Genomic DNA, 72,089 nt, shown 5'->3' on the forward strand with positions numbered 1-72,089 from the left:
TCTCTCCTGACCATTCAGGCCTCCGTCCTGTAACCTCCCTGGCAACCTGGATGCCCCCGCTGGGAAACTCCTCAGCTGGATGTGGTTTTCTGCTCACGGCTCAGCGTCCCACTGCCTGGCAGCCCCTGGAGGGCAGGATGTGGGGTAAACGCAGGGGCCTGGGGTCGGTGACCACTCAGTACAGATTTGTAAGGAAGGAGAGAACCTTGCAGTGGTAATCAACCCTGTGCCCAGTGGACTATTCAATCTTCTGAAGCCTTTAAAAAAATAACACAGAAGCCCTGGGTCCCCTGAACCAATGGGATCTGAATTTCTAGGCACCAGCATTTAAAAAGCAACACCCCCCCTTCCCCCCCCACAACTGCCCCTGCCCCACCAGGGCTTTTTCTGTGCAGGCCGGGAGGAGGACAGCTCCAAAGCACAGAAACCAGGCTTTGGGCCTGGATCTGGGCCTCCTTCCTTACTAACTTTGGTTTCTTCACTTAAAAGGATGAGGTTGCTGGTTCTAGATACTACATACAAGTACCTACAAGAGAATATGCACCCAGTAACTTCTGATCTTGTGGTTGCAAATCCGTGGTGCACGTTAAGCTTAAACCTATAGGATTTGGAATTAGGCAAGTCCTGGTTTGAGCAAGTTGCCAAATATCTGAATCTGGACTGGCTGCTTGACTTGTCTGAGTCTCAGCTGCCTCCTCTGTGAAATGGGTTTCATAATCTTCCCCTCATCACAGAGGTGTAAGGATTAAATGAGCTAAGCCATTCAAGTGATACAATTTGATAATCAGTACCTATTATTATTATTATTCACAGAGTAAATGCTGGCTGATGTTTAGAGATGAAAAAAACAATTAGGTGATGGAAAATATGAACTGCAGTTATTGGGACTTCTCTTCTAAAGCATCTCTTTAAGGAAAAGCCACGTGCCTTGACTTGATTTCTGACCTCCACAGATCAAAATACTGATTATAGACTTTGTCTATAATGTCCTGCTAGATTTGTGAACTTCCAATACATCTCTGGAGTGGAAATATCTTTTCATTTGCTAATTTCTGTTAACAAGGCAAAAAGCTGTCTTCAATAAACAATTATATTGTTAGGGGAGTGTAAGTTCTTAATTTTAAGTTTTTAATTTAAGCACCGTTCTGAATTTCGCTAAGCTTGTCCTCCCTGTGACTAATTCACGCTGACAATGGCCCTGTTCTTCTGGCTACTAACTTGGGAATCCCTCAGCCACCAGCCCTCCATTTCAGCTGTTAGACGTCGGGGACCGTGATAGAGATTTTGTATGGGATTGAGCCTGTGAACCAGGCGTCAGAGCTTGTGATCTGCAGGCCCCTGGCTTTCATTCGCCACCGAGGTTGATGGAGGTAAGGAAGCCGCATCCCAATGCAGGCAATTTAGCTTTCCAGGAGGAGGATGAATGGACAAAAAGACTCCCGCCATGAAAAACCAATTAAAGCTTAAAAACTATGGGGAAAAATTATGAATGTCTGATTCCAATGTCTGTTGGCTCAGGAGCTGCCACCTGAGTGATAGTATAAGCCTTCTCCCAGAGAGCACCCAGTTATTTCTGACATTCCCCACCCAGGTGTCCCACAGACCAGGTCCTATGGGGCCACCAGCCTCTTCCATCCAGGGCTACTGCCCATGAATGAATGAACGGGTGTCTTACTGCTGCCATTGTCAGCCTGGAGAAGGCCACTGTCCATGGCGGGTTGCTAACTCCAGGGGTGCCCCAAGAGTCCAGCTTGCGTGGGCCAGCAGGTGCTGGGTTTCCTGCAGACACCGATGAGCGGACGGCCTCTTTTCAGGGATCCCTGGGTCTGAGGCAGATTGGCTGCCCAGCATGTCTCCAGGGGCCCAGTGAGTGGTTCTGCAGGCTCCCCACCCCTTGGGGCAAAACCCCAGGGTCAGTTCGGAAGATACCGCGTGGGCCCCTCTATTCTCTTCCTGGCCCCCACCACTCAGCACGTCTTTACAAAATACCACCTTCTGCATGTCCGTGGATGCAAACGGGTGCTGATGTATGACTGCAGGGAAGCGTGAAGCAGGCCAGGCCTTAGCTCCGCCAGCTGAAAATTCCCTGTTTCATATATAAAATCCAAACCCAGCTCATTAAGCAACCGACAAAGATAGCATGACTTGGTAATGCCTTCCTAGAGAGCAATTTGGCAATATGGATCAAGAGTCTTAAAAATGTTCACAGCCTTTTACTCAGCATTTTAACTCCTAGGAATTTATTCTCAGGAACTATTTCGATATGGTCGTAGAGACTATGTTCCAGGGTTTCATCTTAAAATGTATCCCCTTTAGTACATGGGTAAAAATGGAAACAAACAACCTTAATGTCCAAAATAGAAGAACAATGAAATAAATTCTGGTGTTTACATATATATAGTAAAATATTTTAAACCCATTAAAATCGCACTGAAGAGTAGTTAATGATGTAGAAAGATATTTACCCTGTAAATGTTAGGTTTAAACTATTGCATATAAAATTGTAGATATAGTGTGAGCCTAAACATGTAAAATCATATATGTATATGGCCTATATTTATATGTGTGTGTGGGGGGGGTGTGTGTCATAAAAATGACTAGAAAGCTTGCATCGGGATATGGACCGTGGCTGTACCTGGGCAATGAGACAATGACAGATAATTTCCTTCTTCATAATACTTTGTTTCTTCCTAATTTTCTAGAATGAGCATGTATGATCTAAAAAATACTTTATAATGATTCAAGCAACAGAAGGTAACAGAAGCTCAATGAGAGCATCTTGTAGCCAAGAATGCAGGCTGTGCTACCTCAGGTCTCCTTTGGGGGGACCTCCCCGGCCGGCTCCCCCACTTGTGCCTCTCCCCCATCCCGAATGCTGCAGACTTCCCCAAGGAGACAGAGAGGCAGAGATGGACTTGTGCGAGCCTGAGCCCCAAGCCTGGGAGAGCTATCGTCCCTTCAGTGTCCTGGGGACAGTGAACAGCAGCAGATAAGAGCAGAAGCTCTGGATTTGGCCAAGTCTGAGCTGCCTCCCAGCTCCACGACTTGCACACATGGACCTTGGGCAGGGGTTGGCCTAAGAGTCCCACCAAAGAGCCTCACCTTCCTCATCTGTAAAATGGGGACAGCAATACCACCTGCTGGAACGCAATGGAGACGTGTGACAAGAGCTCAGTGCTGTCCTTGACGTGTAGGAAGTGCCCTGTAATGGGTGTGCTTGTGTGTGCTCCTGTGTGTGTGTTTAGGTAATTTTCACCATTCACTTCTTAAAGCTTGGGGTTAATTTATATAAGAATACTTATATAAGTGTTTTGTTGCCAGGTGGGGCAAGTGGGGTCTCTGTGCTGAGAAAGAGAAGAGGGTCATGGAAAGGGCGCTCAGCTGCTGCAGGTGGACAGAACTCTTGTCACTGTCCTCTCTTCACAGCAGAAGTGGAGGAGAGCTGCTGGCCAACACTTAAGATCCTCTGTGTCCACTCTCCTCACAGCCATGTGGCTGGACCACGGCCTCCCACGCTAGTCACACTTAGCTGAGTCAGTAAACAGTTGCCAATACAATCTCATCCCCCTCAATGAGGGAATGATCACCTTGAGAGGAGGCTAAAGCATCATTAGCACCACCCTCCGCCTCCTCTTCCTCCTCGTCATGGCAACGTAAGGCATGGATGAAGATGAGGTCCAGGCGTTACCCGGGAGCTCAGAGCCTGGTGTGGCCCACACCCTCCCTTTGCTGCTGGTTCCCTCCTGGCGTCTCTGTGCACAGAAGCTGCCATCTGTGTACCTGGCCTCACCCCTTTCTGCAAATCTCTGCTGTGGCTGCGAGGTGGGATGGCTGGAAGGGAGGGTACAATGGGCGTGGCTGCATTGCCAGTGACTGAGGCCATGGTGGGGCTCTTAGGCCATCCTGGCTATGGGCCTATGTGCCATGGCAGAGTCATCCCATGCTTGCACCATGGAGTGATGCCTGCAAGAATAACGACACACGAGGCCAAATGCAAATTGTTTTAAAACACACAAACGAGCTTGGTTCAGGTGGTGCCAGATAATTCTCGATTCCAGCAGAGAGTTATTCCATGCACGTTTACAACTCCCATCCAATAAAAATGCAACTGTTCAGAGCATCATTAAGTTGTAGTTTCAGGAGATGCTGTCAAAGAGAGTAGGCCACAAATTTAACCTGATTTGCCAAACTAATTTGAGTTGATTTTTTCAAAGCCACATTGAACCTTCAAATCTGTGTGCTTTCTTTTTCTTGGTGAAATTGTTACTCTGAACATTATGAATCAGTTTGATAAAGTGATACTCACCTCGAGCCACTCAAAGTGCCTTAGGGCTCTAGGGTATATGCTGTGATTCCTTATTTCAAGGAGCTGCTAGGAAAGGCGGCACAAAATAGGATGCTAATGGGAACACATGTGGCACGGGCCGTGGGTACCATTAAGGATCAGGAAACAGAGATGATGTCACCTTCCCTGTAATGAGCATCTACTCCCAGCAACTTGTGCAGCAGCACAGAGCCTGCGCTTGGAAGGGTTGCACCTGGTTTAATGCGCTGTGTCACTGTTTTGAAATTCTTAGTAATCGTGAGCCTGGCCCTCTGTATTTTCATTTTGCTCCAAAGCTGTTCCCTTTTCTTTCTGGACACACAGCCGGACTCCCCTCGTACCCTCCCTGAAGTCAGGTATGGCCATGTGACTAAGTTTAACCAGAGGAACACAAGTGCCATTTCATGTCTGGCCCATGGGAACCTCCAGTGCACGATCCTTTTAAACACACCTTCACGTGCGCCTGGTTCAAGTGGTGCCAGAGAATCCTGGACCTCAGCCGAGGTCCCTGGGCCCCGTTACTGCTATGATGCAACCATAACGCAGCTGCTCCCGGGGTCCAGGAGAGGCTGTCAGGGAAAGAGGGTCAGGCTTTTCCCCTTTGGAACTGGGGCGTGGTCCCTGGGCGACGTCGGAAGCCTGTGTTAAAGATGGCGCAACTGCCGTCAGCCTGGGTCAGGGTCCCCGAGTTACTGCCTGGAGCAGAAGGCTGTGTGCCCTGCCAGATCTCAGCCACGTGCAGCTGCCCCGGACTCTCATGCAAGCAAGAAATAAACGTCTCTTGTGTTGAGGGACTCCAGATTCAGCTCTGAGGTTTCTGCAACTCTGTCTGCTGGGATGCCTCTTTTTCAGAGGAAGGAGGTTTTCTCGGAATTTCCCCGCAGTCTCCCTCCTTCAGCTTATTGGCCAGAATTTAGTCTCACCTGCATCCCTACACCAATTCTTGTCGAAGGGAAGGAAACTGCCATGATCAGCGTAGATAATAAAGACTTGCTCCTGAGGGCTAGGCAGGCCTGTGGCTCCAGAAGCCTGTGGCTCTCGATACCTGGACACTACTGGGCTTGGGATAGTGGGGAATGAGAGGGACTTGCCTCGGTTGGGGGGGGGGCCTGGGGGGCGGTGGGGGTGGGAGGCAGCTGAACTGTTTGCCATGGGGAGGAAGAGGAAGGCTGTAGGCTTTCTTCCCAGCTTTACTGAGATATAATTTACATATAATGTTGTGTAAGTTTAAGGTCTACCACGTGATGATTTGGTACAAGTATGTATATATTGAGAATGATTACCATGGTAAGGTTAGTTAACACATCTGATAAGGTTGGTTAACACATCCACACATATATACATATGTATATATATATATATATATTTGTGGCAAGAAGATTTAAGGCTTACTCTCTTAGCAACTTTCAAGTATATAATACATTTTTTGTTGTTATTTAAACAACAAATATTTGGTTTTAAGCTTCTGAAGACAGAGAGTGACCATATCTGTTTCTTTTGGAGCAATCAATTATCATCTGTAAGTTCTTATACATTGGGAGATGAAAAATATTGTACGTGTTACATTGGTAATGAGAAACCTCCACTGTGAAGCTCATATGGAAATGAGGATGGTCCATGTAGATCTTCAACAATAAGCGCTAGTTTAAACCCTCGGTTTTCCCACCTCAAATAGACACAGTGACATACACAGAGGAAGAACACACAGAGACCCCTGGGAATTGTGATTAAAATGGGCTGTTAGGCAAAGAGTGGTTCAAGAAGTGACTGAGTCCCTTTGGAGTCCCAGTTTTTGGACAGACTACTTTTCTTTTTCACGTCTGGTTGTACATCGGTAGGGAATGTCAAAGGCTGCAAGTAACAGCATATCTGACTCTCTGACTGTGGTGGTATAAAGAATAAAGGGTTTATTTTTTTTCTAACAGAACAGGAAACCTGGAGGTGAGTAGTTGCTGGCACTGGTTCTGAAGCTCAGTGTTGTTAGTGACAGCCTTCCGCAATTTCCTTGGAGTTCCCCTAACGGTCGCAATACGGCTGTTACAACCCCAGTTGTTACGTCTGAGGCAAGATGAACTTGGCAGGACAAGGAGAGACATTTTGAGCCCTGCCATGTCCCATTTTTATCGAGAAAGCGAGGTTTTAAAAACTCTGGTCCTGAAGCAGTCTCTGGCTTTGGTCTTGAGCCCAGAGTTGGATGACGCCCCTCTTGCTACAAGGGAGGTTGACGAGGGAGGAGCAGGATTGTTCAGATGGCTTAGACCAGTGGCGGCTTAGACCACCTGGGGCGGGCTGATAGCTGCTCTGAACCAAAGTGGGATTCTTCTAGCAAGAAACAAGGGAGGAATGGATATTGATCAGACAACAGATAGCGTATGTCACAGTCTGCAAAGAAGTTTGGGGTAAAGAGAGTGGTTTATAAAAATAAGACAAGTGGAAGTTGAACTTGTCCTGGCCAGGAGGAAGGAGGTTCTCGGTCTGGAATGCTTGATACAAATAAAGCCCAGATCAAGGTGGAAACCATAGTGGAGCTTGCGTCTGAGCTGACAAAGATGTCCAGAATGGAAGCCGCCATTCTTCTTGCTGTCAGTGTTGGATCTACACTCATCCAGTCCCTATAACTTTATCTGGTTGTTACTGAGACTCTAGAGTCGAGGCCAGTGAGTGTGGTAGATTATCTGTCCAGTCAACGAGACAATCAGGAAGAAGGGCTTAAGCTTCATATTTGTGTTCTTTAGGCCCAAGTGTAGACGTCACTTGCTTTCTCATGGCCTTCTTTGGCGCTTCCTTCATTTTCTTTGCCCACCTGTGTCACAGGGACAGCTCTGTTCACTTGTCCCCCTCACCAAGCATGGCCCCCAGGGACAGCACTGCCCAAGTGCAACGTGAGCCACGTGTGTAACTTTAACCTGCCTCAGAGCCACATTTAAAAAAATAAAAAGAGACATATGAAAATAAGTTAAAAACTATGTTTCAGTTAACCTAACATATTAAAAATATCATTTCAACATGTAATGAGCAGAAAAGTGATTAGTGAGATAGTTTTCACTCTTTTTCATCCTCAGTGTTTGAAAGCTGGGTTGTATGGTAAGCTTTCCACATCTCAATTCAGACTGGCCACACTTCAAGTGATCAGTAGCCACATGGTCTAGTAGCTACCATACTGGAAAGCACAGTTCCTGAGGACAGACACCATGCTAGTCATCTCTTCATCTCTAGTGCCTGCAGAAGAGTAGGCCCTTAGTAAGCACTGAAGAGCAGATAGGGCCATACTGTCCCCAAGCAGAGGTAGTTGGGAGGTAGACCAGAAAGTCCTGGAGCAGTGTGGCTGGTAACCAAGAGCACGGACTTGCATTCACACCCCTTGGGCGTGGCTTTACTAACAGCTGACCCAGATCAGATCCCTTAGCTCTATGTCTCTGTTTCCTCATCTGTGAAGAGAGACAGCAACACCTATCTGGCAAGATGTCAAGAAGATTAAATGGGAAAATGTACACAAAAGGTGGAATGCTTGGCACAGAGTAAGCACTTAAGAAGCAGTAGCTGTCATCATCTGAAACTAGATATTCTGTGCATCACGTGGAGAACTTGGGTCTTAGTTGCAACAATAAGGCTTGGCTAGAGCAGTGCTGGTCCTGACAGAAGGTATGGGTTCTCCCTGCTTTGAGAATTAGCCTGGGATGGGGGAATATCAAAGCTATTCATGGTGTTTCTCTTTTTGGCTGAAGCTGGGTAAAGTCACGTGCCAACCGTAGGGCTTGGGAAGCAAGGCCAAATGCCAAGTGAGGGTGGCCTTGGCTCTGGGAGTGGCTAAATGTGCACCGTGCCTCCACAGCCTGCGGGTTCCGATTCCCCTAGGAACTTGATAACAGCCAAGCGCCTGCAGAGCAGAGTGAGGAGCCGGGTCTGCGTTGCCTGCTGTCTCGGTTCCCACCGGGCCACGCCCATGCTCATCCCTCCGCGCTGTCCTCCTCTGGGCTTCCACTGACTTCTTTTCTCTTCATGGACTGCCTTGAAATATGGTTGTTCTACGCAATGGAAACAAGCATTTCATTATTATACCCAGTGTTGAAAAGTGGGCAGAGCAAGCAGATGCATACTGACATTGGGAAAAGCAAAGGCTAACTTTATTAAAAAGCTTCTTTGTGGTATCAGGCAGGAAGTGAAATGGCTTTAAATGGCAAACATTTCTCAATCATTTAATGCACCAGTAATCTGGGCATTCTTTTTCTTCTCTCTGCTTAAAGGAGAAAAAAAAAAAAACAGTGCCCAGATATAACTCAGACAAGAGAGGGTGAAGTGACTGAGTCAGTACATCGTCACAGAGCCCCTCAGAAGGCTGGTCATCCCTTCAGTGAAGCTGCACGGGAGAGCTGATACTGGGTGTGTGTGCAGAGAAATATGCGGGTGCTGTCGCATGGCTGAGCCCGGGCTACCGTGCGAATTGCTGGCTTTTCGTTCGTACTGTCGGCCAACCCATGCTCTTAAATCTGTTCCTGTTAGAAACACTATCAATGTCAAATTTTGGACTTTAGCGTGTAAGTCCATTTTCTGGAGATGGTGAAACCCGAATCCCCACGTATAACATTTGCTCCTCTTGGCACATGCAACATTATCTTTATTTCTGCGGAAAGTTAGGCTCTTTGCACAGAACATAGAAACATAAAAAAGTATGATTGGCTGCAACTTTTCTTGAAGAAAAAAAATTGTACTTATTGAGTACCAAACCAATAGAAATGAAAGGGGAAACCAGAAGATCGGTGCCACTGATAGACTCTTGCTTGGTTGCACTTTTAAAGACTTATTTATAGATGTCAAACAGGATATGGCACAAGGGAGGTGTTCAGCAAATACTCCTTAATTGATCAGAATGCAGAAATGTATTTGAAGATCTTTAAGGAAATAGGTATACTTTAAAAAATAGCAGTTGACCTTAATCAGCGATGAAAACGGTGCCAGATGGAATCATGTTAATTAGGACCAAAAATCTGACTAATATGAAATAACTCTCAAATGTCATGATTTTAGGATCTTTCCTAAAAATTCTCCGGACGGGTTCCCACATTTTTCTCATTAACCTTTGCACTGTTCTACAGTGTCAGGAGGCAGGCGTTTTAATAAGGCACCAAGGAAGGCAGAGGTGTGCCTTCAGATGTGGCTAGAACTTCCACTTCTGAGCTTTCAATCTCATCCTTTCTTATCCAATCTCCACTGTCCTCCCTCCAGCAAAATCCCCTTGTCCTTGAACCCCACAGTGGACAAGCTGGTTCCGGTATCATGGGCTCCGACCCCTGGTATGCTGCTGGTCCCCTGTAACATAATTGCCAGCTTAGTGTCTGTCTGTCCCCTGTGAGCTTCTCAAGGGTACAGACCCAAATTTATGCATTCTTACATCCCAGTAACCCCCAGTGTCTGGTAGGTAACAGTTTCACCAAGGCTAGTAGAATGAATGAAGTGCAGATATATTCCTGGGTGTCCAGAGTTTCTAACTCACTTTGTTGCTGGTGTTCTTTGCGGGGTGCGTTGCTAGTCTTGTTTCCTGTGGCTCCTTTTTCTCCCTGAGATAACGAAGCCAGCCTTCTCACCTTGCAGAAGGTGAGTCCCATTTCTAAAGCTGTTTTGTGAGCTCTTTTGAGAGGCTTGAAACGTCTCCTGTGTCCCTGGGGAGAATCCTAGGTGAGGGGTTGGCAAACGTTGCTGCAAACCAAAAGAACTTGCCCTTGAAGTTAAATGAAAAGGGCATTGTGTCCCTTCCCTTTTAACTTCAATCCCCGTCATTGTCATTTGTCTGGCAGGGAGCTATGCAGATTGGGTAAGCTTGATGTTCTCCCCCCTACTCTGAACTCTTTGTAGCCGGATATAGTTTGTGATTTTCCCTCATTGGTTTTTCCTGCTTCATTGTACTTGAAACAACCTTTTTTGAACAGGGAAAGGGGTTTCCGCACAGTCCCAGCAGCTAGCAGGGGACAGCCGTTATCCTGGCTGTGCTGGATGAGTTTAGGAACGTATTTTTTTAAGTCCTGACAACAGGTGGTTGCTTTCTCAGGTGGTGCTTTGTATAAATGTCATAAACAATGGCTATTGTGGAGACAAGTAAAACTTCTCTGGCTCAGCTTTCTCCAGAAAGTACTCAGAGGTCGATGGGCTGGTGAAGGTTCTTCCTTGTTTCCATCCATCTGATTACTCCAGTGCTCATCAGACCTGTGATCACTCTGCGAGGGTTAAAGGCTAATGTTTGTCATCTCGGCACCTGGTTTCAGGAACAAAGTGCTCATCTCCCAGCCGAGTAAGCCATTTCAAATAACCTTTGTTCAGGGATCTGAGAAAGCTGAGTAACTCAGCAGCCAGGACAGGACTGTCCCACTGGCCGGGCTGGGGCCGGTGAGCGCAGGGATTTCAGGTGAGCAGGGCTTTAGCAGTTGCCATGGAGAAGACTATCAATCATTGGATGACACCTGCTGGAGGGGCGGGGCCGAGAAACCACAGGAAAATCATCTGCCTTTTGACAATCTGTTAGCACCTAATGGGGCTGTCGGGCTCAAGCCTTTGGGGGCACTTGTTTCTGGAAACAGAGGGAAGCTAAGCATTGTAACTTCCTTTAAGAAGTGCATCTGATTCGTGAATCAGGAGCCTCATAACCCTTTAGGGGCCTTCACAGCTTTAGTTAATCGTGTGTGTGTGTGTGTGTGTGTGTGTGTGTGTTGGGGCAGGGCTGATTTTTACCTAATTTCCCTGTGGGGCCTGTGTGCACAACTTGGTGGCAGTAGGATTTCCTGGCTCCCATGGGTAATCCTGTTCTACAGTTTTCTGTTTAGAAGCCTAGTAATGATCACTCCCATTTTGGTACCCAACCAAGTGATGATAACGTCAGCTCTCCTGCACTGAGGACCTACTGCGTGCCAAAAACGTTACCCCCCATCATCTCCAGTAGCTCTTATTGAAGCAGAGCAGGACCCTATGGTCCTTCCCCAACTTGTCCTCCGCCTGTCTTTTGTCTGTAGAAAAACTGTAACCAAAGAATGAGTTTAATCAGAAGTGAGAGAATGCAGAAGCAAAGAAAAGCAGTCAAATAGGACAAAACAATAATAGTCTAGTCAGTAAGCAAAGTCAAGGATCTTTAGTTCCTTCTCAAGGGCTATAGATAGTATTCTGAGCCATATCCTGGGAGCTGTCTTGTGGATACTGAAACCCCCACCAGGTGGAAGAAGTTAACTGCAGGATGACCAGGCTGTAGCCATGACAAAAGCTGCCACAATTCTGAGAATTGGCCTCAAAGAAATGGGAACAAACCGACCCTGGAAGAAGATTAACTGTACTTAAAACAATCAAGATGACTCTGGTCAGACCACCGATGACCAATTTCAAGATGACTGTCAGAGCTGACTGTGTTGTTTCTGCACGTAGCCCTCTCCCTCTGTCTATAAAAACTCTTGCCCACTGATTGTCGGGGTGGAGTGGGGGAGGCGGCTTTTGGACAGGAGTTGCTGGCATCTGAAATAAAGCAAACTTTCCTATCCACCAACTTGCTTCTTCACTGGCTTTTGAGCGGAGAGCAGCTGGATCCACACTTTGGGTTCCGTTAAGACCCCTTTGTAAGGGTTGTTATTAACTCTATATTACAGACAAGGAAACACATTTCTAAAGAATTGAAAAAACGCCCTTTGAGACCACAGAACTAATAACTGTGGGAGCAGGGACCTCACACCGGCTGACAGTGCGTCTCATCCTCTTCCATGGCGGTGCCCCTCGGGGGACTGTTGAAGGGATGCCCTTGGTGCTTACAGGCAGTCTCTCGGGGTGGGGGGGGGGGTCCTTCAGCAGCAGCTCTGACGGCCCCTCGGGCACTCTCGACCACCTCCGGTCTCGATTCCCTGCAGCTTCCCTCAGTTTGATGCTGCCCCCCTCCCAAGAGGAACCAGACAGCACCTACTCCCCTGATAACATCTGATGGAGCAGGTGGTTTGGGACCTCAGGCGTTGGCCACCCTGGGCTCTGCCAAGGGGCAGACCCGTCAGTCTAATCAGCTGACCCCGGAGTTTGGGCCCAGCTTCCCATCTGAAGCACAGGACTCTGACTTTGCTAAATGTTTTACAGCAGAACCACCATGAAAAGGACTGCACTGTGGTTGTTTTTCTGGACGCTCAACAGATGCGTTAAGTCTAGACATGCAGGCACTCTCTTTGACGGAGTTGGGGAGTTCTGCCATGACTTGGGGTGTGTCCAGCTGCCCTGGGGAAGAGACCAAACCCACCATGGAGCTGTCACTACCTTGTAGGGGTTGGGTTTCTTGACATGGGCTTCTTTCTCAAATGGGAAAGACTCCAGACTCCATGGATGGGCTGGAACTGGCCAGGGTCTGGTACCCCTTTCCCTGTCTCCCTGTCTGCTTCTGCCTCTTTCTCAGGACTTAGATCTGGCCATGTCCCAGGTCCCTATGGAAGGACTGTCTTATAGGAAGGAGAGAGGAAGAGCCAGAGGCTCCTGCTTCATCATCTCATTACAGCACCTAATGACATCTGTGGCCCTGTAGGGCCTCTTTTTTTCGAGCCATAAGTGACAACATTGGGGGAGGGGGTGTGGCAGTTGTGGTGGCACCAGACAAACCTGGCTCTACCAGGCTTCTCCACCTCACGCTCCACATCTGCAAAATGTGAATAATATCCTCCATGTCACAGGAATAAGAATCCAGGCTTATTGTATTTAGCACCTGTCATCAAGCAAATTCTCCATAAATGGTGGTGGTCTTGTCATTATTACTGTGTGACAATCTTCTTATATAAACCCCTCCTCTGTAAGTCCTTTCTAAGCTCATAGGAGTTGAAAGGGTTCAGGTCCAATGTTCCCTTCTTCCTTACCTCAGCCAGAAAGGATCTGTCTTTTCTCTTCCTCCTCCAGCTCTTGGCTAGTTTGGCCACAGAATCCATCTAATACACACCTGGTGATTGTACTTGAATAGACACTGTGTCTTATCTGCCTGCTAGATGATGCTCACAGAGGTTAAGGGCTCAAGACCACAGGCTATTAGGTGTGGAGCTGGGGGTTTGAACACAGACCTTTATTCTGTATCCCAGGAAAATAGGAAGAACAGCGTTAGGCAGCAAGTTCTAGGAACTCATGAGGAGTTTTCTCTCACTTTGGCTTCAGGGTGAGAACTAGCAGAGGCGTGCCGTCCCTAACCTGCCATGGGCGCAGGACAGGTCCCCTGGCTTCCAGCACACAGCATATTTATAGGAACCTACCAACGGGTTGTTTTCCCAATCGGGGGAGACTGCATGGCTAAAAACACCCCCTGGAGATGTGGGTGCCCTAGCTCCTGATGAAGAGGACAGTACCATGGGGGAAGTGCTCAGAGGCTGCTGGGCGAGCCGGAAGTGGGAGCTGTTTCTAGCACAGAGGATGTGGCTCAAGACAAGGTATGAGAAACGAAAGTCAAGGAGGAAGTAGAAGTGGGATCCGTAGGTGCCTCGAGGACAAGGAAGTGGCTTTGTTGCCAAAGGTGGAAGGAGGAAACAGTCTCGAGGCTGAGCGTTGAGGTGGGTGGGGAAGCCGTTTCCCCTCTTGTAATGTCTGCAGGGCGGTGGGAGGCATTGGAGCCTGCAGGCCAGACACTGCCATGTGGAGAGTCTTGGCCAGCGCGCAGGAAACCACTCTTAGGGAGAAATGTTACTTCTGAAGGCAACGGAACATTGGGTTCAGAGAGGCTGAGTTGCCTGGCCTGGGCTTGTGTTTTAGTTCTCGGGCCATGGGGGTCCTAGAGGGGGTGCTGGGTCCTGGGAGTCACGCCAGGGAGGTGCTCCGGGGGTTAGTAACATCTACCAGCCACCTAGCACCAACGATGCACGGGCCTGTACAGATACTAAATAATTTCATCCTCACATAACCCTGTGAAGTGGGCAAATGCCATTACCCCCATTTTACACAGATGGGGAAGCTGAGAGGCACAGTCTAGGTAATTTGTCCAAAAGCAGAGTTTTTTCTGGCAGGTTGATTTCAACCGGGTCTCCCTGTTGCCAGAAACAAGATTCTTTCTGCCAACCTGCTTGTTCACATCCAGGTCTTGCTTAGAACTTTTTCTCTCCTGCGTATGAACAGGGCCATAAACAGAGGCCATTTTGGGGTCCAGGGTCCCTTTGAAAATCAGATGAAAGCTAGTATATAAGAGCACATATGCCCTTCAATTTTAGGGGTTAAGGACCCTCTGAAGTGCATCTATAAGCGTCTTAATGTCCACAGACCCAGTTCAGGAACTCCCGAGATAAGGAAAAGGAAGCCGAAAGAAGTCAGAAAAGAAAGAAGCCTCAATGGAAACAGATTTAAAAGTTGAGTTGTCAATACATCCTATGCAATTTGAATTTTGTTGCCTTGAGTAAAACAAGCTTAAATAAACACAGTTGTGTTATCTCACATGATAAATATTCTTCTTGTCTATAATGTACGTGTGAAAATGGACAACTCACTTGTAGATTCTACAGGTAGATATTTTTTCCTGCCATAAAAGCCAAAACACACAGTAACTTATAATAATGGGTAGGAAAGCTTGAATGATAGCAGCACTTCCTTTTCCTTTCCTACGCAGGTATTTGATGTTCAGGCACTCATCCATTCTTTTAAGCCGTTTAGGGATGATGTCATGGAATCATCCGGAATCATTCTGTTATAGTAATCTTAAGAGGACTCGCATCTCATTGGAATATGGTTCTCTGTATATGTTTTACTAAATTGATTATTTATTTTGTACTACGTTTGAATAGTACTTGAAGATACTCAGGCACAGAGAACCATGGGCCATCAGAGGTGAGAACTGTAACAGGTCAGGAAACTGCTAAGTAAGAGGGTTTGGGCAGGATGATCTCTGAGGCAAAGGGAGGTTAAACTGACAGTTTCAAGGCTACCGGTTGGGTTGGTGGCAGGGCCGGGAGAAGAACCCTAGTGTCCCAGCTTCTTCCAGGGCTCAGTTCATTGCAACACATCTGTCCCACGGACACCAAACATATATCTATTAAATGTGTGGCCAGATAGAATTTTCTTCTGACCTCACTTTCTCCTTCCTTCTGCTCCAAAGTCCTGGCAGGGAGGGGATCTTTGGTCACACGGGGGGAGGCACAGAGATTTTGCGAGCAAAGAGACCCCACGCTCATGATGAAGGCCATGGCCATGGTCAGAGAAAGATGCGCTGGTCCAGGGTATATGGGTAGGACCTGCCTCTCTCTGGGGAGGGGCCAGAAATGATGGACATCACCACCCCAAGAACTCTGGGAGCAGCTCCAGGAGGGGGTGGTGTCCCAGGGGGCCAGAAAGGTCCAGAGGCGTGTGGGGCTGGGAAAGGAGGCCAGCGGACCATTGAGGAAAGGACTCCCAGGTGCCCCGTGAAGTAGACCCTCTGTGGACTGAAAGATGAGTTGGTGGGGGAAGGAAAACAACACGGCTTGGTGTCGATGCCTCTGTGTGTGTTTGGGTCCATTTGGGATGGAGGGGAGAGCTTAGCTGACAGTGTATGAAGTGTCTGCATGAGCACACTTTGGACCAGGCCCTGTGGGAAGTTATACAGGAGCAGAAGTCAGGGTCTCCGCTTTCAAGTTTCTAACCTCAGAGGTTGATGTGGTTAGGCACCAAATTTAGCCACTTAACCTTCAGTGTATTTTCAGACATTTCCCCCTTTCAATTGGATTAAAACCTGGCTTGAAATTCAGTTCATGCAGTCGCTACCTGGGCAACCTTGGATAAGTGAGTTCCTTAACTTTTCTGAGCCTCAGTTTCCTTGCTGGCCAAACGGAGATTCTTCCTGTCTCCAAGAAATGAGAAATAACCTACTGTAAAAGTTAAAGTATAATTCAAATTAGAGGAGCGAAAACACGTGGCTCCAATCAGATCCCAGCATAATCTTGTCCAAAGAAAGAGTGTGTGTTTCAGGAGGAGGACCAGAGGGGAGGGAGTCAGGGGGCAGACACCAATGTCCAGCCACTGCAGGGTGAGGTATCCCTCCCACCCCCCACCCTCCACCTTCCCACACACTGTCTGGGACCACATCTCTAGCGCTGACAATGCCCTGTTAGGGAAGCAAGTACACATGACGTCAGGACACATTCAAATCAGGACAAACGCAATTCTCCCTGCTCTGGCTCTGAGCTCACCAAGCAAACTCCTGGTTATAATTTGGCTTCCTGTGTCATTTGCCTACAAGGAGCAAATGTTTGGCCATAGGAAGTACGTGCTGGTGCCCTAGGCGGTCACATTTTGTTTAAACAATAAATTAATATGTTGGCGCTCTGGTTTCTGGGCTTTGGTTTCCTGTGGATTGGCAAGCATGAGTCAGCACGGTTCTCACACACAGCCTCGATCCCCAGCGCTGAGTGTTTCCACCGGCCCCAGGCCGCTCTCTTTCCCCCCAGCTGCTGCCTCTGCCCCTCTCCACTGACCACACAAGGGCTCAGAGCCAATCGGAGCTCCCAGGGGATGGCTCTGGGCCGTCACTCAGCCCCCACAGCTGCAGCCCATTGAAAGTTCAGAGGAGGGACTGTGCCCACAATCTGAGCTCCAGGCCTGTTGGCCTCAAAATGCTAATGGAGTGAATGGATGCCTTAATGCCTGGACTTAAGTAGAAAGATGATAGAAGGCAAAGCTTCCTCTTGGGGGAGGGGTACCTATTTGAAGTTAATGGAAGGAGCACTGGGCAGGGGACTTGGGATTCTAATTCGGTTTTCCCTCTGATTCTCTGCATGGTCCTGGGAACGTCAATGCGGTTCTTACTTGTAGCATGAAGCAGCTGGAGCTGGGAACTTGGTATGGATGGGGAGGTACAATAGCACAACGTTCTTAGTTAATATTAATCTATTAATTCAATGCAGTTCATGGAACTTGAATAGAGAATCCTAAAATTCACTTGCGAGAGTAAAGGACCAACAACAGACAAGATGATCTGAATGGAAGAGAATATCATGTGGAACTTGCTCTCTAAATATTGACTTATTAAAAGGTTTAAATTAAATATGAGGCAAGAATAAAAAATGAATCAATTGAACAGACCAGAAACCCCAGGAAGTGATCCATGTGGAAAGTTGATCTAGGACGGAAGTAGAATTATAAATGAGTGGGGAATGTCTGAATTCGATGTTTGGAACATTTGGTTATCCATATGGGAAAAAAATATTAAATTAAATCTTTACCTCACAACATACAAGGAGGTCAGTTCAGGTATATTAAAGACTTATATGGGAAATGTGGAAAAGTAGGAGATATCTTCCAATACTGGGATGGGAAAGCATATTAAATAAGATGTGAGAAGCAAAAACCATAAAGGAAAGATTCATAAATTTGATACTAAATTAAAATCACTATACAATAATGATGAAGACTACCATGTATCAGGGGAAGATATTTGTGACAAACATTACTAGTAAAGATAAGTACCGAAAATATATATATAGGAAAGCAGTATGGCAGCCCCTCAAAAAATTAAACATAGAATTCTCATAGCAATTCCATTTCTGGGTATGTATCCAAAATAATTGAAAGCAAGGACTCAAATGTATATTTGTAAACCAGTGTTCATAGTACCATAATATCCAAAAGGTGGAAGCAACCCAAACGTCAACTGGTGGATGATGGATAAGCCCAATATGCTCTACAGATACAATGGAATATTATTTAGCCTTAGAAAAGAAGGAAATTCTGATGCATGTTATGATGTGGATTGACCTTGAGGACATCATGCTAAAGGAATTAAGTCAGTCACAAAAGGACAAATATTGTATGATTTTACTTATATGTAGTACCTAGAGTAGTCAAATTCATAGAGACAGAAAGTACGATGATGGTTGCCAGGGACTGGGGGCAAGGGGGATGGAGGGTTTTTGTTTAACAGGTACAGAGTTTTGGCTTAAGAAAGATAAAAAGCTCTGGAGATAAAAGAGCTCTTGTATCAATACTTAACGGCACTGAACTGTACACTTAAAAATGGTTAAAATGGCAAATTTTATGGTATGCATATTTTACTACTACAGATAAAATGAAGTACTGATACGTGTCACAACATGCAGGAAACTTGAAATTTGCTAAGTGAAAGAAGCCAGTTCCAAAAGAGCATATGCTATATGATTCCATTTATATAAAATGTCCAGAATAGGCAAATGTAGAGGGACAGAAAAAAAAAGATTAGTGGTTGTCTAGGGCTGGGGGAAATGGGGAGACAGAGGGCTGATGGCTAAAGTGTACAGAGTTTTTTTGGGAGGGGTAATGACAAATTTCTAGAATTCTAGAGACTGATTCTAAAATTGATTGTAATGGTGGATGCACAACCCTGTGAATATACTAAAAGCCAATGAATTGTGTTAAGTGAGTGAATTGTATGGTACGTGAATTGTATCTCAATAGAGATGTTACCAAAAAGGTAACAAATAAGAACATATAAATAACACTTTCAAAAAAAGAAATGGCAAGCAATAAAAAGAAATAAAAGAAAAGAAAAAGAAAAATGGGCAAAGAATATGATTGGACAATTGAAGGAGGGGGAAGCAAATATATGAGAAGAAGCTCAACCCCAGGGAAATGCAAATCAGAGCAACGATGAGACTATCACATAGTCATCGGACTGGCAAATATTTAGGTCTTTTAATAACTAATATTGGGGAAGATGTGAAGTGATGAGAATGGTCCCACACCGCTGTGTGGGAAATGCAGAACCACACAGATCTTTGCAGAACTGTTTGGTAAGGGCTGGCAAATGTGGAGAGCTGCCCACTTTGACTCAGCAATTCTACTTCTGGGGAGATGCCCTCGGGAATCTCTCACACCTGTGCCTGAGGAACTACATGCATAAACATCAATGCGGCATTTTTCTGTAACATGGAAAACTAGCAAACATCCCAAATATCTATCCTGCACTAAGGGATAAACAAATTGTCATGTATTCAAACAGCAGAATACTATACAGCAGTTAACATGTACTGTAGGTGGAGTCTATTAACATGGATAAAATTTTAAAACACAATATGAAGTGAAGAGAGCTACTTATTGAAAGACAAGTAGCACACACTACATACAATGTTCATAAACAGGCAAAACAATATTCACATCATTTATAAAAAGGGCTTCAACTACATCCGTATTTTTTTAAATAACTTTTTCCCTTCTAAAAGGAAAGGCCTGAAGGAAATATGTCAAACCATCAAGAATGATTAAATTTCAGATATTTCTATGGGTGTTTGTTATAGTATTTATGTAATGTTCTGTATGCTTGAATACTCCATAGTTCAGAAAAACACTTTAGAGACACACAAACTGCCATACGATTAAAGTCACATACTTTATTCTGAAAAGTGTATGCTTCTTGCATTTCATTAACGGTAACCAAACTAACTAGGAATGTGCTCAATGAGACAGTAAGCAAGCTACCTCCAAAGTCAAGAGTCAACCTACACAACTAGTCAACAGCAGACGCTTCTGTGAGCAACGTGAGGGCACGTCCTGGGCCCTGCTCAGCTTTACCCCTCAAGCCTAGCAGAGTACGTGGCATAAATGACTGCTTATGGGTGAAATGTCACCAAAAACACTCACACAGGAAATGCTGACTACAACCAGAAGAACTGATTGGGGTTTAGAGAAATGAAGGTGTCTTAAAAGTCGGTGGGCTCTACCTTAAAAGTCAGTCAAAGCTAGCCTGAGAAGCTATCCAGACTCCGCCCATCGTTCCAGGTTCAAGGGTAACCCTACATGACACTTCAGTAGGGTCACTTATTCTTGTGGAAGAAACGTACTATACTTTCAATTTTTTAAAAATAAAAATTGTACGTATGTAAGGTGTACAATATGAGGATTTGACCTATGTAGACTTAGTGATGTGATTACTACAGTCAAGCTAATTACCATAGCCTCTTCCTGTGGTTGTCATATTCCTTTTGTGATGAGATCTCCTGACATCTACCCTTTTAGCAAACTTCCAGTATTCAGGACAGTAGTACCAACCACAGTCCTCATGTGGCACCTTAGACCTCTGGACATTCATCTCACACAGCTGCAACTTGGTCCCCTTGGACCAGCATCACCCCATTTCTCCCACCTCCTGACCCTGGTAACCGCCATTCTGCTCTCTGCTTCTCTGTATTTGATATTTTTAAGTTGAAGTATAGTTGATTTACAATATGGTGTTAGTTTCAGGTGTGCAGCAAAGTGATTCAGATATATATATATATATATATTCCTTTTTAAGATTCTTTTCCATCATAAATTATTACAAGATATTGAATATAGTTCCCTGTGCTCTACAGTAAATCCTTATTGTTTACCTATTTTGTACATGGTAGTGTGTATCTGTTAATCCCATACTCCTAGTTTATCACCCCCCCCTTTGGCAGCCACAAGTTTGTTTTCTATGTCTGTGAATCTGTTTCTGATTTGGAAATAAGTTCCTTTGTATTGTTTTTTGGATTCTACGTATAAGTGGTATCTGTATTAGATTTTTTAAGATTCCACACGTAAGTGAGATTATGCAGTTTTATTCTTGCTGTGTTTGGCTTATTTCACTTAGCATAATGTCCTCCAAACTCATCCATGTTGTTGCAAATGGCAGGATCTCCGTTTTGTGTTTTGTTTCCTTGTCTTTATCTAATCATTCTTGGAAGGTACTTCTTAACCATGGGTGCAACCACCAGCTCTCTGACGTGTGGATGTTGATAACTGCACTGAAGTCACGCTCATCAGAATGCCACCTGCATCCATTTCTTAAAAATGAAAAAAAAAAAAACCCTTATTACTTTCAGGCACATTTTTAAAGTAGGGAGGAGTGAGTGCCCCTGCTAGGCTGAGCTGAGATGCTGGGCTTTAATTTGCAAGTGGCAGAAAGGAAGGATGACTGCTTCTATTTTGCTGATGCGATTCTTTTCCTGCTGTGGGCAGAGGGTAGCTGATCGTTACAGAAATGAGAGACGAGCTAGTTTTGTAGGGAGAGTATGTGTGTGTGACATGAGTGAGGAGAGAACAATGGTTCCCCTCTTCAAACTAAAGTATTTGATTTTGCCCTCAGGAGCATAGCTCAAAGCCTGCTACATGGTTGGTGAGCCCAGGGCCATCTCATTTGTGGTCCACCAGAATCTACTAGGCGTATTCTCAACTGAGTGCAGAAGCACCGGGAAAACCTGCAGGGCCCTTTAATGGTATCTCTCCACTTCTGTGCTGAGGAAGGAGTGGAATAATCATGACCTCAGCAGCTGAGATCCAGGCAGAAGATTTCCAAGTACTGACGGCTTCTGAAATGTGTTTGCTTGGCCTCCAAATAATGACTGAGAATGTGTTCAATTTAATGCAGAAAATCTGAAACTAGTGCCCAATTAGTTTAATATGGAAGAGTGTGATAATGTTTTAATAATAAGGACTTTATGCAAAAATTGGCTTTCATCTGAGTAATGAGGATGAGGGAGAGCTTTCATGTGTCTTTATTGACCACATAGTAATAACAGTACATGAGCCGAATGACAAGGCAACATGGAGGCAGACTGCCTTTTTCTTTCAGTTCACTGCAAGTTGGGTCCTTTTTATCCGTAATGTCTGTCTTGCTGAACAATAAAATTGGTTCTAAATTGAAATTAGAATGTCTAAGTGTTCAACCCAAATGTATTAGAAAAATTACATTGGTAGGACACTTACTTCCTACCAATAGTTTCTTTAAATTGGCCTTGCAGAGCCTTTGAGAATATCCTCATTTCTGCAAAAAGCCTTATTTAAGAATGCCACACATCTTTTCCTAGCTTTCATTCTCACCAGTGGAGAGAGTGATATACTGCAGAATATAAGAGTATAATTTAGTGTTTAATTTTAAAATACTTCGTGCAAAATATTTCTTTCATATCGGCTGATCTCCCATTAAAAAAAATCACCCATTCCTGGGGGAAATGGTTTTAGTAGGATTTTGATTCTTGATTACCCCTGAGGGAATTTTTCTCTGTGGATGTCACATGGCAGGTAGCTGTCAAGCAGTGGGCGGGGATTGGTGGAATAATGGGGAGTGCTGGCTTCCCTCGGCTGGAGAGTCCATTTACAATATTTACAAGGTGCCCAGTGCACCAGGCTGAGGCGGGCAGCCAGCCAGCCATCCCCCAGGCCCCAGGGCCAGCACACGTTTGCATGACTGCTTTATGTGGTAGAATCAATATCAAATCCATAGAGAAGTCACAATGTGTGACCAGAATGAAAAATTGGGGTTAAAAATTCAGGGCCATGTCTTTAGTTCATTCTTTGACCTTAGCAGTTAACATTAATTTCTTTCCTAAGTAGGTGATTTGAATGCAGCTTATTGGAGGACCTTTTTTTTTTAGTCTCCGTGGATCTTTTCATGCAGCATTTCTTTTTTCCTTTTTTCTTTCTTCTCGCACTAAGTGCTTAAAGAGGCATGATGTTGAGAAAATAGTCATCTCTCTGGGACTCATTTCAGCTCCAGTCATCAGAAAAGGCATCCAGCATGGTGGCAGGGATTCAGTAGCCGCTCCAGGGGGACTCTGGCTGGAAGAGGGGCAGAGCTACCATTTCCTGGTCTGACACTGTGGCCTGGCAGCTGGAGGGTAGAGCTGTGATATTTCACCACGACTTCAACTGGGAGTGCTTTGTCTGTCTGCTCAGCATCCAAACTGGCAGTGAGGTAGCCTGAGAGGGGCTCCCACCGCCCCCTGCCATGTGTGCCCTCTGCCTGGTACTGGTGCTCCTGGGTTTGGGCCCTGCCGCCTGGCTCTGAACTGCTCTCAGAATCCACCCAGGCCTTCTCCTTGGCCCCTTTCTGTAGTTTATCATTTTGAACTCTTGTAGGGTCTCTTCTTTCTAGAAACTCCGCCTCCCTGTGGACTCCACGTTTCTCATCACCGCCTTCTCTCTCTGTGGACTCCCTCTCCCCTTGCCTGCTCCTGGGTCTCCCCTGCCCTCCTGAACAAGACATCCTATACAGTCCTGGCCTCCACATTTTCTCCCACTGGATTCCATCCTTGAGACTGTGTTTCAGTTTTTATTTCTCTACAATACTCCTCTCCCTCTCCATTCTGACCGTCAGCCTCACATGTCTATTTCCCACTGGATTTTCCCATCTGGACACCCTGTCGGCCCTGACATTGAATTTCCCCTCCATCCTTCCCTGTTTCACAGCCTCCCCATCCAGCCTGCATCTCATAAGATGCCAATTCCTAGGAATGCTCCCTTTTCACTTTCTCTCACCTCTGTCCCTTTCTCTTCTTGTCTCTACTTGTCATCTCACTAGCACAGCTCTAGCCCTTTGCAGGGGCTTCAGCGCTGGTTCTCTTACTTCCATTTCAGCCCTCCAATCTACCCTGACTACTGCCGCTTTCATGGGGTCTCCCCAAAAGAGCAGCCCTCTTCCTTGCCTGACTTCTGAATATGTTAAAAACGAAGAGGGTGAACTAAGAGAGAGGCGGTGGAGGATGGATCTGGCCCTGCATGGCTGTGCTAAGTGGCTTTCAGGACTGACCTCCATTTAGGCCAATGTGGCCATCCAGTCTGTGCGGCACCAGCCCCGGGCAGGTGTGTACAGGTGGGGGGCTGGTACAGGTATGATTGCTGGGGGTGTGTGGACCTTGATGGATGGGGTCAACCTCAGGTGTGACTAACAGCACAAAACAGCAGCAGAGAACTCAGGTTCCTCTCAAACAGAATGAAAGAAAGGGCAGAGCTGAACCAAGCTTGCCCAGTTACGCTTCCTAAACACCACCCAGATAGGCATCCGTGTGCCCTGGTGGTGAGAGAAGCTACTAGAAGGAAGCATCCAGAGAGGGGAAGTGCACTTTCTCCCTTAGCAGAACAGACTCATACAGTATAAAAACTGATTCTCTTGGTCTCTTGCTCAGGTGCCTTCAAACCCCCAATTTTTGCACCCCCAAGTTTATTGTGCAAAAGAAAATAGCCTACAACACCCTGCTTTGTCTAGATTAGTCAAAGTTCAATAAACTTGTCTTGAGGTTTTCCTTCTTCATCTATGTTAAGTTGGAGACACTGAAAATCTTCAAAGACTTCAAGGACAAGTTCAACTACCATAACAATCACGGCAGGGGCCACAACCGCAGCCACAGCCTCAGCAGAGCAGCTCTGTGTGATGCTTTCAACATGCTGCCTCCTTTATTCTCAAGTGTCAGAAAATCTACCCAAGCTGACTTCAGCAAACAGGGAACTTATTGGGTCATGTAATTAAACGGTTTCTTAGACCCAGCTCCCTCCACCCAGGCTCAAAGATCACCAGCAGGGGTTGTCTCTCTGTTGCTCTCCTTACGCGGCTCATGGCCCATTTTCAGGTCCCCAGTAGTCATAAGATGCTTCACAGGAACGATGATCCCACACCCTCTCTCCTCATCTCAAGGGGAGGAGCAAGTCAGCTTTCCATGTGATCAAACACCAGCCTGGCTGGACCCGATTGGCCCTGCTTGGCCTCATCTGGGCCCCACGCCCATACATGGACCAGCCACTGTGGCCCCGGGCGATGGAAGGCACTAATTAGTTTAGCTTCAAACCCTGACCACTTGGCGAGTGATTCACAAGAGAGAGGTTGTTCCTCCAAAATGAACTGGAGGCCCTTTGCGCCTTAAGAAATGGTCCTGGGGCAGCAATATGTAAAAGAATGAAATTAGAACACTTCCTAACATCATACACAAAAATAAACTCCAAATGGATTAAAGACCTACTTGTAAGGCCAGACACTATAAAACTCCTAGAGGAAAACATAGGCAGAACACTCTATGACATACATCAAAGCAAGATCCTTTTGGACCCACCTCCTAGAATCAGGGAAATAAAATCAAGAATAAACAAATGGGACCTCATGAAACTTCAAAGCTTTTGCACAGTGAAAGAAACCATAAACAAGACAAGAAGGCAACCCTCAGAATGGGAAAAAATAGTTGCCTATGAAACAACGGACAAAGGATTAACCTCCAAAATATACAAGCAGCTCATGCAGCTTAATACCAAAAAAGCAAATAACCCAATCCACAAATGGGCGGAAGACCTAAATAGACATTTCTCCAAAGAAGACATACAGATGGCCAACAAACACATGAAAAGATGCTCAACATCACTCATCATCAGAGAAATGCAAGTCAAAGCCACAATGAGGTATCACCTCACACCGGTCAGAATGGCCATCATCACAAAATCTGGAAACAACAAATGTTGGAGAGGGTGTGGAGAAAAGGGAACTCTCCTGCACTGTTGGTGGGAATGTAAGTTGGTACAGCCACTATGGAAAACAATTTGGAGGTTCCTTAAAAAACTACAAATAGAACTACCATATGATCTAGTAATCCCACTACTGGGCATACACCCAAAGAAAACCATAATCCCAAAAGAAACATGTACCATAATGTTTATTGCAGCACTATTTACAATAGCCAGGACATGGAAGCAACCTAAATGCCCATCAACAAATGAATGGATACAGAAGATGTGGCATATATATACAATGGAATATTACTCAGCTATAAAAAAGGGTGAGATGGAGCTATATGTAATGAGGTGGATAGACCTACAGTCTGTCATACAGAGTGAAGTAAGTCAGAAAGAGAGAGACAAATATTGTATGCTAACTCACATATACGGAATCTAAAAATGGTACTGATGAACTCAGTGACAAGAACAAGGACGCAGGTGCAGAGAATGGACTGGAGAACTCAAGGTTTGGGAGGGGACGGGGGGTGAAGGGGAAGCTGAGAAGAAGCAAGACAGTAGCACAGACATATATATACTACCAACTGTAAAACAGATAGTCAGTGGGAAGTTGTTGTATAATAAAGGGAGTTCAACTCGAGGATGGAAGATGCCTTAGAGGACTGGGATGGAGAGGGTGGGGGGGACTTGAGGGAGGGTGGAGGGGGAGTCGAGGGAGGGAGGGAATACGGGGATATGTGTATAAAAACAGATGATTGAACTTGGTGTACCCCCCCCCGCAAATAATAAATAAATAAATAGAAAAAAAAAAAAAAAGAAATGGTCCTGGGGGCAGTAACAACCCTCATCCCATACTGCAGGCTTCTCCCACCCTAACATACACGTGAATCATGATTAAAATGAGATTCCCATCCAGAGGCCTTGGGTGGAGCCCGAGAGTCAGAGTTTGCACCAAGCTCGCAGGTGTCACCCATGAGCCCAGCCACACCGTGAGTTGAAAACCATCACAGTGGCTAAGGTCACAGAGTTAGCAGGTGACAGAGCCAGGACTTGAGTACTGGTCAGAATGATTCCACAACTGGGTGCCTTCTACCACTGTCTACACTGCCTGATCACCCCTGGTGAAAATTCTCTTTTCCTTTGAGTCCCATCAACATTTTCTATTTCTTTCATAAGACTTAGGTTCCATATCTTATCTCGTTGTTTGGGTGGGTGGTACAATGCATTGCGAGTTACCGTAGTTCACTTTTTCCCCTTGAACGTCTCACTGAGAAACCTAGAAGGTAGGCAGTTGGTTGGAAGGTGGTTTTACTGAGGTCAGTGGAGAACCCCTTCCCTGTATCAGAATCCAGTACTGAGGGCTGATTACTGTGTGGTCACACAGGGACTGCGGTGGAGACTGACCGTTGGCGGAAAGATCTAGTCAACCCATCAGCAAAGACATTTGAGCCTCTCCTCGTGCTCTGTCTACACCTGCTGCTCTTGGGCAGAACCCAGAAAAAGTAAAAGACATGAAGACATGGGCCCTGCCCACTATGATCTACATCGGGAGACCAGAATAACCCACTTGAAACCGTGGTGAATAAGACAAGACAGCTTTGTAATTAAAGGCTTATTTGAAGGACTAGAAGTGATGTGGTATTCAGAGGCGGAAGAGATTCCGAACAGGCAGAGAAGGCTAGAAAGGCTTTGCGGAGAAAGGTGGCACCTCCAGTACGTTTTGAAAGACAGGCAGGATTTGGAGGAGGGCAGAGGGCATTTTAGGCCAGGGAAACAAATAAGTGAAAGCACTCCCTTCTTCATGTAAGAGACAGGACGTCTCTGTAGCGGTGTTTGCATTGGGCACGCTGACGGCATGGTAGGTAATTTCCATCCCTGCCAAAAGTGACTTGATATTTATTCAGACTTTAACATAAATTGGCCTATGACATCAGGCGTAAAGAATCTCACTTGGACAGTGACTAGATCCGAAGGGTGAAGTTCTTTTGCAACTTTTAAAAAAATTCAATGGCTCATTCAATGACTCAAAAGTAAATTGAAAACCGAAAATTAATTCAATGTTTTACTTCCATGAAATCTAAAAGCCTGGGAACAGACCTCGAAGAGCAGGGAGGAAAGGACAGTGGGGAAGAGGGAAGGTGGGCTGTCACCCTGGTTATATTCTGACCTGTTTGTTCGTGCCCTCAGGAGGCTGCAGAGTGTGCAGTTTTTATTTAATTTGAGGCCCTGCAGAATTTGAGGAGGTTGAGGGATAAACTGTTCTCTGGGGGTGATGATCGAGGCTGTGTGTGCGGGCTCAGAGGACACCGGGGCAACGCCTTTGTGGAACCCACCGAAGACTCCGTCTTGTTACCGGGGATGGGCTGTCTCTCAGGGGAGGGATCCTCAGGCCTAAAGGAGGAGTTAGGGGGCCGAAGAGAATCAGGAACCAGAACAAACCCGCTCGCTCTTAGGGATGTTTCGACTGCAGAAGTGTGAGGAAGAGTAACACTAGAGGTGCTCCTAGTACTTGTGGGTCCAATAAGAAGGGTTTACTGGGCATGAAGTGTGGGCCAGATGCTGCCCTGGGTAGATCCTAGGTTACTGAGTAATGGTGCTTATTTCCCCAGTATAAGCAGTGTTTTATAGGCTGAATGAAATCACAAAGTGGTTCAAAGTCACTCTACTTTCCGGTTGTTTTCGGGGACCAGTAGTTGAGAAGGACATCTGGGTGACTTTGGAGTGTCAGAGGCACGTGTGAGCACGTGTGCCTGTGTGGAGAGCAGTGGAAAGAAACCTACATGACCAGGATGAGGGGGGTGTGACATTTCTTTGGTGGAAGGGACCAAGGCAATTGCAAGAGCCAAACTGGCTTTTGTCCCCCCCAGTTTTATTGAGAAATAATTGGCATACGTCACTGTATGAGGTTTAAGGCATACGGCACGATGGTTTGATTTATGTATATTGTGAAATGATTACCACAAAAGCTTCAGCTAATATCCATCTTCTCATATGGATACAGTGAAAAGAAAGAAGAAAAGGAAAAAGGAAAAAAAAATGTCTCCTTGTGATGAGCACTCAGGATCTGCTCCCTTACCTTCCCTGTGGCTCGTGCAGCAGTGTTAGCTGTGTTCATCCTCGTGTACGTTATACCTCTAGCACTAATTTATCTTTTTTTTCTTTATTGCGGTATAGCTGTTTCACGGTGTTGTGTTGTGTTAGTTTCTACTCCACAGCGAAGTGAGTTCCCTGTGCTATACAGCAGGTTCTTATTAGTCATCTATTTTATACATATTAATGTATATATGTCAATCCCAATCTCCCAATCCATCGCCCCGCCCTCCCCCCCCCCCCCCCGCTTTCCCCCCTTGGTGTCCATATGTTTGTTGTCTGCATCTGTGTCTCTATTTCTGCCTTGCAAACCGGTTCATCTCTACCATTTTTCTAGACTAATTTACCTTATAACTGAAAGTTTGTACCTTTTGACCACCTTCCTCCAGCTCCCCCACTGGCTTTTGAAAATTCCACTTGCAGGGCTGATAGGCTTTGTGCCAATGACCCAAATGAGATGTGACCCACCGAGAGATTCCACCTGGTCAGGTCAGGCGCGTGGCTCAGTGGGGAGGTGGGTGGGATTTAAGGCCCGAATCTTCAATGCCTGCAGGCCTGGGTTGGCATCCTGGCATCATTTCAGAGTCAGGACTCCACGATGCCCACTTCCAGAAGCAGGTCTGGTCACAGGCTGGCCCTGGAGCAGGGGCTGATGGGCCTGCAGGGCGAGGGGCCCACTTCCGGCTGGGTGTCGGTGTGAACGTGAGTAAAGGTTCACATCCTTCCTCCATCCACCGCCTACAGTAGCAATGGTGTGAGCAAGGCTATACGAGTTAACAGCACAAAATGTGTTGGAAACACAAAACCACCCCAGGACATGGGGAGAGCAGGCAGGCAGACCACTTGGGAACCAACTCTCACCTGGAGTAAGAAGAAAGCCAATCCTGTAGAAAGGAAATGATTTCTCAAGTCTCCTATTCCACCAACGTCCTTCCACCTCACTTGACAATGCACTCATTCTCTCTGTTGGAAACTAGGATTTTCTAGTAAGACACTAAAAAGTAATAAGCAAATAAAAATTGCAGCCATGAGGCTAGGATCCCCGGGAGTTCAAAAAATAATATAGAAATCGGACAGAAAATACAAGGAATTTTCCTGTGGTGTACCCCAGCACTTAATTTTTATGCTGATTATACAATTATTCAATGTTATTTAACACCTGGGAAACACTTCATTTTACTTGTTAATAGAGCGTCGACCATGGGATGAGATTGGGGGTGAGACCCATTCACAGATCTTAAACAGAATTAAAACTGCCTGCTTTTATCAGCAAGGAAGGTGGCAAGGAAAAGAAAACCGACCAGCAGAAAAGGCCTGGGGAATGTAGTGAGACCCTAAATATAGTCCAGCCAGTAACAAAGGACAAAAGTTTCTAGCAGGTAAAAGCCAAGACGATAAATACCAGGTAGGCTGCACCTGTTTTTCTTATCTAACCTTTTAAGAACGCTCTCACTAGTTTCCTGTTTATCCACACCACCAGCGGAGGAAGGAGATCGTTCCTGTGGGAAGATTCTGTTCGCAGCCGCTTCTCCACCCTACCGCCCCACCCCCCTAACACAAGGCGCTGGCTTTTCATTTTACTTTACACGATGGATTTACCCGCTGTGCGGAGAAAGGCCATTGAAACCCCACTTGGGGTGTGTGATTGCGCTTCTTTTCCGTTATTTATTTAATACAGTTAAATACATAAATGAGACCGTAGTCACTTCTCAACACTACCTCTGCAAGGACTGTACACACACACACACACACACACACACACACACACGTTCAATAAAGTTAGTAGAGAAAGAAAGGCTTGAAAACGTCTGGCTGCGCACAGAGCTGCAAAGCGGGTTCAGCATCCCCCGCCTCGACCCCACTCCCTGCATCCGGGCCGGGACTCCAGCAGCAGCAGCCGGGGCCGGGCGCTCATGCTGGGGTAGGCAGAGCCCGGCGCTGCGGGCGGGACCGCGGCGCTTCGGGGAGAATGGCTGGGGGTAGGAGAGGGGAGGGCGCGCAGGTGCTGCAGGCGCGGGGCGTGGGTGCAGCCTGCAGACGGGCGCCGCCGCCCCGCCCCCAACCCTCCGCATCCCCATCCCCATCCCCATCGCCGGCCTCCTGCGCCCCTGCGCCTGCATCCCAGGGCCCAGCGCGCGCGCCCCCGGCCGCTCCCCCGGCAGGAGCGGGGCGGGGCACCCTCGCCAGCGCCGCCTGTCCAGCGGGTGAGGCCGGTGACCCGGGGCTAAGCGTCCCATCGATCCTGAGCCTGCCCTAGAGGGCCGGGTGGGATGAGCTCTGGGATACCTCGCCGGCCGTGGGTATTCGGTTTCCCATCTAGAGGAACCGGGGAGGGAGGCCGGCGTCCCCAGGCTCGTAGTCAGCGAGGCTGCGACTGGGCCTGGCCATGCGTCCTGCAGCCCCTCCAGGGGCCCAGCGCTGGGCGCGCTCTCTGCAGTTCTAATGAAGTTCGCAAAGCATCAACTGTGATACAAGTTTTCCAGGGCCCGCATCGCCGCTTGGCGCAGGCGGTCACCTTGCCCATCTCAAAATGAGCAAGGAAAACAGCCCATGATCAAGGTGGCAGCCTCGGTTGGCAGCGCTCAGCCCGGTTTGTGAAGCGCGCGTGGTTGAGGCTTCCTCAGGGAAGCCGACCCGCCCGCCAGAGTCTGCTGGTTTTGGAAGATCATAGAATCTCAAAGATCTGCTACTTTACCGACAAACCCAGCTTTCTCTGCGGCCCCCCTCCTTTTGCTTTTGCTGTGAGTGAGGGTGCAGACCCAGGTGGTGGGTGGTGGAGCAGTGTGGGTGCCTGTGGAAGGCCGCCCTGGAGATGCGGCTTTGCCTAAAGGGGCAGACTCCCCAGCTCTGGGAGCTTTTGAAGGGCTTTCGGGGGAGCTGGGTGGTTGGGTTTCAGAGAGCAGACTGCTTTCGTTTTCTTGGTTGCCTTCATCAAGATACCTCATTCTTTGACATTTCCTGCCCAGAAACCTTTGAACCCTATTCTTTTTTGCTGATTGTGTGTTGTGCTCTGGGAAAGTATGTTTTTTTAAGTCCCTTCTGTTGCCCAGCACTGGGTGGAAGAAACCATAGAAAGGGGCAAAGGGTGGATGGTAGCCCTGCCCTACTCGGGTCCAGAGACTGGGTGATACCCAGAGCGGGGCTCAGGCCTAGAGTGACCTTTGAGACATCAGGATTCTATCCCTGGGCCACCCTACTGGACAGGAAGAACCCGACCTAGTTTTGAAGAACTCAGGGAAAATATCCCGTGTCCTCCTGGGACAGCCACTATTGCCCGAACGCATGTTCCTCAGTTGCCCTCCGACTTTTAGCTACAAGCCCATCTTTGTGACTAAGTGTCTCACCACTGTGGCCAAGGCTGAGGGGGGCCTTCCACGGAGCTCTGTCAATTACGCTGTATTTAGTATCTGGGTCAAGATGGAAAAAAACCGTTTTTCTGTTGAAAGTTTTCTTACGCGTCATTTGTGAAGACATGCTTTTCGGTGTTCGGTGAGACTGGTAAACTCCTGCTGATGATCGGATCTGGGGGAAGTTCCCACCCAGCATAGGACATGCCCTGCTCCACGACCTTCCGTGGACGTATCTGCTGTGATCTGGGGTGTGTCCGCTGTAGGTCTGTCCTGGTTACCTTTGTGTGTCTTTGTGTGTTTCCAACCTGGAGATGGTGACAGGGCTGGGTCTTCTTCCCGCCTGTCTTTCCCAGGTCTGTGTGAATGTGATTTCACCGAGGGACACTTGGCCCCCTGCTCTGCCCCCTCCGGATGGCTTCCAGCCTTGGGATGTGGAGGGGGCAAGGCAAGAGGCAGCCAGCGGCTCCTCTTTCATGTGCTTTGGCCTGACGATGGTTGGCCTCCACTGGCTGGATGCGTCCAGAGGGACTCCTGTAAGGTAGTGCCGGGCTCCTGGGGGCCTCACCCGCAACTGGCCCTAAGAGCCATGTAAGAACCATTGACTTTCATGGCCTTTGCGAAGGAAGCAACCTCCCCGCGCCCCCCAGCCCTGATGGCTCAGTACAGGGATTCATTACCATACCATTGAATCTCCAAGTTGGGCGCCATGGAGCGCCACATTGAATGGAAGAAAGATGGAATGCACTTGGTGTGTGACGGCTGATGTGCGGGGATGGTTGGGTGCGGCTCCCTTAGAAAGGGTTGCAGCTTTTGAGAGTTTGTTTAAAATTTATCGAATGATTGTTATGCTTCTAAAAATCCTCTTCCTTTACTTTAAACCTTGTTAGCTCAGCATCCAGACTTGTCTGGTTCTACTTCTCAAACATCTGTGTTGAAGAGTGTGCACTCAGGAGCTAGCCAGTCTGGGTTGGAATTCAGGCTTTTCCAGTTATGAATTGTGTGACAAGTGTCTTTGTGCCTTAGTTTCTTCAGTCATCAGCTGGGGGTAATAACAGTATCAACTTCTTGGTAGGGTAGCTGCGAGGATTAAATGAGTTAACGTAAATGAAGTATTTGGAATGGAGTCTGGTAGACTCAGCACTATGTAAGCGAGGGCTTAGCTATTATTTTACTCTTGTGTTGTTTGGCTAAGCCATTGACCTTACTCCAGCTCTTGGTGTGTGACTTGGAATTTTCTTGTTTAAAGAGAGAGAGAATGAGAGAGAGAGAGGGAAAATACAATTGACTTATTTCCCTAATAGACCAAGTGGAAACCATTAGCTAATGTACGTTCCAGTTACTTAGTGGATTCATATTGGAGTAACTAGGTTAACTTCTTGTGAGTTTCTAGGGCTTTAGACAGTTTGGGATGGTGAGGCTTGGGTAGAGTCCTGAGGGAACGGGACCTGGACATTGGCACCATGAACTGAGAACCCTTGCCAGAGCTCCACGGGTGGGACCTATTCCAGGAGGTATTGGTCTGGGCATTATCAGTGTCAGCTCCAAGTTTGCAGAAAATGCAGCTTCAGGAGATTATTGGTCAGAATATCCCTAGGTCTTATGAAATTGAAAAATGAGAAAGTGTGGTGGTTATGTCAGTTTGATGACTCAGCACCAGTATCTGAAAGTAGCACACCTTGTCAAGAGGGAAATTTCTGGAGTACGCCAACGACTGGGCAAAGGTTCACTGTCTGTTTCTGGCCAGTGTGAGTGCTGGGTGGCAAGTCAGGTGGGGACAGGGGAGCAGGATGTGCAGGGGAGCCCCACGCGGCTGCACCTGTTCTCACTTGGAAACGCCTCCCTGGTTGGACGCATCCTTGGGTGCCATCCCTGCCGGGGTGTTCCAAAATTCTTTCTCCTCCAGGAAGCCCTTTCTGGCAATAATTCTGAATCAAGAGCTCTGGGGAGAGGGCTTGGGAACCTGGCGTTTTAACACTGGGAGCGAGTGCTGACTCAGGATGGGAGATGGAAACGCCTGGTTGGTACCATGTACAAAATGAGCCATAACTCAGAGCAGTTGTGCTGCAGACGCAGTCTTGGTAAGACAAAGCAGTTTGAGTTGTTTTTGTAGAAATGGAAACGGGCTTGCCTTGAGTCATTCATACCCTTGCCAAATCGCTTTCGTTAGCAATCATTCACATTTCCTAGATAATCTTTTACATGTGGGCTTCTCTCAAGCACATCTTCCTCCATGCGGCCTGTGCAGTGACCAGAATTATGACCTGGTGTCTCCTCACTAACACTAAGCCAGCTGGTAAACTCAGAAGGATGGCCGGTGGAAATTTCACAGTCTTAAGAAGGATACTAATGATGACACAGAAGAGAAAGGTTTAAAAATGACTGCTATTTACTTATTTATTTTTATTAAAGCACAGTTGATTTACAATGCTGTATTAGTTTTAGGTATACAGCAAAGTGATTCAGTTATGCATATATATATATATATATATATATATATATATATATACTCTTTTTCAGATTCTTTTCCACTCTAGGTTATTACAAGATATTGAATATAGTTCCCTGTGCTGTACAGTAGGTGCTTGTTGTTTATCTCTTTAATATATAATAGTGTGTGTCTGTTAATGGCTGCTCTCTATTGTGCAACAAGCGTACACATGTGCTTGCTAAGGGCTGACCTCCCCTATCTACAATCTTCGTAAGTAGAGAGTTTACCTGCCTGGTACAGATAAGGACAATGAAGCTTCGAGAGGACATGTTCGTCCTGCGGTGGACTTCTGAGTAAGAGGAAACGCTGGTGACACGCCATTAGTGGGTTGTGCTCTGCCCCGGGAGGGGTGATGGTGTGTGCAGATTCTCCAGCGACTCTTGCTTGCCTCGAGCTCCTCTTTCTCGCCTCGAGCTCCTCTTTCTCTCTGGCTGACGTTTTGAGCCTGCCTGCGTCTGGAGGCGAGTGGGTGGCCATGGACCACATAGGCACACAAACCATGGGCACCTCCGTCCTGGTGAGGCTGAGTAATTATTTGAGTTATCAGTTTTCTTTGCTGTTCCATGCACGTCTCCCACACTGGAAAGCTCAGGGGAGGCGAAGCACAGCAGGGCAGGGAGCTCAGTTCTTCGCGGAGCTTGGGACATGAGCAATACACTTGGAAGAATACTAGCTCAGAGCGAGTGTTTTTTGGCGTTGCCCTGAGATCAGATACAGGTTCTGTTGGTTGGAGAAGGGTGGGAAGGATCTGAGAAGTTGCCCAGGGCTCTGTCTTCACCCCTTAACCCTCTCCAGTGCTGAGTCCTTGGCTGGAGTGGGTGGGGGGGGGGGGTCCTTACAGGAACCTCAGATGGATTGGAGCACTCCCAGAGGAGATGGTTGTCACCTTGTCACCCCTGAAATTCCCTCGGTAAGACCTGGGAAGGGAGCCTTAACCCAGAGCCTCCCTGGTCCCATCAGGTGAAATAGTTTCATTGTGTGTTTGGGTGGACAGGCCTGAAGCAAACTCCTTACAAGTGCCCCCCCCCCACCCTGCACCCCCCCCTCCCATGCATGGAGGACAAGCAACAGCCCAGAGTGTTGACTTCAGGTCCAGAGAGGCCGAGGGGGCTGCTGCACCTGAAGAGGAAGAAGGAGGGGTAGGTTGCATGAACCGACAGCAGGAGGCTGGATGGGAGGGGACACGTTTGTGGACGCCTAAATGCAGCCACTGGTGGGTGGCAGTGACCAGGCTCAGAGGCGCTCACACCCCCACCCACCTCACTGTCCTTGCAGGGCTTTGATGCAAGCCTGTGAAGGAGGAGATGAGACTCTGAAATTAAATTCAGTCATAAAAATAAATGCACTGTGTTTCTTATGCTCTCAGATCTGCAGGCCAGGACTTGCAGCCACTGCCCGAGTGACCCAGCCACGGCTCTGCTCTCAGATGACACTGGCGGGGAGAGCTCCCGGCTGTGGCACAGATTTGAGGGACACCTTAGTGACCATGCTGCAAGGTCAGGGGGTGAAGGGTCATGGCGGGTAGGAAGCCTGATGTTTCAGTTCTGCTCTCGACCTTTACTCAGAGCATGGCCTCAGCCATTGATTCACTTCCCTGGACCTCAGAGTTTTCATTTGTAAATTTATATTGGGTTAAATTATCTCTAATGGCCCTTAGCATTCCAATTTTGTGAGACCAGAAAATGAAAATCAGATCCTAAATTCATTTCAAATGGGGAAAGGAAAATACCATGTGAACTACCCCCCCACCCCTTACTTCTGTTATCAACCAACTCACAGTCTCTTCATTTCTACTCTATTTTGTGCTTACTTTTTATGCAGCCTTGTAAGCAGTCACTTAAAGTATGTGGACAAGGTGACTTGGTCCCATTCTGCCCCATGGCTCATGGGTGACATTCTCCTAGGTGACTGCCTAGGAATTCTAGATATTTGCCTGGGCCCTTGGTTCTCTAGTATTCTTTGTTTGGTCTTAAAATAGGCACATGCTTTATCATGTGCTGACCTACTAATGTGAAGAAATCCCCAATGTCGATGATTAAAAGGGGAGCCCCAGGAAGATCACAGTGTTCTTGACCCCGGTGCCAGCCATTAAGGATGCAGCCATCCTCATGTGGACATCTGTCCTTGGATGTCAGTTTTGTACTTTTAAAAGAACCATGGAGCCAGTGAGACCAACGCGGAGAGTCTTTGGTACATATGTTATTCCCCGAACAAAGAAGAATATCTAGGTCAGAAACTGCATGAATTCTAATATTTCATACTTTCACTAACTATGTAATTGTGGACTAGTATATTTATCACGTTCCAACGAATGACTGAATACAGAGGGAAAGAGACATAGGTATACCTGCATATTGTGGGTCTCTTTCTATGCATGTCCTACAGCTGATAATCTGTAGTTCGATGATACAAAATTGACTTTGCAGAAATAACGGTACTTATTCCTGTGATTGTGACAGCCGTCTGCCCTGCCCTGATGCAGTGCCTGTCTTTGTGCTGCTCTGGCACCCTTGCTCACCTCTCATAAAGCATTTCTCACCCTTTTCCTATGATTTCTGTTCATGTGTCTTCTTTCTACTCTGCACTGTGAATGACTTTAAGAGAGCAATTGTGTCATTTATTATTTCCTACCAGTGCCTGACAGCTGTTGAGTGGCTGGAAGGATGGACGGGTGGGTGATGGGGGAGGAGCAGAGATGGTGAGCAGAAACCCGTGACCATTGTTGGGCCCGAGGAATTAATGTCAAGTAATGCATGAAATTAAACCGATGCAAGTGAGCTGTTTGATCAATTAGCAACATTCCATAGAGCACAAGTACGGCTAGTGGCTAGAATCCCTGATTTCACTCAAGTTCTAAAGAAGGTGAAGACAGTTCATCGTGTAAACAACCCACTTGTCCATGAAAACGAAGGCATATTTGTCCAGTTACCAACTTGATCAATGAAATGACTTTGGAAGTCAAGGTTGGTTCATAGAAAATAGATGAACAATTGTAAGAAGGATGTCTAATTTGAAACTCTGTTACGCTTCTTTCCAAAATATCAAGCTCATTATATGATATATTATATAATTATTATTATATATTTTATCTTATAGAAGTGGTTCTCAAACTTACTTATACATTAGAATCATCGGGGAAGCTTTAAAAAAAATCCTGATCCTCAGGCTGTGCCCCAGACATTCTCAGACTCCCTGGGGGTGGAGTCAGGCATTCATAGTTTTTGAAGCTTCTCAGGTGATTCCACTGGGCAGTGTGACCTCTTGCCTGGACAGCAACACATACGGGGACCCTAGACTATAACTTGTCAGAAGTTGGCACAAATAGAGCAAGAACTTGGATTGGAGCTTAAAAATGGATACTTTGAAAAAGTATCTTCAATGAATAATAATTTTAAAACTCATACACACTAAAAATAGAGCGAAAATGCTCTACAAATCAGTTTTATTGTTTTAAATTCATTGTTAACTAAAACCATTGTTTTATACCCAACTTAATTGAATTTCATGCCGCACATTGAGCTTTCTCTCTGCTTGGAAGAGTGAAGATGTTTCTAGCACAGTGTAGTTGTGGGTGTGAGAGGGAAGGTGTTTCCTGGCTCAGCTGCCACTCACTCTGGAAGCCCCTGTCTCAAATGCCACAGGTGCAGTGGGGCCAAATCTTTTAATACCTCTTCCACTCCTGGGAATTAAATTCATTCCCAGTGAAAAAGGATTCATAAATCCTGGCCCTGCCTTTCAAACAGCAGTCTGATTTCACCAGGATGATAAATTGCTCCTATCAAAACAGACATCAAGTCTCCCGGAGAAATAATGGGTTCCAACATACCAAGTGGAACAACTCAAGTGCTTACGAACAGGGGACTAGTGATGAAAAATCAAGTCTTGGGAAATCAGTGACTCTGTGTGTGTGTGTGTGCGCACGCACACGTGCACGGGTGTGGGTGTGTGCTTGAACTTCTTTCAACCTCCCTTAAACTGTAAGAGGTACAGAAAAGCAGACGGAAAGGCTAAGGTGATTAACTTTATTTTTAAAAATTTAAATTAATTCATTTATTTTGGCTGCATTGGGTCTTTGTGGTCGCATGATGGCTTTCTCTAGTTGTGGCAAGCGGGGGCTACTCTTCATTGTGGTGTGCGGGCTTCTCATTGCGGCGGCTTCTCTATTGTGGAGCCTCAGTAGTTGTGGCTTATGGACTCTAGAGTGCAGGCTTAGTAGCTGTGGTGCCCAGGCCAGAGATCGAACCCGTGTACCCTACATTAGCAGGCAGACTCCCAACCACTGTGCCACCAGGAAAGTCCCAACTTTATTTTTTTTTAATTTTTGTTGAGCTATAGTTGATTTACAATGTTGTGTTCGTTTCTGCTGTACAGCAAAGTGAATCAGTTATACATACACATATATCAACACTTTTTTTAAGATTCTTTCCCTGTATAGGTCATTACAGAGTATTGAGTGGAGTTCCCTGTGCTATACAATAGGTCCTTATTAGTTACCTATTTTATATATATAGTAGTGTGTATATGTCAATCCCAATCTCCCAATTTACCCCTCCCCCCAACCTCCTTGGTAACCATAAGTTTGTTTTCTACATCTGTAACTCTATTCCTATTTCGTAAATAAGTTCATTTTGTACCCTTTCCACATGTAACTGATATGATTTGTCTTTCTCTGTCTGGCTTACTTCACTCAGTATGAGAAGCAGTCTACAGATTCAATGATTAACTTTAAACGAAAAAAAAATCCATCATAAAAATGTCCCTGGGAGCACATTTGAGGGTGTGGGTTTGGGCTGGGGGATGGGCTGGTCACGGGAAGGTGTGCGGGGTTATCTTCTGCAGAGTCTCTCTGGCAGGATTCCTGGGTGGGGAAGCAGGCTGTCAGTGAGCTGTGATTTACTGCAGGCTGAGAGGCACTCCTGGCCTGAGAGAACCTCTTCCTACCTGACCCACCCTAATTCCCTACAATTCTCACGTTACTGGGGGTGAAGTCAGAGGCCCCTCGGTGAAAATGCAAATGTTATCTGGACAGAAAGACCCTTTAAACCCTTGCCAGCTAGTAACCAATTATCTTAAATCATTTTTGCCGAATAGCCACCTGGCGTCTCTAGATGGCTGAGAAAGAGATGGAAGGATGGAAGGGTTACGTCACTTGTCTTTTCCCCATTTCCTAGCACATTATCTTGTTCAGACCTTTGGCCTTGTCACAGTAAGACAGTAGCCTCTTTCCAGTTCCTAGGGCTGTTTCTTGGGTCTGGAGATGTCTTGGCTGTATCCTCCAGGACTCGGCTCCGTGCCCTAGGAAGCCTCTCTGAATCCTCCCACCCCACTTGGGAGGATTAACGGCTGCTTTCATAGCCCTTTGTAGGTCCTCTAACACTTATGGGAGCAGAGCATCATCTGAGAGCATAGGTGACATTTATCCAGGCATTTACTCAACAGGTATTTGTTGAGTTCCCACTGTGGCTCAGGTACTGCGCCACGAACCCGGGATAGAAGAAGAGAGAGCCCGGACAGAAACCCAGATCAGGGTGCTTTACATCCAATTGCTTTTCGAGGCGACAGGGAAGCCTGGGTTCTGGGGCTCGTTCTCTGTACAGAGAATGGGGGTGGCCCTTGTTTCCTCGTCTGTATCATGACAGGGTTGCAGTAGGTAACACAGACTTTCTCCCAACTCTGAGAGTCTGTGAACTGTCAAAATCTAAATCAGGAATTCTTTTTAAAAATGTGATTCCTTCTGTCTCCGAATCCCTAAAGTAAAACACTTTCCTTGTAGAAAGTTTATACATACAGAGAATCAAAAAGAAAAGAAAATCATCATAATTCCACCCCTTAGGGGTGATTGCCAAGAACATACTTTTGTAATTAGGCTTTTCTTATGCATAATTCCCTCAACGAGGTCAAGAACAGCTACTGTTTTGTTTCCCCATCAGTTCCCACAGGTATGGCTTTTTCCATCAGTCTGTCTTCCCCTTCAGCATGATTTTTATAGTTTACTATTACTGTTGCTACCATTATTATTGTCACTCTTACTGAGTAGTGTTTATCAGGTAATTACAGTATCAGACGCTGTGCTGAGTGTGTTATAGATCCTAGGCGCTTTAATGTCCCAATGACCAAGTGAGGTAGATACTGTTATTTCCGTTTTGCAAATGAGGAAGTTGAGGCCGACAGTGCTTGTGAGAAGTGCTGAAGATTTACCCTGGTAAGTGGGTGTCTCGACTGTGGAACCCAGATGTCACGGGTTCCACGATGACCTGTCACTGCGCATCTTTTCCAGGTCTGAGCACTAAGGTATGCGATCAGTCCCCCACTGTCAGCCCTTTAGATGGTTCCCTGTTTCCCACTGTTGTGAACAATACCCTGATGAAACCCTCGCAGCTAAACATTTGCACAGGATCTGTTCTTATTGTCTTTAGATAAATCCTTAGCTGAAGAACTGCAAGGTCAAAAGCCAGGTTAAGTCTTGAATATATGCAGACTCATCGCTTTTCTCTCCTCCTCCGCTAGAGGCGTAACAATTAACCTCTGGCCAGCGGTGTACGAAGGGCTCCAAACCTGGGCAGTGAGCAGACTAAGGGAACCGATAGGATGCCGGAGAAGAGAAGAAAAGATCAGACACATCCTAAGAGAGACAAGCATGCTGAGGGTGGAGGGAAGCAACTGACCCCAAAGTGGTAGGCTCCCAGTTTTGCTGGTACCAGGGGTCCTGATTTACAGCAGGTAAAAGGACCACCTTCTAGCTTATGGGTTTCACTCGGTTGTACCATGTCCATCGACAGATGAATGAATAAAGATGGGGTACATATAACCAACGGAATATCACTCAGCCACTAAAAAGAATGACATAAACCTGGGAATTATCATCCTAAGCAAACTAAGTCAGAGAAAGACAAATATATAATATTGCTTATGTGTAAAATCTAAAAAATGTTATAAATGAACTTCTTTACAAAACAGACTCACAGACATAGAAAACAAACTTATGGTTACCAAAGGGGAAATGTGGGGGGGTGGGGGTGGAGGGATAAGGTGGAAGTTTGGGATTGACATATACACACTACTATAATATATTTAAAATAGATAACCAACAAGAACCTACTGTATAACACAGGGAACTCTGCTCAGTATTCTGTAATAACCTAAATGGGAAAAGAATTTGAAAAAGAACAGATACATGTATATGTAAAACTGAATCACTTTGCTGTACACCTGAAACTAACACAACATTGTAAATCAACTATACTCCAATATACAATGAAAATTAAAAAAATAATACAAAATTGAAAATAAAGTTACAGATATTCAACAAATGCTGGCTTTTCATTTGCCTCGAATTAAAACAATAATACCGCCTTCATTGTCTTTTTCTGCTCTCTCCAGGGCTGATGCTTTTGCCAACTTTCCCCCTGGAGGAATGTCAGGTGAAATTCCAGTGCCATCAACTGAGACCTTTATTCCTCCACCTGCACATTATGGCACTAATAAACACGTTATCAGCTCATGAAAATGATGGCAAACAGGTGACTGAAGGATTTGATAAGTCAGCAGCAAAGATTAACAGTTCTTTTCAGAGAAAGCTGTGAGAGGCTCCCCTATTTAAAACAACTGTGGCAAGTGAATTTACAGCACTTAAAACATTATCGGCAATTAGTTCTTGTCAAAAAGGTTGCAGCTGGCTTCAATTACAGGTAAGATTTTTATAATTTGAACTTAGTAGTGTGTCTGATAAGTAGCACTTGGATGAACACCCTTAGGGATATTTACAATTTGAGAAAAACTTCGAGGCATTTCAAAATTCAAAAATTCATTATTTTCAGCAATGCTTTGTTATTCACATTTACTATTAAGCTTCCAGGAAAATTTTCTTAGACTTTATCCTTCAGCTGTTTTCTTCCCTAACAGAAAAATTACTGATTAGAAATTGCTTTTATATTACAAAAGCACTACATATACATTACAGAAAATGTCTGAGTAGCACAGAGGATACAAAATGAAAATAACTTTCTAAACATTTCCTCATCCTCAGTCCTCCTTGCCGCAAAGATAAGCACTTTTGCTTTTAATTCTTCTAGAAATTGCCATCATAACTTTATCTAGAATTATTTTTACCCTTATATCTTAATCAATCAACTTTGGACAAAGTGTATTAACTCTTATCTAGGAAAGATATGAAATGTAATGCCTTTACATGTTCTTCCGTCTCTCTGTTACCTGTTAACTTCTGTTGATTATGTATTTTTAAAGTTTTTTTCTGTAGCTTCCAAACTTAAATATACTTATCTATTTCTTGATCCATTCGCTGTATATTTTCACCATTTTAATAGGTGTATAGTGGTATCTCATTGTCTTAGTTTGCATTTCTCTGATGACATATGATGTGAGCATCCTTTAAGATACTTGTTTGCCCTCTGTGCATCTTCTTCCATGAAGTATCTATTCAGATCTTTCACCCACCCTTTTTAATGAACTTGCTTATTTTCTTATTGTTGAGTTCCTTATTGTTTAAGTGTTCTTAGTGTATTTTGGGTAACAGTTGTTTCTCAGATGTGTCTTTTGCAAATATTTTCTCCCAGTTTGTGGCTGATCTGCTCCTTCTCTTGACAATGTGTTTCACGGAATAGAAGTTTCCAATTTTGATGAAGTCCAGCTTGTGATTTCTTTCATGGATGGCACCTTTGGTGTGGTAGATCCATTAACTTCAGATATTATCTGTTGATTCTTCATTAAGGAAGGTGAAAAAATTAGCCTCTTTATAACTCTCACCTTTTTTTGGGGGGGGATGGTGGGGGGGGCAAGGGGAGGCCCGCGCTCAGCGCTAAGCTATATCTCCTACCTTTCTTTCCTCTTTGTCCAGTTGTGCCATTACATTTTTATATTGTCAGAACTGAAAATACTTTTTTTACTACTGTAACTATAATTAAGTTTTCCATGCTTCTAAGGATCAATTCTAAACATAAGAATAAAAAAAACCCCAACATTGATATTATTTTGATTATTTAATATTTTATTTACTGCAAAACAAATTCAGAAAAGTAATTTCTGTTCAATATGTTAATAAACTGGTGCTATTTGAAGGATGATCTTCTAAGAGTCACTATTAAATCTGATTTTCTTTTCCTAAACTCCATCTATTCCTCAAATTAGGGCACCTGTAAGTTTGCTTTATATTTGGAGCGTGCCTGTTTTGTACAGCTATCTTCCTCTTCATCTCATACCTCTGGTGTTCCCTTTTCTGTTTATTTGTTTTTTGGTAAGAGTTGACTGCAGGAACACATGTACCCAACGTGTCTTTTAGAGCTTTCGGGTTATCATATAATGTGTGTGATTGGATTTGTTTGTCCTGAAGGCCTTCTTCACAAGCAGTCTTACTTTCTCTTTTAATTGGCCCATTGCTTTCTAGACATGCTGCACAGCTGTCCACATCAGATTTCTTTCCATTGGTCTCCTCCTTAGTTCACTGTGAGTTAAATTTTATAGTGTCTTTTTTCTCGAGTTCCTTTTTCAGTTTGTCAGAGTGTGGCCTCTCTGTGCCACTGTTACTTCATCTATAAATTTGGGATTAAAAATAACGTGATAGGGTCAATGTGAAGATTCAAGGAGTTAAGTGCATGCAAAGTGCCAAGAGGAGTACCTTGGAAGTATTTACTACTTTGCAATTTTTTTTTCAGATAGGGAAGTAAAACTTTCTGAGTCCTACAACTCAAAATATCTTTATTTTCCATCACCCCATTTGGTTAATAGTTTGGAATATACTTTTAGTTTCAAAATAACTTTCACTTAAAATTTTGAAGGTCTTTTTCCTTTGTCCTTCAGTGTTATATTCTGTTGATAAACACCTGGGGATTTTTAGTTGAATCTTCATGAATGAAGGACTGTGTTGGTGAGCAAAGGTAGTTGATGTGGTTTCCTTTGCAAATGTGTTGGTCTGTAAAGCAGAACCATCCCCCTCTTGACCCAGAAGGCTGCCTGCAGGCTCTACACACGCGGGCAGTTTTCGTGGCAAATGTGCTTCCCCTGAGGTATTAGAGCAGAGAGCAGGCAGGCTTGGGACCTTCCACAATTGGCACTTTCCCCAAATTATCCCAGTTCCTTGGAGTTAAAAAATATATCAATAAAATATAAGGGTGATTACATAGTTGTCTCATGGTGCAAACCTATATATTAACTGAATATTATCTTCTCTCATTATTGAAGGGAGAAGGCACATTACAAGGGAGTGACTTGTGATAAAGGATCAGATAGAGAATTTGTAGCTCAGCATAAAGATTTATAGAGATGAAGCCTCATGGCACGTCTCCACTCACGACTGTCTTTGGTTTATCCGTCTTTTTGCTGTTACTGGAGATGAACACTTGGTGGGCTTTCATATGTTCCCCTCCATTCATTCCCACTAGCATCACTTATCAGGTCCTCTTAGCTGAGTCCATGCAATAGTCTCTTCCTAGGGTGTCTCTATCTTTGGGGTCTCCTTAGTATTCTGGTACTCCTATGATCTCTCCTGGTGTCAGCCATGCCCTCTTTGCTGATAGATCTCCCAGGTCTCTCTTGGACGTTCCACTTGGGGGTTCCCACAGGCTTCTTACACCCACAATTCCAAAGCTGAGGTGGGCATTTTTCCCACTCTCTTCTTTTCAAGTTTCTATTTTGCTTTGTGGTCCCCTATCTGTCTAGTTGTCTGAGACTGAAAGCGGGAAACATCCTACACAGGGGTCCCTTTCTTTCATCCACATCTCAGTAATTACATAATCCTGTCTTTCTTAGCCAGTTGGGCTGCTATAACAAATATCACAGTTCTGGAGGCTGCAAGTCCGAGATCAGGGTACCCACACGGTCAGGTGAAGGCCTTCTTCCTGTGTCCTCACATGGCAGAGAGAGGTCATCCTTCTTGTGTCTCTTCTTATAAGGGTACTAATTCCACCATGGGGGCTCCACTCTCATGGCCTAATCACCTTACAAAGGCCTCACCTCCTAAGACTATCACACTAGGGATTAGGCTTCAACATGTAAGTTCTGGGGGGACACAAACATTCATCCCATAGCACTGTCTTGTAATCTCTGGCATCTCCCCCAGGATGTGATATAATTTTCAATTTTCTATCTTGCTGTGTATGTGTGTATGGATGTGTAAGGGGGTGCATTTCAGAGGCCTTCACCTAATTTTTCCCACAGTGGTTACTCTTACCTCCTATTCCAAGAAACCAACATAGTCGTTTTTCCAATCTGCAAAGGTTGTTTGAATTCTGTACTTGGGGGCTGGGGAAATGACCATGGTTGGGTCTGTGGACCCAGGGGAGGCACCCTGAGCCAGACCCAGGCAGGTCTTCCTTTATAACTGGCCTTTGCTTTACTGCCTTTGCTTTAACACGGGGATTCAGGATCAGTGTCATCTTGGATGTTGAGCCCCACAGTCCTCGAAGTGTCTGGGCATTCCCCGCCCTCCAGGGTGTGGTTACCTGTGTACGTGGCATGGTCTCTTTGGGAAAAGAACCGAGGAAACCATTCACATATACATCTGCTGTGATGCTGCAGGTCCTTCCTCCTGGGACTCACCTGTCCTTCAGCCATTGGGTTATAGACCTGAAAACTGGCTCAGGTCCGGATACCAGGTCCAGGGTTGAGACTTGGATTTTTATTAAGGTGGTTTCTTCAGCCTCTTGATCATCTTTCCTTGAAAACTTTTTTTTTTTTTTTTTTTTTTTTTTGAGTGTATAGATTGAACAGTACCGTTTTGGCCACCCATCTCTCTCACCTGTAGGCATGCTGTGTCCGTCAGTCTCTCTGGCTTGGGGCCTGGTGGCTGCCACTCCAGCCGTGGACCCCACTGTAATTGTGCCCTCCTGCTGCTAATTAAATACCACACTAGCTTCTATTATTTCAAGATTCCATTAGGGAATCAGTTCTGTAACAACAGGGTGGTCACCTCTGAGCTTTCAACAGTGCACCTCTGAGCTACTCACGTCCTATCTACTGACACATGGAGTGTTTTCCGGGCTCTCTTGATGAGCATGCTTGGTTGGTTTTCCAGCCTCACGTGATGTATCTGCTCTGGAATGCCCGCTTTCCTGACCCTCTTCCTCCTTTACTCCTTTACTGTCTGGATGGCAGCCTGCTACTTCTGCTTCCTTCGTGTGGACCACTGCTTTCTCCAAATTGCTAGGAACCATTCTAGTATCCTGTGAGCACCGTAGGGGCCTTGAAGGGACTGAACAGTCTATTGTGGGAGAGCATGCCCACAAGGAGACACACTTTTCAGCACTTAGGCTCTGCCATCTCCATTAGCCCCACATGCACCCTGGTTCCTGTCAATGCTTCACCAGGTTCTGCAGAGTCCTGCCTCCTAATGCAGGCCCCACACGTTCCCACGGGCTACCGCTGTAATCCGTGTGTGGGAGGGGAAGTGAACTCATTTTAAAAGACAGAAGTGGCATTTATGGTCGCCAAGACATGAACGCAACCTAAGTGTCCATCGACAGAAGGATGCATGAAGAAGATGTGGTACATACATACACAATGGAATACTACTCAGCCATAAAAAAGAACAAAATGATGCCATTTGCAGCAACATGGATGGACCTAGAGATGATCATACTAAGTGAAGTAACTCAGACAGAGGAAGGCAAATATGATATCGCTTATATGTGGAATCTAAACACTATTACAAACGAACTTATTTATAAAACAGAAACAGATGCACAGACATAGAAAACAAACTTATAGCTGCCAAAGGGGGAAGAGGGAAGGGGTAGATTAGAAGTATGGGATTCACAGATACTCACTACTATACGTAAAATAGATAAAACAACAATATCCTACTCTATAGAATGGGAAACCATATTCAATATATTTTAATAACCTATAATGGGAAAGAATTGGAAAAAGAAAATATATGTATGTATATACATAGATAGATAGATATATTGACATGTAACTGAATCACTTTGCTGTATGCCTGAAACTAACACAACATTGTAAATCAACTAACCTTAAAACAAAGGCATAGGTGGCTAAGACTTGATAGCTAAAGATAGAGAAAAACAAGACTGAGGCACCTGGTACATTAGCCTTTGTGTTTCATAGAATTTAATATTCTCTTAAGATTTTTTTTCAAACATACAACCAATCCTTTAATTCTCACTATCAAACTAATAAAACTGCACTATCCTCTACCATTTGCTTAGGAAGGACCTGGGAATGATTTCTTGAGACTGAACATGTCATACCCCCCAACTCCACTTCCGCCCCATCCCATCCCCCCATCTCTTCCTATCATACGTGTTTATTGAGTGCCCTCCTCGTGCCAGGCACCGCTAGAGTTCTGGGATCACAGAATTAGAAGGGGCTGCTTTGTCTTTCTGGTGGCCTCATTGGTGTGGGAATGACTTCCGAGAGTTTGAGATTCCCAGGTTCCATTCCAACAGATTCCGTCTCTGATGCATCTAGATCTTATTGATATAGTGGATGGAAGAATATTTCATCACAATTTAATGAGCATTAATCATCATTTATCAAATGTGCTGAACATGCGAAGCATAAATGCACCAAATATGAACTTAGATTCAAACACACTTTACTGAGTTTCAACAATGGCTAGTGTGTTGGCTGGCAAGGTGTCATAAGTTGAGTTGTGACCAGTTGCATTTATTTCCTCATATTAAAAAAATCTCATTAGAGGAAACACATACTTTGCGTTACCCTCTACACAGAGAATCACAGAGAAGCCTGCAGTTGTGGTAGTGGTCTCTTTTTTAAATGCAAAAGCCAATGCATATAGCAGTTAATCTTTTGTCTACTTGAAGCTTTTACAATGAAATGTTTAATTTTCACATCCAAACTCCCTGCTCTTCTGTACAATGAATAGTGGTACTGTATTTCTGATTCCTCAGCCTCGTTGCCACTTTGGAATCCACTTTTCTTCTCCCCCACCTTCCTTTTCTTTTCAGGAAGTACTCACGAAAGCAGAATTCTTATTTTCGCTGGCTTGAACTCCCCATTTTGAGGGGTTCTCTGTTTGGTCCTAGGCTCTCTCATCTCTGTGTTTGAACAACTATAGTGTAGATGTAGTTTACTCAAGATTCCTACTGAAGAGGATCTGCTTTTGTAACCAATCCTTTCAAGCCAGAACTTTTCTTAATAATAAAGAGAATTTATAAGAGGCCTTGCCTGGGAGCAGCTGTCAAGCCACACAGCTTGTAATTACAAGGGGACACCTGAAGCGTTCATTTGCCCTCGTTTTCACATGTTTCCAGCTGATTTCATTTTAGTCATGTTGCTTCAATTAAGTTTGGTCACTCTAGGAAATAGTCTTGCATTCATGTTCTTGGGAAAGTAATGGAATAAACAGGGTGTGGGTTGCCTGCCCCAAGCGTTTAGCCCCTGGGAGGAAGGGGTGTAGCATCCTCGTCTTTGAATTACCATGATTTGGCACATACTCAGGGCTCTGTTGCCAACTGGAGAAATAAAAGAAAGCATGAGTGGAAGAACAAATGGGTGGATAGTAGGTGTGCATTAAATGTTGTCTTGTGTTAGCTCTGCAGTTAGATCTGGACAGATGTGCAGGCTTGTTCTTTGGCCCTAGTACTTGGTTAGAATTTCATTCTTATTTAAATTTCCCATTTGGACTTCCCTGGTGGTGCAGTGGTTAAGAATCTATCTGCCAATGCAGGGGACACGGCTTTGAGCCCTGCCCTGGGAAGATCCCACATGCCATGGAGCAACTCAGCCCATGAGCCACAACTACGGAGCCTGTGTGCCACAAGTACTGAAGCCCGTGCACCTAGAGCCAGTGCTGCGCAGCAAGAGAAGCCACCCCAATGAGAAGTCTGTGCGCTGCAACCAAGAGTAGCCCCCGCTCACCACAAGTAGAGAAAGTACATACACAGCAATGATGACCAAATGCAGCCAAAAATAAATAAATGATAAAATAAATGTATAAAAACAATAAAAAAAATAAATTTTCCATTTGGCTAGAATTTCATTCTTATTTAAATTTCCCTCCCTCCCTCCCTCCCTCCCTTCCTTCCCTCTTTCCTTCTTTCTCCTCTTCTCCTTTGAGCAGTATCTCAGTGTCTGTGGGCCATTGGCTCACATATACTGAACCATGGGCTTCACAACTCTGTTAAGACTTCCTTCCTCTCATCGACTGTGTTGACACCCTTACCTTTACATAACACCCCAAAGGGAGCCAATATATCCATTAGGGACAGTGACTGAGGCCCACTTTTAGGGGCCTATGAAATGTTTTAACATTATTTTTTTGAATTAGAATTGAAGCAGGAAATTTAGCGTGAAGAAAATATCTTAATATATAGTATTAACATATTTACATTTTAATCAACACATAGCGAGATATAATTTTTCGTATCAGCTTATGGAGGAAAGGGCCTCTGGAGCCTATGAAATCCTAAGGAAGCTCTGTCCCAAAGGCTTCATATCTTTTGAAACAGACCCTGGCTGGCCATTCCTCTTACCTGGGCAGGTTTTTAAAAAGCTCCGGCCCCGCCCCATTCTTAGGGATTCTGAATTTAGTATATCTGGGGTGGGGCTCAGACATGGGTTATTTAAAAGGCCCTTGGGTTATTTGAATGTGTGGTCAGGACTGAACCTGAACCATCAGAGGCTTTCAAACTCTAGTGTGTACAGCGATCCCCTGGGGGCTGGGTAGCCTGCGGATTCTGATTCAGTTGGCCTGGGGGAGGGGCTGAGACCCTGGGTGTCTAACCAGCTCCCAGGTGATGGTGATACTGCTGGTTCACGGCCCACCCTCCTGGTGAGGGGTGGAGGTCTAGGGTGTGGCTCTGTGTCGGAGGGACCCGCCCTCCTCTGCCTGCAGGTTCTAGTGCCCTGACAGTGACAGTAGCTGCTCTTGACTGAGACCCACTGCTTGCTGGTCACGAGTGTGTTTTCATACTACTTCTATTTTTTAAAAAAATTTATTTATTTATTTATTGGCTGCATTGGGTCTTCGTTGCTGTGGGCTGGCTTTCTCTAGTTGTAGCGAGCAGGGGCTACTCTTTGTTGCGGTGTGCAGGCTTCTCAGTGCAGTGGCTTCTCTTGTTGCAGAGCACAGGCTCTAGGCGCACGGGCTTCAGTAGTTGTGGCACATGGGCTCAATAGTTTTGGCTCGCAGGCTCTAGAGCGCAGGCTCAGTAGTTGTGGCGCACTGGCTTAGTTGCTCTGCAGCATGTGGAATCTTCCCGGAGCAGGGATGGAACCCATGTCCCTTGCATTGGCAGGGGGATTCTTAACCACTGTGCCACCAGGGAAGCCCCATACTACTTCTAAAGTCTTCTTATGCGGGAAGTGGTATTCTCTCTCTTTTACAGACGAGAAAACTGAAGTTCAGAGAAGTTCAGACTGGAGGCCAGGATCCCCGGTGAACTGGTGGTGCTGGGATTTGAATCACATCCGAGAAGCGCCAAGTCCATGGTCTTTCCCCGGCATCATGAGCGGTCTCCCTTGAGGAAGGCTGAACACCCGCCACCCAAGTGGTCATGGCATTCCTGCCCATGGTTTTACATGAAATAGCCATAGTTTAGAAAGAGTGAAAAATAAAAGACAAAGAGTAAAAACAAAAAGTACTTAGTTCACGATATTAGTTTTGATGTTGCCTAATTCCAGGCTCATTTGTCTCCTAATGCTCAATGAACCCCACCCCCGCCCCCAACATTGTTCTCACAGCATCACACCCCTGCTCACAGCCTGGCTAAACCTCTGACTAATGGCCAAGGCCCTCTGCAGTCTGGCTTCATCCACCATATAAATGTCCCAGCATTCATTCACTCACTCATCCATCCATTCACTCATTCACTCACCCCGCAGTCATTTATTCAGCAGCTGCTCCCAGGTAAGGGGCCAGGGATGTATGGATGAGTAATAAGATGAAGACCTACATAGCTTATAAATTATCATACTTTATTCTACATGAAATTTAATCTTCTTGCTAGAACTTCAGCAGAATAACTAAATACATTGTTATATTTAAGATTTCCACAAAATCCGTGTCCTATTACCAGTGAAGATCTAAGTGATTAAAATACAAATGCAATGTTTTCAGAGCCTACAACACATGAATACATTTTTGTTAGGGTATAAGTTTAAAAAACTTAAAATTCAAGATATTAACGTTGTTTTTTGACATACATTTTCCAAGACTTGTGTTTCTTCCAAATTGGTTAAACCTATCTGTTCAAAGCAAAGTCTAGATTATAATCAATAATGTTGACAATTAACACCAACATGATTTTAATATAACTGAAACCTTAATTGCTTTTTGAAGAATAAATTAAAAACTTATTACGGTTTTTAATAGAAATAAACACCTTCACATTTCTAACATTCAGTATCCATTTGGTTGTCCACGTAAGAAGGTGGTATCATGTTTTATCTACCTATATACAAATAGAGGAGTATTATGAATTATCTAATATTACAGAGTGTTCCTCAGTCACCACGTACAAATGTTTCAAAGACCACACTGGTTGCGTGTACCTCTGGAACCATGAATTAAAACCTGGGGAGAAGCAAGAAAAGGACAGTTGGCACTCTGGGGTCTATGGTAGGCAGGCCTTTGAGAGGAAGGGTAAAGTAGGAACAGTCATCTAATCATCTGTCTCTTCTCTTCCCTCATTGTTTCCGCTGCTCCATCTTTTCCTTCACCTCAAAGCGGTGTCAGTACCCAGCCCTTAGACCTTCCTGCCATCGGGGTGCAGTCACCTTTTATCTCAAAGACACAGGGTCAAATGCGTGGAGAAGCGAGACCCTGGTGCCTGAATGGTGTTACCGTGAGAACGGATGTTTCAGGATGATGTATTTGTTTCCTATTGCTGCTGTAACAAATTACCCATCCTGGTGACCTACGACAACAGACGTTGATTCTCTCTTGGTTCTGGGGACAGGAGTCTGAAATCTGTATCACCAGGCTGAAGTCTGAAGGTTGCTCTCCCTCACAAGGCTCTGGGGGAGAGTCTGTTTCTTGCCTCTTCCAGCTTCTGGTCACTGTTGGCATTTCTGGGCTGGTGGACACATCACTCCAACCTCTGCCTCCATGGTCACGTGGCTTCCTCTTCTTCCCCGCGCGTCAGGTCTCATGCTGCCTCTCTCACAGAGACACTGTGATTGCATGTGAGGTCCACGCTGGTAGTGCGGGATAATCTCCCCAGTGCAAGGACCTTAATTTAATCACAGCCGCAAAGTCCCCTGTAAGGTAACAGGTTTGCAGGTTCTGGGGACTGGGGTGTGGATTTTGGGATGTAGGTTTTGAGGGCCGCTATTTGCAGACCACAGATGTCCTACACTGTGTCAGGGCTGAGTGCCAGATCATGACTGGCAAGGCGCTCACGTGCTCTTTCTTTAATTAAATTTGTTTTGTACTGTGATGTGTTGGATTGCAAAGCAGGGGACCAGGCAGGGGCTCTCTCCCCGCTTGCCTGTCCTGAGGGCAGTAAGGGCCACCTAGGGGACTCGGGCTCAGTCCTGGGAGCAGAGCTGTGTGAACGTGAGCTCTTACAGTGAGGACCACGTCATGGCACCTGGTCCCCAGCTGCTACGCAATGATCTTCAGGACAGGGCCTTTCCAAGTGTCTCTCTTTTAGCTACATCCATCCCCTCTTGGGACCACAGGTGACATGGTTCTGCCTCCTTGAGTGACTCTGGGTCTTTGGGAGCCTGGTAACCATCAAAGTTCAGGCACCACTTCTGGGAGTCTCTGAGGGCATGTGGCCAGAAGCTACGGAAGGCTATGGGGGCCACCTGCCCTGCCACACCCGACCCCAGGGCTCTGGGCCCCTGCTGCTCACTGGGACCCCATGGGGTGGGGGTCTTCTGCAGGCACCTGGAGTGCCTGCTTCCGGTTGTGTCTGTACTCTCACTCCAAGGCCCTCCCCCCCCCGCCCCCCTCCCCCCCCAATTCTCTTCTCTCCTGTCCAGGCTGGAGAATCTTTGCCTAGTCTCACACTACTCTTATTTCTACTCTACACTATGATCTCTTCCATAAAGTTCCAAAGTGTGTTTTCATTTTTAAAATTCAAGAATTAGCTCTTCTCTTTCTCTCTGCAATATTGAGGCCATATTCTCACACGAAGGCCATGGCTGTGTCCATGTCGCTGCTTCAATAGGGTAAGGATGAGAAATATCAGAGAAAACCACTTTGGTTCAACAGGGGGCTTGAGAGGGAGAAACCGTCCCTTCCCCTCACTTTATCCTTGAGCTTGGCTTGTGAGCCCATGTGGTCCGACCTCTTTCAGGTGTCAGAGTGCTCCTGCCACCCTTACCACCCACTCCGCTCAAACCAAACAAACGAGAGCATCTTGAATGTCATCTACTATTACCTTGGCCTGCAAGGCCCATCTTCTATCTACTTGCTTTCTCCCCCCACAAAGAACCAGCTGTAGCTTCTTTGCTTCTGTAAAAGAAGAATTGATCTTACTTTCCTTTGAACCACCTCCATGTATGGCAGCATCAAGCTGGAAATGTAAGAGAAAACATCATTGATAAATGAAGAGTTGTCCTGTTTTGGTACAACTGGGGTCCCCAGTTCCCTGGTCTTTATTCTGTTGGCTGCAGCCGCTGCCTCCCAGGCTGGAAAGTCCATTTCTCTGGGTGACTCCATGTCCTCCAAAGTGCAGGGTCACCACTGTCCACCACACCTGCTGCACAAAAGCTTGGCCATGGTGCCTGGAGAATTACCTCCTCTGCTCTAAATAGGTGCCACATGCCCCGATTCCCATCAAACCCTTACCTCACACCACGTGCCATGTTGGAAACAGAGGTTCTAAGATGGTAAGACCAGGTCCACACCCCCTGGGGAGCTCCTGTCTGGGGCAGTGTTTCTCAGACTCTAGAAATATTGTGACTCCTTTTAAAGGACTGAAAAAACCCCTCAATCACCCAGTGTTGTTTTGAACAAGTTCTGTTTGTATAAACACAAGTAGGAGTCGACCTTTTTATGCTTGTAGCTTCCACATTTCTATAAAACAAAACAGTTTTTCGAATTTAGGTGTGAGCCAAACTGAAATCCACTAAAGTTCAAGTGTGTGTGATGATGTTTTGCTGACGCACATAGGTCCTGGTGCTGTCCGCCGGGCCAAGTCCTGGTGAGTCTGGCCGCATCGCTGCCCAGCTCGGGGTGACTCAGCCCTCCCACTGGAGGCCTCTGTTTGAACGGCTGCAAAACTTTCGTTCCTGCAATGCTCAGGGATGTCATTCGACCTTTCACTCAGCTCAAGTTCATTACTTGTGTATGTGGTCGGCCTGCGTCCGTGAAAGCAGAGCTCCACGTGCCAACACTGCCGTAAACACAGAGGCGGTACAGCTTGGCTGTCAGGAGGCTCACCAGGGGCCGCGGAAGAGGCAAAGGGCAGCATCTCCTTTTAAGATGATGATTGCAGTGAAAACAGAAAATTTTAACTTTTCCTAAGAAACGCCACAGACTGTTAAGAATATACCCTAGGATGTGAGTCTGGGAAATCTCAATTCAGCGATCAGAGCTGGCATTTTCCAGGTCATTCCCATGTCAAACGCGCTGCTTCCTTGTCTGTCTGTTTGCTACCCCTACTTCTTTTGGTTTGAAAAACTATGGCCCCAGACTTGGGTTCTGACCACCAGTCTTGAGTCACCTGTGTTGTGCTTTTTCTCACCCCTCCCCTTCACCCTGGAAGGCTTCTGTTCCTTTATTCCTGTTGAAATTGTCTCCTCCTTCAGGGAGACCAGCTCAGATTGCACTTCTTCCAGGAAGGCCTCTCTGCTGTTGACATGGTTCTTTTCCATCATGGCCTTGACCCTGGACGGCTGTGTATGATCTGTCCATCTCCAGCTCTGAAGCTCATCTTCACCCCACAGGACCAGGCAGAGTGTCTGCACCCTCCTGGTGCTCAGTGAGCCTTTGGGGTTCAACTGGATTTGTGGGTCCCTCTTCTGCATCACGGATCCACCAGGGAATGAGTGAAACGCTGCTCTGGGAACAGGGGGTTGTTGCCGCTGTGTCCCTAGAATGAGTTTCATATAACTTTGCAGCCCTGACGCGCTGGGGAAGACCCAGGAAGATCCCTGAGAAGGGGTAGATCTGGCATGGGCTGCATGTGTCTGCGTGTGAGTGTGTGAGTGTGTGTAAGGGCGGGCATCTTTAGCCGTACCCTGGGGGTCAGTGTAGGACACTGGTGGAGGTGAGGACAACAGTGGGACGTTCTTTTCACCCAGGGAGGTGCCCCTTCCCAGGATCCCCCCCTCCACAATCCTTCCCCATTTTCTCTCCTCCTTTCTCCTGAGGGACTAGTGGTGAACAAAAGGGGCCGTGGGACGCTCTTGAGGAACTTCACTTATTGGCTATGTTTAAAATGAATCGTATGAAATGATGTACTGAGTGAACCCCTTTGCCACCATCCTTTGATGTGTGGTACCCTAATTACACCCTCGGGGCGTTGCCAGACACAGGGCACTTCTGAGCATCTCTTATTCCCAAATGGTGTGATTATATCTCAGACTATTCCTCCAGGGCTTTTTTTTTTTTTTTAAATTGGTATAAATAAATCAATTATTTAAGGAAATTGCTTTGATCATTATGAGCCTCTGGTTTGCAGTGGAGAAGCTTAGCTGTTCTCGGAAGCCCTGTCCCCTCCCAGCAAGTGGTGCAGCCCTATACTTCAGCGGGGTCACCTTATCGTCCTACGTCCTGCTGTGGCCAGCAGTTTTGAAATCAGTCACCAGGCACCCCTTGGAACCCAGAACCCTGCTTGCTGCGTGGAATTCCCACAGGTGGCCCTTCATCTGAGAACGTGGTCACAGTCCAGGCTGAGCAGAGACCCCAGAGCAGTGGAGCGGTGATGCCTGTGATCTGCACTCTCTTCAAAGGGGTGCAAAGGGGGAGCTGCTCCTGCCTTTCTGGGAATCCGGGCTGTGTGTTTTCTGAACTCACACTGGTTGGGCAGAAAGAATTTGGGGGTCCCTTGGGATCTGTGGAAATTAGCATTTATATCATATTAATGAGGTGTTAATTGCTCTTGCAATCTTTTTAATGCAAATTCATCTAGTCCTGTTTGCACTGTCATGTACCCCGTGTAAAACCTTCTACCCTTTCCGTTATTGTCAAAGTTATTGCCGGCATGCCTGTGAATAAGTAGCATCTTTCACAGCAGCTCTCCACGACACACCAGGAGTCTTTCGCGGGGAATGAGATTGTTCTAAGCCTGTTAGGGTCATTTGAAAGTTAACAGTCTCCCAAAGGGAGGGGCATTGGAAAGAGTGCCTCAGTGACATCCTTTTGTAGGTTTTGCATAGACGCGATTAGCCAGCTGGTCCTGAGCGAGCAGGCTGGGAGCTGGCTAAGGCTGTCAGAGGTCTTCCTCCTTGTCTGTTTCCTCTCTGCTTTCCGGGTTCATGAAACACTGAGCAGTTGGAGGGAGGGGGCCACACTGGGGCCTGAGGCAGAAGTAGGAGTAGGTGCCCCGTATATACTTAGCAAAACCTCCTCCCATGTTTTGAACCAAGCAGAAGAAGTGGACAGAAGCTCTGAAATCAGAAAACCATGACTGTAGATAGCCCCGGATTCCCTGGTCTGTTTGCACCCTGCTGTCCACCCTCATGGAGCCGAGGGGGTGCCCCGGCCACGGTAGTGGTGGTGGTGGGAGCACGGGGACCACGGCAGGTCAGGACACTGTTTCAGAAACCACAGAACCTAACACACAGTGGCCTGTCTTTGTTTAAAATTTTGGATATTTTGTTCATGACGGATTTTGGCATTAATTTTAATTTTTAAAAGTATTGCATTAGGAATCATTTATCTTGGACTTCCTAGGTGGCGCAGTGGGTAAGAATCTGCCTGCCATTTCAGGGGACACGGGTTCGAGCCCTGCTCTGGGAAGATTCCACAAGCCATGGAGCAACGAAGCCTGTGTGCCACAACTATTGAGCCCATGTGCCGCAACTACTGAAGCCCATGCGCCTAGGGCCTGTGCTCCACGATGAGAGAAGCCACTACAGTGAGGAGCCTGTGCACCACAATGAAGAGTAGCCCCTGCTCACCACAACTAGAGAAAGCCCATGAGCAACAACGAAGACCCAATGCAGCCAATAAACGAAATAAATAAAATAATTAATTAAAAAAAAAGAATCATTTATCTTGATGACTGAGACTCTGGCTCCTACTTACACGGTGCCTCACTTGCCACACCCTAATCCTGGCCCTGAGGTGAAAGGACCATTGATTCTGTAGCAGGGGTGACAAGCCTGGCTTAGATGGAGAGTATTGTCAGAGGAGTCGGGGATTCTGGGTCTTTCCTGGACTTCTCACCTTCTTATATGTTTGGGGAAAATCCCAGAATTTTTGTTATCTTCAAAAATGAGGGGCAGGTCATTCAGCTGTGCTATTATAGAGTTAGCTGTTTTAAATCTCCTTAGATATCAGTGAGGTATTATGAATAATAAAAATCATTCTCCAGATAAAATTGGAGTCATCTGAACATGTGCAGTGTTGAAGATGAACTTTGGACTTGGGTCGTGTCTGGGTTTTCATTGGCTCTTCCACTTTTAAAATGAGTAATCTTAGACTAGTTATTCAAGATCTTTGAGCCTCTGTTTTCTTATCAGTGAATGAAATAATGCCTATGTATAGGGTTGTTATAAGGATTCAGTAAGACCATCTGGGCAAAGACTCTGGCATATATTAGCCTTGACAAATTTCTAATTTCCCCCTTCAGTTGAAGAAATGACCTGTCTTCACAAACGAATTCTGAATTCACGCCCCAGCAAATGGTCATTTGGTCTTTTATTTATTCAATCACACAGTTAATAGATTCTAGTTGCTGAAGGTCACTGTGTTCCCCGAGGCCCCAAATCTCCAAGATCCCAACGTGGTTTCGTGTATAGCAGGACCTCTGCACAATCCCCTTCCCCAAGTCATTCCTGGCGAATTCAGGGCTCCTCAGGGACGGGGGCGATCCCTGCTCTTTTCCCTGGAGCACCTCCCTTCATCCTCCTTTCCTGCTCCAGCTCCTTGGGGAGAACTTTGCATGTCACAGAGCTTCTTCCAGGTTTCATGATGGCCCACTGCTGTGGGGGGGAGTGGCACACCAGTGAGGGAGACCCCGTCACCATGTGGAGTGGTCCTCGGTGTGTCCAAGTCACTCTGTGCTCTTGCAGGCATCGGGGGAAGCTGCTTTTCAGGTTTGGGGCTGTGGACTTGCTGCTTACTCTAAAGTTGAATCCGGTGTTGTAGGACTCCCTTTGGTGGCAGATACCACAGGCTGGTGGTCCCAACCCTCACGTCCAATCCCCTTGACCTTTGCTACCTCCCAGCCAGAGGGGTGGCCGCTGGGTCTAGTGCTGGCCAAAGGGATGAGAGGAAGCAGAGTTTGCTTAGAGTTCCTGAAAACTTGTACTGCAGGGCGACTTCCTTTTTCTTTCTGATGGAGCACACGCAGATGTGGTAGGTGGGGCTGTTTTCACCAAACAGAGCCCAAGACGGGGCAGCCACGCCAGTCTCCGAGTGGGGCCACTGAACCAGAAAAGGGAGCCCCTGATTTGTTTAAGCCACTGTGGTCAGGTTTGCTGTCACTTTCAGCCAAAAACCTTCCTCTCTGGTACACCACCAACTTCTGTGATCCAGGGAGCACCAGAGGACCTCTAGAGGTTAAAGATGAGGCCAGGCCTGTCTAGTGCTTGATGGTCACCCCTGTGATCAGAAGCAGCCAGGTTCCTGGCTTTCTCTAGACTTTGGAGGAGTCACCCTGGTTTCTGATGCTCATGGAGCCCTGGAGGGTCCACCCCGCCTCTCAGCCAGCCCTGCCCAGATGTGTCAGTTACAGCCACAGGCTTTGCTTGGGCTCCAGCTGGGCCCCCTACTTCTGGCAATACATTATGACCTCTTGATTGGGAAAAGACGTGGTTTCTGCAGAGTGAACGCCTGAAAAAGGGGGCAAGGTAGGCTTTGTGGACACCAGCATTAAACACCAAAATATGACCTTGTTCTAAGAAATTCTTAAAAACCTATCCCTATGCACTTAAAGTTTGTTGATGAGATGACAAACAGTAACATCTGTAAAATTGGAGGGAAAAGACATCACAGAGACAGAATAAGTCATGAACTGTGATTTTCAGGGAAGGTACAAATGGTTTAAGCATGTCAGAGGGAGGGGTGTCACATCCTGTCTACTTTTCAATCATGCCGAGATGCTGTGATGAGGACGCAAGGTCCTCAGGCTGCTCATTCAGTGCCCCACCCTCTTTGATCCTATGGTACCGCCTGGCCCTGGGGTCCCTCCGGCCTCCTTCGTCCCTCCTTCCAGCTGGGTCCTGCCCATCGCCAACTGTTGGCCCCTGAGCTGATTACTAAAGTTGCCCCCAGGTGAACAGAACTGACATGAATTCAGTTTCCCAGACACCACTGTAGGTTCTAACTCAAAGACATGAATAGAATTTCAGGTACCGGGATAGACTTGGTGGGGCTGGGGGGCTGATGGGCACTGGCGAGTGGTGGAAGAGGGACATTTTTATCAGCTGGTGAAATGCCTAACCCTCTTCCAAAGTCCTGGTTATATATAAGGGTGACATATGCTTATCTAGAATAACTCCTGATGAATCTGCTTTTTAAAAAGCCCCAGACAAAAACAGTCTTCTCTAGGTTGTGGCAACTGTAGGGAGGCTAATTTTACAGCGTGCTGTAAATTGATTGACAGGAGGCAGAACAACCACGGAGTAGAAGATGATCAGCGTGGAGACTGAAGGTGGCAACTAACGGGGGATGGCTTGGGTGGCCGAGGGGCTAAGGGTACTTGAAGCAGATGCCAGGAAAACAAGCTGAGGGAGGGATCTCAACCAGAGGTCCTGTGGCTTAGTCAATGGCTCCGGTGGGGCTTGGGAGAGCAGAGGCCTGGGAAGCTGACCCAGCGGCACTGTCTAGGGGAGAGTCTTGTTGAAGGGATGCTGGGGAAGGGGTGCTTCCCGAGTGGAGGCAGAGGCACCTGTACGGGTTCAGGCACAAAGGACCATGATGCCATGACCTCCAGAGAGCTCCAGAAAAACAAAAACAAACAAACAAAAAAACTCCAACACTTTACTGGTCTAGGGAAAGGGGCAGAACAAGAAGAAGAGCCCAACCTATGGATTTTTTAAATTTCGTCTTCGTCTCTGTAGTTCACCTGCCTTTGAGTCATTTGTTACTTAAACTCAATATCAAGACTCAAGGGATAGCACCATTGAGGGTGGGGTCTTTTCACTCTGCTTGTCTCCACAGGAAGCCCGATGCTTTGTATGCGGTGGCCACCTAGGAGTGTCTGCTGATTGGATGGAAAAGCTCACCTCGTTGGATGGGAGTGAGAGGGTTGGGGTCCAAGAGAGGAGAGCCCTTACTCCTCCGTCGGTGATGCTGGAGGCACTGGCCTCTGGTTTGGGAAATTTCCTGCTGTAGGAGTCTTTCTGCCCCCGGTAGACTCAACCCGCTTGTCACAAACTGGTTAGAGGCAAAGCACTTCACTTTCTGGGCCCAAAGTGTCTCTGGGGCTCCTGCCCCTAATCAAGGATTAAAACAACAGAAGAGGGATGATCAGGGCATATTTTTGTAGCGTTTTTCGTGAACTGTCTTCATTGGGAACATTTGGACACCATTCCAAGTGTGATCTTGAATAAACATGAATTTTTACTCATTATGCTTTTTAAAAGTTCATTTGTAAACGTGAAACTGACCATTCCCTGCCCGTGGTCCTCACCACATCAGCTTTCTTCTCAGCATCAGTACACAGGATTCACTTCGCTGTTCTTTTTACATGGTGCCCCCACTCCCATAAGATGGGGGCAACTTTTTGCCACCCACACCTTTCACAGCACCTGGCACGTAGTCAATTCTCACAGGTATTTTGCTGAAAATGACTCCAGTGTTGAACATTCCTTTAAGGTGGACCTTTCATTTATGGTGGGAAGTAGATGCTTCAATTACCCGGCCATTTCAAGCCAAGAAATTCACCTTGACATCAACTGTCTCTGTGTTTAGGGCAAAATTTATTTTTGACCTCAATTGTATAGATAACTACCCTCTGCTTCCATGTTGCCCCAATAAACAGGTCATTGGTCTTTCCAGGTACTGTCTAGCCTGTGGGTGATACTGTGTGAAGCCCTCACAAAATAAGATGTGCATGTAGTTATAACTCAACAGTTCACTCTGACTGCCCCCTCCTCCTTGTGTGTGCACGTGTGTGCGTGCCTGTGTGTCTGTTGTGTGCAGACTGACAGCTGGCATGCTCATGGCATGACGTGTTTTACGTGGCTGCTCTTCGCCAGACTAGTCCCCGAGCCTCTTGCCGCTCTAGGTTGCAGATGTTATGAGAAGTGAGATGATGTACAGAGGTTTACACAGTCCTGGATATAGAAAGAGAAAAGAGAAGCCCGTATTTCTGTTTAGCAATGTCTTGTAGTAATTAAAATATTTTTAACATGATAGAAAGTTGGGTTGAAGTGTAAGTTTAACAGCATTAAATCAGTTAGCACTTAGTGACTGCCTTCTCGGATGGGTACAAAGCTGAATGAGGAATGGTGCCTGCTCCCAAAACGCTGATAGTCAATGAAAGAAAAAAAATACGGATAGATACAGATATGTAGAGACAGATAAACAGAGAGTAGTCAGATACAGTGTACATTTAATTGAGGGTTAATTGTGCCAACCTCTGATGCTTTAATCACAGCATCACAATGAATCTTCATGACTCCCCTGTGCAGTAGGTAATATTACTGTTACTCTTTTACAGCTAAGTAACCCAGGCACAGACAGGCGGCAATACCTATGAAGGCCCACACAGCTAGTAAGCAGGAAAGCCAGAATCCGAGACAGATTCAATGACCATGAAGTCAGTGGTTCCCCCAGGTGCCAGGTGGGCACTGTGTCATTTGCAGTTTCGCTTTTAGCTCGCTCATGCCTGCAGTTAGTCTAGGAGGATGCGCCAAGGGGAGGGGTAGGGAAGTGGGGGAGGGCAGACGGGCCCCTTCTTCCAGGTGGCAGCATCCGTAGGACACGCTGGTGAGCGGAGGCAGAGCCAGGCACAGGCTGCCCGAGTTGCCCAATCTAGTTATTGAACGTGACCATGTGTTGGCAGGGCAAGGGGTTTTAGAGGACATTTTAAAAATTGACGTGCAGGTTACAATCAAGTTTAATCGGAATATTGAAACAGAATCCGGTCAAGGTTAAGGGGTGGTTCAAACTTTGGAAACAAGCACGTGAAATTATGAAAGGTTACAGACTCATTCGTTTTCAATGAAAATAACATTTTGGAGTCAGGATACAGGTTCTTTGGCAACAGAAGTATCAGGGAGGGTAACAATAGAAAAACTGAGGTCAGAAAGGAATTAAGTCCAGCTGACTGCTTGCTTCAGATAAGTGAAAACACTAAAATATATATGAAAAGAAGGCAGCTAGAAATTCTTTCCTTATGTAGGCACGTGTTGTTTGCATTCATGGGCTAAATAATTCATGCTGTTGTAAGGAGGGTCTTGACGTAAGCCCACCTTGAGAATATCAGGACTTTGTTCTGCTGCTTGGTTTATTGATAGTATTGGATTTCCTCTTTCCAGAAGTTAAACTCATTGTTATGAACTGGTAGTATCACATAAGAGATGTTGTTGCCATGGAGGTGATTACAGATGCTTGAAGACGAGGTGGCGCTTGAAAGAGGCCAACTGAATGTGGGGCACAGGCTGGCATGATGTGACGATGCCTGAGAAAATGCAGATGTGGCTCATGGAAACTGGAAGTTCCCTTGTCCACTCAGCTGAGGGACTTTCTATTCTGGGACAGTAATAGCACCTTTGCAACTGCATGGTAAAGCTGACATTTTAAAATGATGTCTATACTCCAACAGGGCTGCAAAAATGGATGCAGGAGGACTGCTGGGCAAAAATGTGGCAGCCCTGATTTACTATTTAATTTCTGAAAGCCTGGAAGTTTCCCTAAAGAGGCATGTACAGGAAAAAGTACATTCATTAATTCATTCATTCATTCACCAAAGCGCTATTGAGAGTTGAATTTGTGCCTGGTTCCTGGCAAGATTCCCGTCTCCCAGAGACACAGGCTTGGTCCACTGCTAGTTGTGGACAAATACGACACAGCACTGCAAGTGGCAGGCACACTGATGCGGTCATTAGAATGAAAGGGCCAGGGCCCCCTGGAGGAGGTGTTGAGCTGAGTTTTGCAGACCACGCAGGTGACAGGAAGTGGTGTGGAAGGGCTCTCTCAGCGCTCGCAAGGTCCCTGACTCGCCTGCATTCCGCTCCATCTCTGGCCTTGCGGGCATTTTCCATTTTGCTTGTGCTCAGTACCATGGAATTTGGGATCCAATCATTCTCTAGTCTTGCCTCCTCAATTAGCTTCACTTCCTTTGTAGGGCACAGGGCACGAGATTGCGCGCGAACAGCGTGCTCCGTGACAGAGCATCTGGAAACGTGTGGATCTTCACTTTTAACTATAAAACGCAGTTCCATCCATACCACCTTCTGCTGGGAGACTAGTATCAAACACTGTAAAATTCAGTTGCTAGTGTTTGCTAGACACAGGACCCTTTTTGTTTCAGATGAAGCAAGATGACATTCATTTGCAATAATTCAGGGAGCAAGACCGGTTGAAACAGAGTTACAGTAACACAACTAAGATAGAAATGTTGTCTTTTAGAGTCTTCAGGGAGCTGCGATACTGAATATTGAACCATGACTTATTTCCTGTAACAATTATTTGTGAGTGAGTGCTTCCGATGGGTTAAAACAATGTCTTCCCTGATGCATTTTGACACTTTCTCCCCCAAATACTGTTTATAAATTTAAATGGCTGTGTGAAAGAAGAACCAGATTGCTGGGCAAAGTTAAACCTCAGCCCAGCATGAATGATTGCAAATCAGCGAATTCTGGGCTAATGAAATTTTACCTTAGGTCATAGTCATAGGTTTTGCTCTGTCAAAATGTGAAACATGCTTGGGGAAGGGGACGTGGTGGAGGCAACATTTTGGAGGACTGATGGGGCCAGTCAATGGAAAACAGAATTCAGGGAAGTTCTATTTCTTTTCCAGGGTGCATGCAAACGGCGTGTATTACACAGGGGAGCTTGGAGGAGCTGAGCTCTCAGCTGCCTGCGTTTTGCATGGTGTGTATATCTAAGGAGCAGCAGAGTCAGAGCCTAGCCTCAGGGGAACGCAGGACTTTCTCAAGACCCCTCAGTAGATGTGCTGAGCCCAGAAGGGGGACTTGCCTACTATTGCACGTGCACCGTGCGGGCTCCTTGGAAGCGAGGTGTCCTGGCTCACAGCTTGGCGATGATCGTGCTGCGGAGGAGACAGACAGCTTTTCTTCCCTCTCAGGAACATCTCTACAGTACTTTGCTCATTCACCACATTAAGCTCCACCACAAGGAGCATCATCCTGAGATAACGGAACTAAGAGAGAGGTGTAAGTTGCTGGGGACCCCTCCCTGCTTCAGATTTGCATTAACTATGGCTTAAGATGACTCAGGTCTATCTGTATATGTTTTTGATGAAAGGATTCAAGATCCAGGAGTAAGAAATGTACTAGTGAACAGAAGAAAATGTTGCAAGACAGCTCCCCTCCATTTTTAAAACTCATGGTCACCTTGATTTCAAATTTTTAGGGGGTTTTATTTGCGGGGGTTGGGGGCGGTGTTGAGCTGGAAGACAGCTTATCTCAAATTACCTGACCTTGAAGTAACAGACAAGGGCAGTGTCGTGGAATCAGTCGGTTGGTTCTGAAGTTGTGAAGGAAGCTTTGAAGTTGCCAGCGTGCATGTTCTGTATCTGATTGTCACCTCTTTTTCAACATCACCTGATTGGAATACAGAGTATTTTTGCAATGCAGAAACACTTGGACATGTGAGGCAAGGCTTCACTTTTATGGCTTATTTTTAAAGGGGAGAAAAGCTGATGAGCACCAGCTGACAGTTACCTTGGGATCATCTCTAGCTAACTTGCGCACCTCTTGCTAAATGTTTTCCTGTTTGCAGAAGCCCGCTGATGTGGTGAAAAAATTTCACAAGAGCCCTGGCCTATTTCTCTTATAGTTCTTCCCATATTTTATTGTCTGCTTTTGCAGATAAGAAATGCCTGTGTAATTTGGGTTGAAACTACATCAGGGAAGAGTCAAGAACTAAGTCTAGAGAGACCTTCTTTTTAAAAAAGCACATTTTGACTTTTATAATCTAGGTACACTTTGTCCTTCACTTGAGGGTTTAATTCACAGAGACACCACTCAGAGCCGGGGGACCATGCTTGCTCATTTGCCTGGGCAGGACCAGTTAACACCTTCTCTGTTTGCGCTCAAAAATGTCCTGCTTTGGACAATATGTATATAATACAGGCACCACACTCTGAGTGTACACCCCTGTACGTCTCTGGCTCACAGATATTCTGAAATACTTCAAGTTTCTGCACAGTGCTTTTACGCCACATTTTCAAAGATGCAGCTTTACAGCTGGTCCTGTGTAGGGAAACAATCCCTTTTATTTCAGAGTCATTCAGGGCATATGGACCAATTTTTTTGCTGACTCTGGCTCCTTTAGAAAAACAAACAAACAAAAAAGTCAAAATGTACTTGATGCCTTTGGACCAGTTTTCAAGTGCAAACTCAGAGTAGGGACGTGTGCTACCGCAATATCTCAAGCCCTCGAATGCCTGTGCGGTGGGGATAAAACCATCTTTACAGCAACATTCACAGGGGGTTGGGGTGCATTTGCTTGGTGGGGGCTGTGTGGTGTGCTTCCCTCCCTAGGAATGGTGCTGTGCGGCCACGATGCTCTAATGGAGCTGGTTACTCTAGCCTGCCGTCTGCTGCAGTTTTATAATGTAATTTCCCCAGATTCCTTGAGGAATGTTTCATCACAAAGGCCTGCTCTCACAATACCCTGGGGAGTTGTCCTGTCTCTATTTTCCCCTGTGCTTTTTAAATGCCCGGCGCTTCATGAACTTTTCTTGGCTGTTTCAACTATCAGCGTTTAAAGTCCGCTGGTGAATGTTGGTTGGCTTTCTCTGCGCTAAACTGGACTGTTCAGTGGCAATTATAGTTCTTAATCACCATGAGAAATTCGAGGGAAAGGTGAACCTTCCAAAAGTCTGTCAAAGCAGCAGCAGGAACTGAGTCTGGCAGAAATAGGGAGGCAAGGAAATGAAGGTCCGTTCTATTCTCCCGAGAGAAAATGCGGCAGGCATTGGAAGGGGCTTATGGAAATAAAGCCAAAAGGAAAGAAAAAGAGATGCCACCCTGATCTCTCCCTTTGCTGGTATTGTTTATGCTACACAAGTGGCATTTAATCCATTCACTGCTGTGTTAATAAATCATTAATGGAATGCCTCCTTTAGACCAGGCAGTGCCGAGGCTTTATTGCAGAGACTTCTAGATAAGCAGGAATGATTCTGGACTTCAGGGAACTCTGAGCTTAGTGGGATGACCAGCAATAAAAGGACTGTTAGGGAATAGTCTCCGAAAGGGGAGAGAGACCCAGGGAGCGCCCGGAAATTGATGGGCCACATGGGAGCCGGCTGGAATGGGATGAGGATAGGGAGAAAGCTGTTTTCCTAGATGATATGTCTGAGGAATCAGAAAGAGTTAAGAACGGCCACAGAAAGGTTCTGATGAGGAAGCTACGGAAGATATTTTCATTCTTTCATTCATTTACTCATTCATTGATTCTTTCCAGTTGTTTATGGAGAGCCTGCTCTGTGCCACGTATGTGAAGCCCACACTCATGAAGATGAGGCTAGGGAGGTGGCAGAGATCATAAAGGCCCTTAAGTACAGACATTAGCCACGGAGAGCCTTGGGAGGGCTTGGCCAGGAGAGCGACTGATTAGACCTGTGTGTTGCCTGTTGTGGGGGGAGACACCTTGTGGGGAGAACCCAGCCTGGAGGCAGCAGCGGGGATGGACAGAGGAGGAATGGTCAGCGAACTGTAGTGGGAGCAGAAATCGCTTCATCCAGGGAAGATTTTTTTTTTGTGTGCATCAGGTCTATTTAGAGATAAAAAATGAGGCGCAAGTCTAGGACGACCCTGTGAATTCTCTCTCGGGTAACTGCTGGACGGTGGTGCTATTTGCCTGGATCTGGGAAGAGAGAGGCTGAAGAAAGACGATGAGGTCACTTTTAGATGGGTCTGGAGACTTGGAGGTGCCTGCCAGGATGGAGAGAGTCACAGGGTGCTGCCCACAAGACCACTGGGTTTACAGGTCTGTCCATTAGCAAAGAGAGATGGGCCTCGGACACAGACTGGGGGCTTATCAGCTTACAAATCATGATGAGGTCATAGGTGTGGGTGAGATCACTTAGTGAGAAGATGATAACTAGTAAGAATTAAGCTTTGTGAGCACTCATTCTGTGCTAAGTGTCTTGGGAAGCACCAACCCATTTCATCTTCAATTGAATCCCATGAGATACTATTTTAAACCATTTGCAGAGGAGACGTTTGAGGCAGAGAGCAGTTAGGGAGCTTGCCCAAGGTTGCACAGCCTGTTGGGAAGGTGGGGGAAGTGCCCTGCAGGAGGCAGAGGAGGAAGTGCTGAGCCTGTGCTGGGAGTTGAGCAAGCCGGTGGGGCAGGGCCACCCTCCTTTCACCCTGCCTCTCCGGGGCTCCCTGTCTGACAACCACCCCAGCAAGTGCTGAATGTTGACGCCCTCCTTGCAGACACAGAGGCCATAGCGCAAATTCCCCTCGTGTTAAGAGAGCACAGGGTGTGTGCGCTGGATGTGATGCCTGCAGGGCGTGTGACTCCTTCCTTCAAACCCCCAGTAAAGGGAGGGAAGCACTGTATGTGACTTTGTGACCTTCTGAGGCTCCCAAGACTTCAGCCCAAGCGAACATCACAACCCGGCCAGTTGAAATCCCACTCATTCCCGGAGGCTCATTGCAGATGGCAACTTCTCTGGGAAGCCCTCCAGATTCTCCCAGTCAAACAGGGCTCCTCTGGCTTCCACACTCCCCTGGTGCTCTGCAAGAGCAAATAACTTAGCATGAATCCTTTTACACTGTTGTTTTTGTCCCTGTCGTAAAGTCCCAAAGGGCAGAAACTATACCTTGTTTATTTGTGTGCCTTGCATGTAGTAGGTGCTTAGTAAATGTTTATATCAGTAGGATTTGAATGGAGGGAAAAAAGGTCCTGGAATCTTTTTTTTTTTCTTCCTTAACTTTCTCTTTTCTGGTGGATTTTGCAAGCAGGCTCTCCTTGCAGACTATTCTTCCGGTGTTTCTTCGCCTTCTTTCTCTGTATTCCTGGGGTTCTTGACTGTTTCCTCATTTGTGCCTTCTTGGGCCTGACATATATTAGAATTAGCTGTGTCTCCGTGTGTCTGGGAAGCCTCTAGACTCTAAGTCCTTGGGGAAAGGTTTCTTATTCTCATTGAAGTGCCAAGTCAGCAGCAGTGAGGTCGGGGTGGAATTCTAGTCCCCCTGAAACTTCAGTCATCCCTGGCCCGTCTCTGGACTCGCGCCGTTCTCCCTAAGCCAATCAGCTGCGCCCTTTCCTGCCATTTTAATGGGGGGAGCAGGTGGCCCGGCCTGGCTCCATGTCCCCTCTGTGCTTCTTCTTGGTCTTCCCAGACCCAGGCTCACACATGATGTTATGACGATATGGGCTTCAGCTTTGATCAAAGCTGAAAACTGCAGCTGAGACCTGAATTGGCTGATAAATGAGCAAAGACTTACTTCAGCCAGTTGGGCCAGAGTTGGTATATATGCAGTGCCAAGAGCCTTTGCCACAGCTACAAGTCAGACCCTCGAAACCATTCCTCAACGAGCGGTGCAACCTGGGGCTAGGGGGTGGGAAACAGGTGTGTTGCCCAGGTAGGATAGTGGCTACGGGCTCCGCGTGACTGAGAGGCAGGCGGGGTTGCATTTGTCATGTTGGTTTCCTGCCAGGTCACTCCCACTCTCTTGATAAAGAGTGGAGGACGAGGTAGGGAAAGAGCAAAAGCAAAGGAGAGCGTGTGCATGTATCTGTTACTTATTTCCAATGTAAACATTACAGGCAAGCTCATGAGGGTAATATTTTCAGTGGAAATACATATTTCCACTGGACACAATGCAAGAATTTTTTGCTCATGGAATTTTCACTCAACAATAGGGAAAAAACTTGTTTTCACACAGGCGGTTTTGGCTCCAAATATGGATTTGACAAGTGTTTCCCCAAATGCCACCAGGACTGAAGCATGCAGCTGCTATGGAAATTTCAGAACTCTCCAAAGAACCCCAAACACAGTTTTTAAAAAAATCACTGAATCACATATTTAAACCGTGCTTTCTATTGCCATTAACATTGGAGTATGATAATTAGAGAAACCTCAGAGATCTCGTCTAAGAAACCAGAAGCATTCATTTTGCTGCTGGACTTTTCTGCACTTTCGTTTAGCATCATGGCGAAATGAGAGCCGTCTGCTTGGCTAGTTTCACATCCTATTCGTTGTCAGTTTTACTTTCTGGGCCGAAGACATTGATGTTTGGGTTTTCAGAACAGAAAGCTGATCTTGAATATGAAACATGTGTCTCTGTAGCATTCGTGATGAAGTCTCTCCTCTGGTCTCTGCATCCCAGGTCAAAACGGTCGACACATCTCTCCCTTGATCTGATGGGATTTCTGGCTGTTTTAATGCGGTTCCCATACAGCCCGCCATCAAAATCGAAGAAAGGCCACGTCCTCCATTCGAGTCAGTGTTATCAACTCAGCCCGGTGGTGCCCATCACCACAGGATGGTATGCAATTGGTTGACTCTGAGAAGAGGACAATTGTGCGACCCTCCTCTTAGGCTCATGCTGGGGACTTCCGCGAGGCCTTGAAATTCGGTCAAAAATGACTCAGCTTTCTCATGGTTTTATTTTTCAAGCTTTTTTTCCACTCCAGCCTGATATTGGTTTTCTCTCTCAGTTCCTTCTGGTTAATCTTATTCTCTTCCAAATGTAAAACTACGCTGCTCAATTTTAAACTAATTTACATGCTGAGGATTCTTTTTAGGTCACTTTCTGTCACAATGACATCCAGCAGGGAAAGATCTGCTGAGTTCTTGGGGTCCATTCCCAGATGAATTGACAGTTCAGTTCACGCACATTAGAAATCTGTATGAAAAGCTCTCCCTGTATTCCCGTTAACAAAATAGTGTAGCTTATTGAGGGTAACCTGGGCATTACTGTACAGATATGAACAAGAGGTAAGGATAGGAACATGAGGTCTCGTTTGTTTTATAGGCTTTGCTGTGCAGCCATCACAGACAGGAAGGTAGGAGGATTGAGTAACAGCGTGAGAATAATGTTTCTTTCTCAATTTTCAGTGTTACACCTGTAGAACTTTGATTCAATTTCACCTTCTCCCAATCGACTGAATTGGCATCATTACTGGGACCTTTATTGAGTGTAATGGTACAAACCAGATTCAATGTTTATTTTGACGATCAAAGCGAGGGGTCAGGAAGTTCACTTTTTTTAAAAATTAAATTTTATTGGAGTATAGTTGATTTACAATGTTTTGTCGGTCTCTGCTGCACAGCAAAGTGAATCAGTTACACATATACATAGATCCACTCTTTTTTCGATTCTTTTCCTAAATAGGTCATTACAGAGTATTGAGTAGGGTTCCCTGTGCTCTACAATAGGTCCTTATTCGTTACCTTTTTTACGTAGAGTGGTGTGCATATGTCAGTCCCAATCTCCCAATTGGTCCCGCCTCTGCTTGCCCCCTTGGTAACCATGAGTTTCACTTTGGTTAAGCTGGGAGGTGGCAAAATCTGTAGCTCATAAAAAATGTTCCTATCTTGAGGCTCAGGAAGTATTTTCAGTGCATTGCTGGCTCTGGGGAAAGCTGGAGAGGGGAGTGATGATTTTGGATGTAACTTCATCCACGCTGGGTCTACCTGGGAAGCAGACCTGCTCTGTGGTTTTCTGGGCAGCTTTAACAGAGACCACACTGGAATTCAGCTGCTCCCTTGATGGCTTTGTCCAGTATACTGAATAAGCGTGGAAATCTGTGACGAAGGGAAAGGCTGGCTTAGTCTTTTCATGTTGTCCTGCTACCTGAGAGTTGGGTCCGGGGCATCTGTGTCCTCCTTGGTGCCCCGTGCAGGAAGGGCACTTAGCTGGGGCTCCAACCTTATCACGTGGCTGTGACCTATTGGATGCCACTTTAAAGCAGTTCCTTTATTTGTACGAGGATGAAGACATGGCTTTATTTTTACATTAGTTTGTGTGTGTGTGGTGTCTCCCCAGTTCCCCAGGAGCGTCTACACCAATGTGGTTTGTCTTCCAAGTTCCCAAAAGGAGTGGTTGGTGGTCACGACACAATGTGAGCTGGAATTTCTTTAAGAATAACTTTAAAATAAATTATTTTCTAATTTGGAACAAGAAAATTTTTATTAGAAGATTTTTGTTTCGGGATCTTATTGATAAGCCCTGATGAGTGCCTCTTAGAGAAATTCCCTCCTGACATCCAGGTGAGCCCACACTGGAAGAGCTCCTACAATGCCTGGCCTTGTCTCAGGTGGACAAGGAGGCTGCATGCTTCAGAAAAGCACCTTCCCAGGAAGCGGATTCCTTCCTCTGCTTCCTTATTGAAGTGAATTCTTGCATGCATCTACCTTCATGAAACTTAAGACCAGTTTATCTTCTTCCTTTAGTGAGGGAGAAGTAAGTCTAATAAGTTATTCTTAAAGTTCTTTATTAAATTACCCAGTTGCTTTTTTCCTTTTAATGCTAAAAT

This window comes from Hippopotamus amphibius, chromosome 7 (assembly GCF_030028045.1).
Source record: "Hippopotamus amphibius kiboko isolate mHipAmp2 chromosome 7, mHipAmp2.hap2, whole genome shotgun sequence".
Classification (NCBI taxonomy): Eukaryota; Metazoa; Chordata; class Mammalia; order Artiodactyla; family Hippopotamidae; genus Hippopotamus; species Hippopotamus amphibius.